General features: G+C 33.2%; 6 protein-coding genes and 1 non-coding gene across 10 annotated transcripts; 2 read left to right on the top strand and 5 right to left on the bottom strand.

The window, feature by feature from the left end:
* Positions 1 to 15,801: 15,801 nt before the first annotated feature.
* Positions 15,802 to 17,532, bottom strand: LOC130974437 (uncharacterized). Its single transcript, XM_057899325.1, has 2 exons — positions 16,495 to 17,532; positions 15,802 to 16,338 (listed from the first exon to the last, which is right to left on the bottom strand). The coding sequence occupies exons 1-2, from the start codon at positions 17,530 to 17,532 to the stop codon at positions 15,802 to 15,804; spliced, it is 1,575 nt and encodes a 524-aa protein (XP_057755308.1).
* Positions 17,533 to 19,922: 2,390 nt separating this feature from the next.
* LOC130974436 (uncharacterized) lies at positions 19,923 to 20,852 on the bottom strand. The gene has a single exon (XM_057899324.1). It carries the CDS (start codon positions 20,850 to 20,852, stop codon positions 19,923 to 19,925), a length of 930 nt encoding a protein of 309 aa, XP_057755307.1.
* Positions 20,853 to 31,855: 11,003 nt separating this feature from the next.
* On the bottom strand, positions 31,856 to 33,407 carry LOC130976038 (cyanogenic beta-glucosidase-like). Of its 4 annotated transcripts, XM_057900779.1 has the most exons (6): positions 33,257 to 33,407; positions 32,845 to 33,150; positions 32,634 to 32,709; positions 32,455 to 32,532; positions 32,288 to 32,375; positions 31,856 to 32,187 (listed from the first exon to the last, which is right to left on the bottom strand). In XM_057900779.1, exons 3-6 carry the CDS (start codon positions 32,692 to 32,694, stop codon positions 32,082 to 32,084), a joined length of 333 nt encoding a protein of 110 aa, XP_057756762.1. In that variant the 5' UTR covers positions 32,695 to 32,709; positions 32,845 to 33,150; positions 33,257 to 33,407; the 3' UTR covers positions 31,856 to 32,081. The 4 variants fall into 4 exon arrangements, 1 of the variants encoding a protein (XP_057756762.1); XR_009084543.1 differs by lacking the exons at positions 32,455 to 32,532; positions 33,257 to 33,407 and having other exon boundaries at positions 31,856 to 32,375; positions 32,845 to 33,205; XR_009084544.1 differs by lacking the exons at positions 32,455 to 32,532; positions 32,634 to 32,709; positions 33,257 to 33,407 and having other exon boundaries at positions 32,845 to 33,205.
* A 4,687-nt stretch (positions 33,408 to 38,094) lies between these two features.
* Positions 38,095 to 42,162, bottom strand: LOC130976035 (protein ABCI12, chloroplastic). Its single transcript, XM_057900775.1, has 7 exons — positions 41,803 to 42,162; positions 41,473 to 41,589; positions 40,865 to 41,101; positions 40,575 to 40,739; positions 39,517 to 39,592; positions 38,868 to 38,932; positions 38,095 to 38,529 (listed from the first exon to the last, which is right to left on the bottom strand). Exons 1-7 carry the CDS (start codon positions 42,148 to 42,150, stop codon positions 38,377 to 38,379), a joined length of 1,161 nt encoding a protein of 386 aa, XP_057756758.1. The 5' UTR covers positions 42,151 to 42,162; the 3' UTR covers positions 38,095 to 38,376.
* Positions 42,163 to 42,274: 112 nt separating this feature from the next.
* Positions 42,275 to 42,346, top strand: TRNAP-UGG (transfer RNA proline (anticodon UGG)). Its single transcript has one exon. It is a non-coding gene; the product is annotated as a tRNA-Pro (tRNA).
* A 218-nt stretch (positions 42,347 to 42,564) lies between these two features.
* LOC130976034 (glutamine synthetase leaf isozyme, chloroplastic) lies at positions 42,565 to 46,662 on the bottom strand. The gene is made up of 14 exons (XM_057900774.1): positions 46,436 to 46,662; positions 45,269 to 45,531; positions 45,125 to 45,164; positions 44,937 to 45,040; positions 44,804 to 44,852; positions 44,591 to 44,697; positions 44,305 to 44,392; positions 44,070 to 44,198; positions 43,909 to 43,983; positions 43,757 to 43,810; positions 43,641 to 43,678; positions 43,387 to 43,546; positions 43,220 to 43,280; positions 42,565 to 42,903 (listed from the first exon to the last, which is right to left on the bottom strand). The coding sequence occupies exons 2-14, from the start codon at positions 45,520 to 45,522 to the stop codon at positions 42,764 to 42,766; spliced, it is 1,299 nt and encodes a 432-aa protein (XP_057756757.1). The 5' UTR covers positions 45,523 to 45,531; positions 46,436 to 46,662; the 3' UTR covers positions 42,565 to 42,763.
* A 6,747-nt stretch (positions 46,663 to 53,409) lies between these two features.
* On the top strand, positions 53,410 to 58,308 carry LOC130976626 (uncharacterized). Its single transcript, XM_057901537.1, has 14 exons — positions 53,410 to 53,496; positions 54,132 to 54,213; positions 54,405 to 54,508; positions 54,778 to 54,904; positions 55,246 to 55,340; positions 55,614 to 55,737; positions 55,843 to 55,923; positions 56,342 to 56,440; positions 56,807 to 56,965; positions 57,060 to 57,120; positions 57,206 to 57,276; positions 57,359 to 57,403; positions 57,516 to 57,665; positions 57,759 to 58,308. The coding sequence occupies exons 1-14, from the start codon at positions 53,459 to 53,461 to the stop codon at positions 58,125 to 58,127; spliced, it is 1,605 nt and encodes a 534-aa protein (XP_057757520.1). The 5' UTR covers positions 53,410 to 53,458; the 3' UTR covers positions 58,128 to 58,308.
* Positions 58,309 to 69,390: the final 11,082 nt, after the last annotated feature.

Here is a 69,390-nt window from a genome sequence, read left to right as displayed (position 1 = left end):
TAATTAAAGATGATTAATATAAGATTAAAGAAATAATTTTTTTATCTATTAGAATTATGCATAAAGATAAAAAATATTTTAAATATAAATTTATAAATTTATTTTAAATTAAATAAGATTGAGAAAATAAATAAATTTAATATATGAATAACTAATTTGTAAACAATATTAGTAAAATATTTTATTTTTTTATAATTTATTTTTAATTATTGATATTAAATTTATAATTTTAAAAATAAAGATATAAAAATATTTGTTTAACTCAATAAAAAAGTGGCTGAAAAAATTAAATTAAAAATATTATAAATTAATAGATGATATTCAAAACTTTTAAAGAAATATAATAGAAGTATTATCATTTTAAAAATACTCTTTGTATATTTAAGTATAATTGAAAATACAAATCTATTCTATCGAATATTTCACCTCATATATTATCTAGAATTTTAAACTATGACAATTTTATATTACATCTTTATTGTATAATTTTATAATTTAACATTTTAAAAGTTTTTTATAGTAATTCTAATTTTAACAAAATATAATATAAATGAGATCACGTTAATATTAAAATAAAAAAATACTTATCAAATAACTTTGAAAAATAAATAACATATTAACAAAAAAATAAAATTAATTTCTTAAAAACAATAAAAAAGCGGCTGAACAGCACGTTGAGCCGCTAGTAAATTTATAATTAAAACTAAAATTTAATAGTTTTCTTTGTTAAAAACATTAAAAATAATTAATATTTTTCTCAACTAATTGAATTAGTTGAGTGGTTATTTCACTCGTCTATTCAAGTAAGTACCAGAGATTATTAATCTCAACCTGCTGAGTCAAAAAATACCGTAAAAAAATAGTATTTATCTTTAAGGTCTACCGAATTGAAATACCATAAAAAATTAATATTTATCTTTAAAGCAAAATAATTACTCATCGATAGTAATACTTATGGAGATTTGCCTTTGTTGAAATTTATCTAGAATAATTTTATTTATTGGTATTGTATTCATTATTGAAATCAAAACAAAATTATCAATAGTTTTACCGATTAAAATTTTATATTTTATAACATGATTTTTAAACCTCTAAATTTATAGATTTAATTATATCATTACAAAAGCTATTGGATTAGTTAATATTCTTTAATAACATCAATGGAACATACACTATCATTAAGTATTAATTTGTGTGAGAAAAATAATAATTTTTATTACTCAATAATTTATTCTATTAAAAAATAAATTATCACCTATAATGATAAATATAATTTTTTCTAATTTTTTATATTATTTTATTTAATAATAATTACCTTTAAAAAATAAATGACTACACTATTCTGTAAGATAATGTATAATGTATTTTTTATTTTGAAACTACCTCTCGTTAGTGACATAAAATTTAAAATATTTTTTATTTTTCATTCAAATTTAAATTTGAATTCGAAATTGGTTAATAAATCATTTTTTTTAATTTTAATAACAAAACCAGAATTAGTTAAGTATAAAATATTGAGTATTTAATGATTTTAATCATTTAAATTTTAATTACAAAAAATTACATTAAAAATTAAATTATAACTTAATAATCAATAATATATATATTTGATACATAAATATTTGAGTACTAATTAATTAAATGTGTTAACTTCTAGAAAAATAATATGTTGGTTTTAAATTACGTGATAGATCCATCGTCTATTAATAAGTGAGTTAAAATCACCCATCTTCTCTATTATTTTGAGATTACACATCTTTTCTATTATTTGAAACAACTCATCTTTCTTATTATTTAAAATATTATATTTTTAAGAGTTTAATACAAATAAATAAAGCTATTAATTTAAAATTTAAAATATAAATGAGATATAAATTAATTAAAGCCGATATAAATAGTAATAAAATATATTAATTTTTATTTTTAAGTTGGTCCAAATTAAATTATTAATATTTTTTATTATTTAAAAATTATATTTTTTATATTACAAATACACATATCTCATTTATAATGTAAACAAAATATGTGTATTTTTCAAATTTTATATATCTCATTTATAGTGTAAACGAGATATTAGCAATATTAATTCGTTTACAAAGTAAACAAAATATGTAAAAAGATAAAAATTGATAAATATGCTACAAATTATCTATATCTGTAAATAAAATATTTAAATTATTTATTTTAAAAAATTTCTTATATTTATTATCCTAGACATCTATTCTATTATATAAAAATCGGATGTCTGCATTTAATGATGAAACTGACGTGGCATGCTTCGGAGAGTGTTTCCCGATTTAATTGTTTTAACTCATTCAATACAATTTATTACATTGACTTAATTATATCAACTAATTGATTTGATTAGATATTTAAATATTTCTTTTCTTAATATAATTTATTATAATTTATATTACTTAATTAATTATACTACATTAATTATAATTCGTTATATTAGTGAATTAATCTTTTCATTTATAAAGTCTAAAATAAAATAAATAAATTATTATTTATTCTAATTAAATTTGTTTATATACTATATATGAATTAACGTCTATTCTATTATATAAAAATCGAATTTCTACACTTAATGGTGGAGTTGACGTAACATGCTTCGGAGAGTGTTTTTCGATTTATTTCTTTTAACTTATTAAATATAATCTATTATGAGATTAATTATATCAACTAATTGATTTGATTAGATATTTAAATATTACATAATTATTATAATTTATATCAATTTATTTTAATAGTATTTCCTAATTTATTTCTTTTAATATTCTGGTAGTATTTTTTAATTTATTAAATCAAATTAGGTATAAATTATGTATATTAATTAATTGATTTGATTAAATTATTAATAATTAAAATAATAAATCTATAAATAAAATAAGCAAATGAGATATTTTTAACTAATAATTAAATCAAATTAAATTATATGTATTGAGTCAAATTCAAATCATGTGAATTAAATACTAAACTAAAATATGATCATTTCTTGCTTATTCAAATTAAATGCAATAAATACAAATTAATTTTATTAGATAATTATGATTTTCTGGTCTTCTATATATAGACAACCAAACAAAATGATAAGAATCATCATTTTTATCGCTCTTGCTATTTCAACTCTTCTTTTCTTCTTTTTTTTATGTAAAATTTCTTTTATGGATAAATGAAAAGGTATAGATGAATAATATTTCGTTGATTGTTTGTTTATAACTCAAAAATATCTCAATTTAAGCCTTATCGTTGTTGATGGAATTGGATGACAATGTGCTCGGCATACTTGCGGCTTAAGAAATCAAGTCATGTGCTCGAGGTGCACCGATGCAAACTTTTGAAGCACTGCCGTTGAATTCATTGTATAGCTACAGCAAATTATGATATAGTTAAAAAACGTTTATGCATGCATGCTATTCTTCTTTATATATGTATCCCTCTATTTTTACAATTCACATCTTTATATATTAGATTCTTTTTGACATCTTTATAATAAATAATTATTTATTTTTATAATTACTATTTATAAAATTTATTACATAATTTTCTCCTCTTAATATCAATATTTAATGAATATAAGATACAAAATATTATTTATATTATTTAACATACAAAACAAATATCTTAAGTCATTATGTAGAATAAGAAGTATAATAGTGCAAATACTTACTTACTTATTTATTTTATTTATCTATTCTATTATATAAAAATTGAGTTTCTACACTTAATGATGGAGTTGACATAGCATGCTCCACAGAGTGTTTTCCGATTTAATTATTTTAACTCATTTAATACAATTTATTACAATGACTTAATTATATCAACTAATTGATTTGATTGGATATTTAAATATTAATATAATTTATTATAATTTATATTACTTAATTAATTAGACTACGTTAATTGTAATTCATTGTATCAGTGAATTGATTTTTTCATTTATGAAGCCTAAAATAAAATAAATAATTTATTGTTTATTCTAATTAAATTCATTAAATTGGATGACGCATAGTAACGCATACGGTGGCGGAATAGACACAACAATGGTAGTGACTGGGCAGGTGGAATAACGGCGACGAGATGGAAGTTGCATGTTCTTCTCTACTACATTCGAAAGCAAGTCAAGCAATATTCTATTCTTTTGGGTTTTTGGGAGTAAGGTCACAGAATTGAGGGCAAGAAAAGTTAGGTGGCTATTTAGTTTTTCAAGGCTTTTTTTTGTTCTAGATTTCTAAATACCTAAAAGAGCACCGTGTTAAAGATTGTATATCCTTTATTTCTTTCTTTTTTTTTAATGTAGATGAATATAAAATAGATTAAAAATTGTGTACGAAAAAGTTAAATTAAGTTAGACAAATATATTATTATTATTATTATTATTATTATTATTATTGTAATTGAATAAATTAAAAAAATTAATTAAAAAACATCGTTATCCTTGAATTTAACTCTATCTATTATGCAAAATCTCTATTTATATGATTTATTTCTCATTATATCTAGATTACATCTCATTAATAATTATAGATAAAAAAATTTTATTAATTGCATTTTAAGTTTTTAATTATATGTCAGAATTAATTTTTTTAATCTAAAGTTAATGTAAAAAATAAAAAGAAATTCACATCAAATTATTTAGACTCTAAAGTCATTAATAAGATTTTTGACCAATAAGATGTCATTCATAATTTTCTCTAAAAGTTTAAGTTGTATAAATATAATTAGATAATTTTAATAAGAATAATATTATACATTTAAATTTATCTATTCTATTATATAAAAATTGGATTTTTGTACTTAATGATGAAGCTGACATAGCATGTTTCTAATAATGTTTTTCGATTTATTTCTTTTAACTCATTAACTATAATTTATTACGATAAATTAACTATATCAACTAATTAATTTGATTAAATATTTAAATATTATATAATTTATTATAATTTATATCAATTTGATTTGGTAGTATTTTTTAATTTATTTATTTTAATATTTTGTTAGTATTTTTAATTTATTTCTTTTAATTTATTAATCCAAATTTATTGTGTGTACTAATTAATTAATTTGATTAATTTATTAGTCATTAAAATAATAAATCTATGAATAAAATAGGCAACTGAGATATTTTCAACTAATTATTAAATCAAATCAAATCAAATCATATATATTGAACTAAATTCGAATCATGTGAATTATGGACCAAATTAAAATAAAATAATTTCTTACTTATTCAATACACTTTTTGTATTTATAAATAAATTGTTGTCTACTTCAATATATGAAATTTTTATGAATTTTTTATTACGCAATTCACTTTAACACAAATAAATTAATTTATAAAAATTTAAACTTGAACGCTTGCTATGATTAAACTCAAACTTTAATTTATTTTATCATATTATTATATAAATATTAAATTCTTTGATTAAACACTTATTTGATTACGAAATGATATTATATATTACTTTATATTGACAATTAAATTTCAGTTACTACACAAATATTATATTTTAGGTAATTGTATATTTTTTTGTTATATTAAAAATTATTATATAATTTTAAGATCATTTAGTTATGTTTATTTTTTTAAAAGTATTGTCATTATTGGAGAGTAACTAATGTTTGTGATAGTATAAAATTAAAAAATAAAAATATAAAATATTAATAAGTGTGTTTTTGAAGTATAAATCTTGAAGTAAATATATGTAATTATAATTAATGATCATAATTAAAAGTCTTTATTTTATTTCAATTTGTTCAGGACATGTTTATCTTAAATTTTATTTTTTTATTAATTAGTATTTTTTTGTACATTTAATTATCATTAATTTATATAAATCAAAATGTATAACTTAAAAAGATAGATACGTGTATAAAAAATAAAAAATATATTTTTTGTTCGTTAGTAAAAAATGTATGTCATTTTATTTTTTTTTGGCATCAAATTTTACATTTTTACCATAAGTTAGAGTAAATTATTAAATATAAATTAGATTTACTACTTATTATCCTAATTCGAATTCATTATATTCGATTTATATGGAAATGTAAATGGAGACAATTAGATAACGTTATTGGGTTTAGGAGATTCAGGTAATTTTAGGGTGACTTTGGTTTATCAACATAAATTAGCCTAATATGTGATATTAGTTATTGTTATATATAATAGAATAGATGACACATATTTATGCATTGTTTAGATTAGAAGAATTTGTAGAGGAATAACATGCTGGAGAAGAAAATAGATGGAAAAATTAATTTTTCATTATTTGGTTCAACAAAGAAATTGAATGAAAAACATAAAAGTGTATATGGAGCTCACGTAATTTTTTTTCTTTAAAGTTGCGAAAAAAACTGATTCAAAAGTGCAAACATGGATAAAAATACAGAGTTACCATTTGAATTATAATTTATATATAATATATAAAAACATTAATATAATTTTTCTCTATTATGATTTTTTCTCTTCTTACTTTTCCTTCCATTCAAGCAAAAGAAATTTTTTCCTCTATTTTCTTTTCATTCATTTTTTTTTCATCTAAACAATACATACAAAAAATATACTTTTCTTTTCATTTTCTTTCCTCTTATTTTTTTATCTTATATCCAAACAATAGTTTAGTGTTTATCCATTTATCTTTTATTAATATTGTTATAATAAAGATACATGTAACTTTATAAAAATGATATAACCTAGACTTTGATTATCTGAGAATTTATTGAGTGGCTAGAATAGCTCCACGTCATGAACCAATGAATGCTAGCAATAAGGATGATCAAAAAAACAGTCAAAACGGGTATTTGCAGGAATTACTCGCGTTTTGGAGCTAGATGGGGACTCCCGAAATCCTCACGACCTGCCATGCGAAAATGGATGGGGACTAGGAGTGGCAAACGGGTCGAAATCTGTCGAGCTGGTCGCATAACCCGCCAAAAAATGCGAGTTGGGCTGAAAATTTATGACCACCAAACTTAAAAATCCCGCCTACCCTGCACCGCCTAATCCACGGGATTTGGTGGACTTCGACGGGACGGGGCAGGCTTTCCCGCTGGGCCAAGCTTTTATTTTGGTAGAGACATTTTTTACAAATTTTTATAATGTTATTGATCTACAAGAGGATGAAGATGATAATTGAAGGAGTTTTAAGTTATATTTTGGATTATGTTTATGTTTGATTGATTATAAACTTGAAGATGTTTAATTATATATTTTGGATAATATTTTTTTGCTTTGGACAATGCTGGTTTTATTATTTTGTTTCAAAAAAATTGATTTATAAGTATATTTATTACATATTTATAATTATAAAGACGTTAATGTGCGTGAATTTAAAAATTATAATTTTTTATGTTTTTAGAAATTATAAATTTATTGAAATTGTTGTGAAATTATATATATTATTTAATATTTAATGGTTTATAAAAAAAAGGAGATCCCGCTAGCCTACCATTAGGTAGGCGGGGGAAAAATTCAGAACCGTTTTACTAGGCGGGGCAGGCTTTTGGCAAGACAGGGCGGACTTTCCCATTTGCCACTCCTAATAGGGGCACGGACATAAGTACCCGCCCCATGAAACTTATTAAATATACGCGAATATAAAATTATTAATTTATCCTATTTTATATATATGTAAATCTATTTCTTGAATTTAGTAACCTTAATTTCTGCCTCCAATTTGAATTTTTCCTTTTTCTTTCAGACTCATTCTTAGCCTTGATCCTCTCTCTCTCTAACTCACTTTCTCTACCTCTCATCAAGTCCGTCACTATGTCGCTCAGTATCATCCTAAAAAATTATGTTATGTTAGTATGTTGGATTTTTTTATGTTTTCTCCTTTGAAATGTTATTTTTCATAATGAATATGTTATAAATTGTGTTGAATTATATTGAATTGATTATTTTATGATTTATTATATTATGTCTTTTTGTGTTAATTTTTTAAAAAATTTTCAAAGAATATTAATAGATACCCGAAGAGATCTACGTTCTCTTAGGAGTAATTAAATAGGAACTTACAATGACGGAGAAAGAACAGAGACATTTTTTTTTAAATAGGAATGAAGGATGAAAAGTGGGTTTCTCACGCTCCCCTGAGTTCTCATTACCATATCTAACTAGCAACGGAGATCCAATTTGAGCCGATTTAAGAGGAAACGCATGGACTTCATCTGCATTGGGTCTTTAAGGTAAAGAACTCAAGTCAGATTTGGGACCCTAACAATAGATTTTAGTTGATCTTGCTTGCATTGAGGTCTTACCAAGTTCAAATATATCTTAAATTAATATTTTGAGTCATTGTTATAGCAAATACCATACTATTTAATATTATAACACTTAGTATATATAAAAGTTAGATATATTTACAAGACATTTTTTAATTCAAATTAAAAAAATTAATTATCTCTTTTTTAGTTTTAAATATTATTTTCTAATGTAACAAAAAAGTGAAAATAACAATAATCACTCACATAATTAAAATAGAGAATTTTAATATACACATGACACTATATATATCAAGGATTATTATATATGATATATAATTTTTTTTTCTTTTCTGTAATGACTATTTATATAATTTATTGAACAATTTTAATTTTTTATCTTAATATTTAATAAATTTAACATACAAAATAAATAACTTAAGTTATCATCTAGCACAATAAGTATAATAGTGCAAATATTTATTTATTTATTAGTAGTAAAAAATATATAAATAGTATAAATTGATATTTTTTTAGTATAAAAGCAATAATAAAGATTATTAATTAAGTTAATTACATAATTAAAAAATTAAGAAGAATTTATTAAATAATAATAAAAAATAAGATTACTATTTTCACATATTACAAAATTTATAAAAAAAATTGGATAATAAATCAATCCTCAATAGATTATATATTAATTCTGTCAAAAAAAAATAAATAATCAATACATTGGATATTATTATTTACGTACTATATATATATATATATATATATATATATATATATATATATATATATAAAATCGATTATTAAGTTTATAATTAATTTTTAATCTAATTTTTGGTAATTAAAATTTAAATGATTGAAATTATTAAATGATAAATATTTTGCATCTAATCAATTTATTTTTATTGAAATTAAAAAAATGATGAGTTGTTAATCAATTCTAAATTTAAATTTAAATTTGAGTAAGAAAATAAAAAAATATTTTACATTTTATCTCACTAACCAAAATTAATTTTAAGATAAGAAATTACTTTGTACATCATATATATTGTAAGATAGTATGGTCATTTGTTATTTTTTAATAGTAAATATTGGCAAATAAAATGGTGTAAGAAATTAGAAGAAAATGTATTTACAAGTTTAGAAAATATTAATTTATTTTTCAATAGAATAAATTATATATTGAATAACAAAAGTTGTTATCGGTTTTTTTTCACACTAACTAATACTCAACGATGGTGTTTTGATACACCATATTACCAAAAAATATTAATCGATCTAATAACTTTTGTAATGACATAAGTTTATGAATTTGAAAATTTAAAAATTATTTCATAAAATGTGAAGTTTTAACAAGTAACAATGTTGATCATATTGTTTTGATTTCAAGAATGAATACGATAGTAATAAATAAAATTGTCCCAAGAAAATTTCAACAAAGACAAAAATTCATAAGTATTTCTATTAATGAAAAATTAATCTATTTTAAAGACAAATACAATTTTTTCTACAGATTTTTTAACTTGGAAAGTCGAGAATTAATCCACCACATATTGATGTTTTATTTATTAAGGGTCTGTCGCTAACTAATGGATTGTGATACACAAGGCGAGATTCAAAATCCAAATACTTGCTTAAGCGGGCAAATGAGATGACCATTCAATAAATTTAAATTGATTAAAATAAATATTAATTATTTTTAATATTTTTAAGTTGTAAAATATTTATAATAATAATTACTATGTATATTTTTTATTTAAATTTTAATAAAAAATTTTATATAATTTTATGTATTATCCCGTGTAGGACACGGGAACATACACTAAGGATAAAAATCGGATGTCTGCACAAAATTTAGATCTTGAATTACTGAATAGCATAAATTGCTCTGGTTTGCCTCCATATAAATTAATACTCAAGGTTGGTGATCCGGTGATGTTACTGAGGAATATTAACCAATCCAGTGGTATTTGTAATGGTACATGGCTACAAGTTAGAAAGCTTGGAAATCATGTCATAGAATGTGAAGTCTTAACGGATAACAATGTTGGTCATATTGCTTTGACTCCAAAAATGAATATGGTACCAACAAATGAAACTGTCCCAGTTAGATTCCAACGAAGACAGTTTTTCATAATAGTATCGTTTGCCATGATAATTAATAAGTCTCAGGGACAAACTTTATCTCATGTTAGATTGTACTTGCCCAAATCAGTTTTTACACATGGCCAACTATATGTGGCACTTTCAAGAGTTAAGAGTAAGAGATATTTAAAAGTTTTACTTATGAATCACGTAGGAATGTCTATAAATTTAACTATCAATGTTGTTTATGGAGAAGTCTTTGAAAAAATAAGATTTTAATATAAATATTTTAATTTTATTTTAAATTCTGTACCAATGTATAATTATTTTACTTAAAAAAAGTGTAAAATAATTATTACTCACTATTTTTAAGTTAAACTTTAATTTTGAGAATAATTTTATAAATTTCTTAATATAATAATTATTTTATGTTTTTTTTTTAAATATTTAAACATATAATTTTTTTTTACTTTTATAAATTTTTCCGTGCTGAGCACGGGTTCATACACTAGTAATTGTAAAAACCAGATCGAATAGACTGATTCAATCGAAAAACGGATGAAAATATCAAAATGTGCTCTCTAAACACTATTATGGTAACATATCTACTGAAAATAGCAAGAAATTTTGTGTTTTGGTATTTTTCGAATCTGCGTTGAAAAAGGTGTCCTCATCGATTTTACTAAAATTGTCATCTAACATTTTTTAGCTATTAACTTTATATGAAATTAATTGTATTTGAATTTTTATAATAAATATATAATATATTTTTTGTAAGTAACAAAAAAATATTTATATTTGACAAATGAGTTATTTATTTGATTTAAATTTTTGTAGCAATATTTGAATAAATATTTAAAAGGTGCACAAAAAAATCGGGTCAAAATTTTAATTCTAATTTTTTTATTTTTTAAAAAAATAGGATCATTCACAGTAAAAATATTTTTTAAAAGAATTCAGTTGACAAAAAATTAATAAATTTAAAGATAAAAAGATATTATATTTTTAATAATATATAACTGCAAAAATGTAAATCAACATTTAATTTCTAAAATCAATTTTTAGAATATATTAGTGTATATTCCTGTGGAGATATAGAATAATACATAAAAATATATTACATTTTTTATTAAAAAGTTAAACAAAAAAATACATTGAAATTAGCACCATAAATATTTTATGAATTTATAAACTAAACTAAAATTTAATGGTTTTCAATGTTAAAAACATTAAAAATAATTAATATTTTTCTCAACTAATGGAGTTAGTTGAGTGGTTATTTCATTCGTCCATTTAAGTAAGTATTAAAAATCAGTCTCAACCTGTCAAATTAAAAAATACTGTAAAAAAAATTGTCTTTAAGGTCTACCAAATTGGGAATACCATAAAAAATAAAATTTATCTTTAAAGCAAAATAATTACTCATCGATAGCAATAATTATAGAGATTTATCTTTGTTGAAATTTATCTAAGACATTTTTATTTATTGGTATCATATTCATTCTTAAAATTAATCGAAACAAAATTATTAACATTTTTATCGGTTAAAATTTCACATCTTATGACATAATTTTTAAGCCTCCAAATTTGTAGATTTATGTCATTACAAAAGCTGTTCAATTAGTTAATATTCTTTAGTAACATCAATGGAACACTATCCTTAAATATTAATTTGTGTGAGGAAAAACTATAATTTTTATTATTCAATAATTTATTCTATTAAAAAATGAATTATTATCACCTATATTGATAAATATATTTTTTTCAATTTTTTACATTATTTTATTTAATAATAACTGCATTTAAAAAATAAATAACTATATTATCCTACAAGATAATGTACAGTATATTTTTTATTTTGAAACCTACAAGATAATGTACAATATATTTTTATTTTGAAATTATCTCTCGTTAGTGACATAAAATTTAAAATATTCTTTATTTTTTACTCAAATTTAAATTTAATAAATCATTCTTTTTTAATTTTAATAACAAAACCAAAATTAGTTACGTGAAAATATTGAGTATTTAATCGTTTCAATCATTTAAATTTTAATTACCAAAACTTATATTGGAAATTAAATCTTAATTTAATAATTGTACAAGATGTCTCTGGTACGGGTTGAGAGGAGGATCGGGAACCTGCGGGTCGAGGCGGATGTCGGACTATTCGAGTAGAGCGGCGGAGGGGGAGGTACCTGCAAAGACACTGCGACGCTCAAGTCAGAATAGACCTAAGAGGTATGAGGTGAGTGGAATGAATGAATACCTGGAGGGACCTGGGTCCTCTATTTATAGGTGATGGTGAATGTCTTTATCTTATCTCATTTGGCTAAGATAAGGGACATGTTTAAATTCGAAAGTTGGTTAGGGGTTCTAGTGAACCGGTTCCGGGCCTTCTGGAAGGGCGGAGCGGGTCCGACCCGGGTAACCGGGTTTGGGGACCGTTCCGGGTGTAGGATCCGTGGGCTGGATCCGTAACAGTTGCCCCCGCAGCGGGAGAGCGAGCAAGGTCGGTCTGTCGCTGGGAGATATTGTTTTAATCGTGGGACTGGGTCGTTTATTTTCTTCTCGGGTAGCCGCTTGTTTCTTCCGTGGTGAGGTCGGTGTCTCGGTTTCGTGTTGTGGAAGATTCGTCTGACCGCTTAGGTCTGACGTGACCCTTCCGTGTCTGCTCCGCCTGTTGCGTTCTTCGAGGCGTGATTTTATGAGTTGCTTTTTTCGAGGGGGCATTTATTGCGTAGGGGTGTTTCCCTCTTTTGTCCTTGCATTTGCGTTGCTTCATAGGGGTGTTTGTGTCATTTTGTTTTTTCAAAAACCGTTTTGGTTTTCCTCCTTCAGTTCCCTCATTTGTTTCATTTCTCCATTGCTTTTTGTTCTCCAAAAGAGCGCTTTCTACTTTCTTTTCGCACTCTGTGGTTTCTGTTTGATCTTCTGCCGCGGCATTTGTTTCTTGGATTTTATTTCCTTCGAATTATCAGGTTAGTATTCCTCTGTTTCTTTTTGCTTCTTCTGTTTTACCTTCCGTTGCATTTTGTGTTGTGTTTTGCTAGGTGTAGGTTTAGAATAGTTTTGGGGTGTATGATGGTATTGTATGGTGGTAGATGGTTCTGTTGGGTTCCATAAGGGGGGCGAGTGCCACCGTATAGTTGGTGGAGTATGGTGGTGGTGTTTGTTTTTAGTTTCATCCGCCGTTTTCTGCCGTGCGTTTTGGCTGACGGTGGTGTTCGTCGATATTTTAGGTATGGCTCGTCGACGGACGGAGGGTGTGAGGGCTCCGGTGGCCCCGGCGGGGGGTGTCCCTGGTCTTTTCTCTTGGGTCACTAGTGATGTCTGGGGGACGCCATCGCGGATGACGGAGGCAGACCTCCAACGGCTCCGTGATGAGGGGGCTGTTTGTGGAGGTGGCGAAGCTGATCGCCAATATGAGCTTTCCCTTCCTAGGGTTGACGAGAGGGTTTGCTATACCAATCTCGACTCCCCGACTGTGCCGGATTGGATGTGGGTGTATGAGGCGATGTTCACCCGGCTTGGTGTTCGGCTTCCCTTTTCTCCGTTTGTCCAGCAGTTATTGAACCAGTGTTCCGTGGCGCCGTCCCAGCTACATCCGAATAGCTGGGCGGCGATACGGTCTTTCGAGCTTGTCTGTGATTTTTTGGAGCTTCCTGCTTCGGTAAACGTTTTTCTTTTCCTCTTCTTGTGTACTCTTCCGACTAAGGAGGGAAAGCACAAGAAGGGGTATGTGTCTTTCAGAGCTCAGCCTCATCGTTGGATTTTCGGCTTGTACGAAGATTCTTTTCATGACTTTAAGAGTGGGTATTTTAACGTTCGTCCCGCGAGGGGGCATCATCCCTTTTGGCTGACACTGGAGGGTGAGTGGCGGTTCCCTACCTATTGGAACTTTAAGGCGGGGCCGTCGGTATTTACTCGGGTTTCGCAGGATTTCCTCAGTTTGGAGGAACGGGATATTGCCCTTGTCCTGTGGCAGTTATTTGGGGAGCGTTCTCTGAATCCTCGGGACGTTATGGGAGATCCGATTGCTTGTCGATCGTATGTTGGTGTGTGTCTGTCCTTTACTTTGCTTTTTATGTTTGTTTCCTGTTTTTGTAACTTTGGGATTTTCGTTGTTGTCTTCCAGTTGAGATGGCTGGTGGTTTGACTTCCTTAGCGCGGCTGAAGCCAGCGATGGCCCGGGAAGAGGGGTCGTCGTCTCCGGTTACTCCTGTTTCGAATCTGGTTGTGGAATCCCAGGCTGTTTCTCAGGAGGTAGTTTCTTCGGGAGGCCGGACCGGTGCTCAGGCTTTGCCTGAGGTTGTCGTGGTGACGGCTGCTGAGGCCTCGAGGAAGAGGAAGAGGCCTGAGGAGCCGGGTAGTGAGACTTTCGAGGAGGAGGAAGGTTTGGTGCCCAGCGTGATAGACCGGCGCTTCGATGCCCCGGGTTTTATTGATCAACACTTGATGCCTGGTACATAGCCATTTTTTTATGGCTGTGATGTTTCGTTTCAGGCTAAGTCGGTGTACCGTGCGCTTCTCCGATCTGCCGTCGTTGTCCGGAAAGCCGAGCCCGTGATGGCTCAGGTTGGCTTGTTGGATAAGAAGCTCCGCCATTCTCAGGCTTAGGTGGCTAAGTTGAAGGAGGAGCTTGAGGCCGCCAGGGCTGCGAAGGAGAAGGCAGTGAAGTCTTCTAAGGAAGCCGGGGCAAAGATTCTCTGACTTTTCGAGGTTGAGACTTCACTTCTTTCCCAGTTGGCGGAGGAGCGTAAGCGGGCCTCTGATGCGGGTTCCCAGACAGCTGTGCTTCTCAGTGAAGTGGAGACCTTGAAGGCCGAGGTTGCTACCTTGAAGAAGGAGAAGACGGAGCTGCTGGCTGATGCGAAGGATGCGATCGTGGCTACTGAGGAGACGATGAGAGCTCAGGCTTTGGTGCTGGCTCCGGGCGTGGACGTGTCCGTGATATGGGCCTTCAAGACCGTTCGTCACGGCCAGATCGTTGGCCTCGAGTAGTTTCTATCTTTGTCTTTTTTGGGTTTTTTCTTAGAACTGTGTTTTGGATGGCCATGGGCCGTGTATTTGGGATTTTTGGAACATTGTATTTTTGTTTATAATGGAATGTTTTGGCCGTCCGGGCCTTTTTTGTATGTTCCATTTGTTAAGTTATTTTTTAGGCCGTCCGGGCCTATGTTCGTTTTTAAGCTATTCCGTTTGTATTCTATTTGTTTCTTCGGACCGTTGGTTGGTCGGGTTTGGCTTGTGGATATCCGTGTGTTTGGGCCTGGGGGGTGATCAGTCGACCGGTCGTGGCCGTGTTTTTTTTGCGCCGTATTTGGGACACTTAGCGAAATGGAACTAGCTGTTTTAATGGAATTTTTATTGAAGGTTGGGCCTCGTTAAAACCCTCCGTTTGTGGCGGGAAAGAGTACCCGAAATTGGATAAGTACTAAAAACATAAAATAAAGGACAAAAGTAAAAATGAAGATAAAGGGGCGACCTATTTAGGTCGGTCTAGGCGTAATAACGTCGCAAGTTGGCGGCGTTCCAGGTCCTCGGGACTTCGTCGTCGTTGAGCCGTTCGAGTTTATACGCTCCTTTTCCGATTACAGCCTTGATTCTGTATGGTCCTTCCCAGTTGGGGGTGAGCTTCCCTTCTCCTGGGATCGGGGGACCGATATCGTTTCGTCGTAGGACGAGGTCGTCGGCCGCGAATTCTCGTCGGACGACGCCGTGATTATATCTTAGGCTGATTCTTTGTTTGAGTGCTAGCTCTTTGATGTGAGCTATGCTTCTTTCTTCGTCAATGAGGTCTCGTTCTGCTTCTTCGTCGTTACCTCCGACCGTTTTCCTAGGGCTGGGGTCTCTGATTTCTACTGGGATGACTGCTTCTACGCCGTATGTTAATCGAAAAGGCGTTTCCCCCGTGGTCGTTTGGGGTGTTGTTCTGTATGACCATAGAACCGATCCTAATTCGTCTGCCCACAGTCCTTTGGCTTCGTCGAGCCGTTTCTTGAGTCCTTTAATGATTATTTTGTTTGCGGATTCCACCTATCCGTTTGTTTGGGGGTGTTCTACTGAGCTGAAGCGATGGGATATGTGTAATCCTTCTAAGAACTCTCTGAATTTTTTGTCAGTAAACTGGGTTCCGTTGTCCGAGATGACGACCTCGGAGATTCTGAATCGGGTGATGATCTGCCGCCAAACGAATTTCTGGCACTGGGTCGCCGTTATGGAGGCCAGAGGTTCGGCCTCAATCCATTTGGTGTAGTAATCTATGGCGACAATGAGATATCTGAGTTGGACGGATGCTGTAGGGAAGGGCCCGATGAGGTCGATCCCCCAAGTGCCGAACGGCCGTTCTGCCGATATGGTGCTGAGTTGGTGTGGGGCGGCTTGGTGGATATTGGCGTGTCTTTGGCATTTGTCACAGCTTTTTACTAATTGTATGGAGTCTCGAATGATTGTGGGCCAGAAGTAGCCAGCCCTAATGATTTTTTGGGCTAATGTTTTGCCTCCGACGTGGTGACCGCAGCAGCCCTCGTGGATTTCGCGGAGTATGTACTCCGTGTCCCCGGGTTCGACACATTTGAGTAGGGGTTGCGAGAATCCACGTTTGTATAGTTGTCCTGCTACTATGGTATAGTTGGCGGCTTCCCTTTTTATTCGCTTTCCCTCTTTCTTGTCTGGTGGCAAAGTTCCATCGAGGAGGTACTGTAGGATAGGGTACGTCCAGGACTCCCGGTTTGAGGACGTCAGATGAGCGTTGATTGTTGTTGACACAGAAGGTGACCTAACGACCTCCTGAATTAGCGATTTGTTACCGTGTCCCGGTTTGGTACTGGCTAGCTTGGAAAGTAGGTCTGCCCTGGCGTTTCGTTCCCTGGGAACATGTTGTATGGTAATGATTTCGAACCTTTCTTTCAGTTTGTTTACCTTGGTGAGGTATTGTTGGAGCAGGGGATATCGTGCCTGGTAACTTCCGTTGATTTGGGAACTGACTACCTGGGAATCGGTATTTACCTCTAGGGCCTTTGCACCGACTTCCCGGGCTAGGGTCAGGCCTGCTAAGAGGGCCTCGTATTCTGCTTGGTTATTTGATACTGGAAATTCGTATCGTACTGACTGTTCAATTGTGATCCCGTTTTGGTTTTCGAGTATGATTCTGGCGCCTCCGTGAGTGGAGTTTGACGAGCCGTCGACGTGCAGTTTCCATGGTTCGGGGGTGAGCTTTCCCGGAGTCATTTCTGCGATGAAATTGGTCAAGACTTGTGCTTTGATAGCGTTCCGGGGTTCGAACTTGATCTGGAATTGGGATAACTCGATGGACCATGCTAGCATTCTTCCCGCTAGGTCGGGTTTCTGTAATACTTGCTTGACCGCCTAGTCGGTTCGGACCGTCACGGGGTGAGCTTGGAAGTATTGTCGCAGGCGCCGGGAGGCTGTAAGGAGTGCGAAAGCTAGCTTTTCTAAGCGTGAATAGCGAGCTTCTGCATCCTGTAAGACTTTGCTTATGAAGTATACGGGTTTTTGCTCCTTTTTCTCGTCTTCACGGATGAGAGCTGCTGCGAGTGCCTCTTCCGTTATGGAGAGGTACAGGTAAGTGTTTCCCCTGTTTGGGGTTTGGTGAGGATTGGTGGTTCCGCTAGGACCCTCTTGAAGTGTTGGAATGCTTCTTCGCACTCCGTCTCCCATTTAAAAGGGGCTCATTTTTTCATTAGTTTCAAGAAAGGGATCGCTTTTTTAGCCGATGCCCCGAGAAATCGTGATAACGCGGTCAGTCAGCCGGTGAGCTTTTGGATGTCTTTAAGGTTTTTGGGGCTTGTCATCTCGAGGACGGCACGACATTTCTCCGGGTTTGCTTCAACTCCGCGTTGCGTAATCAAGAAGCCGAGGAACTTCCCTGCCTCTATTCCGAAGGCGCATTTTGCCGGGTTGAGCCGCATTTGGTGCTTTCGTAGGGTGTTCATTATGACCTTGAGGTCGTCGGTTAGTTGTTCGCCGGATTCAGTCTTGGCGAGCATATCGTCTATATAGACTTCTAATTTGTTTCTGGACAGGTCTCGAAATATCTTGTTAACAAGTCTTTGATAGGTGGCTCTAGCATTTTTCAAGCCGAAGGGCAACACTGTGTAGTAGTATGTTCCGTCCGGGGTGATGAACGCTGTTTTTTCTTCGTCTGGTCGGTGCATCGGGATCTGGTTGTAACCGGAATATGCGTCCATGAAGCTGAGGTATCGGTGGCCGGATGCTGCGTCTACTAGTCCGTCGATGTTTGGTAGGGGGAAGGCGTCCTTCGGGCAAGCTTTGTTGAGGTCCGTGTAGTCGACGCACATTCGCCATTTCCCGTTAGATTTCCTTACTAGTACGACGTTGGCTAGCCAGGTCGTGTAGGGGAGTTCCCGGATGAAGTTGGCTTCGAGTAGGGCTTTGACTTATTTTTTGACTTCGGCGGCTCGGTCTGGTGACATTTTTCGTCTCCTTTGTGCCACTGGCTTAGCTTGGGGGTCCACGGCTAGATGGTGGGACATTAGGTCGGGGTTTATTCCCGGCATATCGGCTGGTGTAAATGCGAACAAGTCTCTGTTCTGTTTCAGGAGTTGGGAGAGTTCTTCTTTAAGGTCGTATGGGAGGTTTCTATTAATGAAGGTGTATTCCTCTTTGGTTGGCCCTATTTGTAGCTTTTCCATGTCTCCTTCTGGTTCTGGCCTAGGTTGGCCATCTTGTCGCGCATCTAGGTCGGCTAGAAATATTCCGGCTGCATCCCGGGATTTTTTCCTTAGGGCTAGGCTGGTGTTGTCGCATTCGGCTGCGACCTCTCGGTCTCCGTGAATGGTACCGACGGAGCCGTCGTCGGTTCTGAACTTCATGAGGAGGTATTTGGTAAAGATGACTGCAGAGAAGTCATTGATTGTTTTTCTTCTGAGAATCACGTTATAGGCTGTGGAGTCTTTTAGGACTACGAATTCAGATAGGATTGTCTTTTTCTAATTGCTTGTTCCTATGGTGATGGGGAGGGTAATTGAGCCATCTGGTTTGAGAAAGTTGTCCCCGAATCCCGTGACGCCGTGGCGGTGTGTTTGGAGGTTGTCGTTGCGGAGCCCGAGCTTGTCGAAGGCTCCTCGGAAAAGGATGTTGGAGTCTGCGCCGGTGTCTACCAGTATCCTTCGTACTAGTCCTGTTCCGATTCTGGCTGAGATGACGAAGGGGGCATCTTCGGCTGAGGTGCCGTGTTGGCAGTCCTCTGGCAAGAACGTTATCGTATTGTCGGCCGCGGTGATTGGGGCTTGGTTTCTGACAGCCATTACCTTGAGATATTTTTTCATTGTTAGTTTTGACTTGCTCGATACGTCCTTGCCTGTGATAACGTTTACTATGATGGTCGGGTCTTCCTCCGGGCTCTCCCTAGGGGGTTGCTTTTGAGTTCTCGGGTTACGCCCTTCTTTTTCCGGTGACTTGTCTCTCTCCACGCGTCTCGGTTCTCTAATGATTTTGGCAAATTCTGGGAGTTTGCCGTCTCGTATGGCCTGTTCAAGAGCATCTTTAAGGTCGAAACAATCTTGTGTTTTGTGGCCGTAACCTCGGTGGTAATCACAGTAGAGGGTTTTGTTGCCTCCTGTCCTTTCTTTGAGTTGTCAGGCTCTTGGAATGATGCCTCGATCTGCTATTTGATGGTATATCTCCGTAATTGGTGCTGTTAGGGGCGTGTAATTAGAGAATTTGCCTATTCTTGGTGGCCGTTTGGTCGGTCTGGGATGGTCCCGTTGATTCTCTTTGGGTGTTGGGTTATGACGGGGAGCCGAATTGCCGTGTTGGGTGTTGGCGTGCTGCCGCTTGTTGGCAGCGACGACCTGGCTGACTTCTTCGTCGTTGATGTAGTCTTTGACGACGTTCTGGATTTCGTGCATGGTCCATACTGGTTTAGTAGTGAGGTGCTTGCGAAAATCTTCATTCATGAGCCCGTTAGTCAGGCAAAGGCTTGCAACGGAATCTGTGAGTCCGTCGACCGTTAGGCATTCGTCGTTGAAGCGGTCGAGGTATTTCCTTGTGGATTCTTCTTGCTTTTGTGTGACCCCTAATAAGCTGATGGGGTGTTTGGCTTTGGTGATTCTGGTCGTGAACTGGGCCATGAATTTTCGTGCTATGTCGTGGAAGCTGGCTATGGATCCGTTCGGGAGGGCGTTGAACCATTTGATCGCCGGTCCGGCAAGGGTTACCGGGAAGGCTCTGCACCGGACTGTGTCGGCCGCTCCTTCTAGGTTCATTCTGGCCTCGAAGGCCGTTAGATGTTCCTGAGGGTCCTTGGTTCCATCATACTTCATGTCGGTGGGTTTGTCGAAACCTTTGGGAAGTTTCGCTCTTAAGATTCTTTCTGTGAAGGGTGTAGCTCCCATTATGGTGTGGTCGTTTCTCGTGCGTTTGGTATTTCGGTATCTCCGATCCTCGTCCGAATCGTGTTGACGACTTAGATCACGGGAAGCGCTGCGGTGGTGTTTCTTGTTGTATCGCCGTTCCGGCGATTTCTCGTGTCGGTGGTCGCGTGAGACACTGCGACCGTCTCTCATATCGTGTTGTCAGGTTGGCGACCTGCCGCGGTGGGATCTTGACCTGGAAGTCGCCTGGCTTCCGTGTTTGTTGTTGTGTTTTTCTCTGTTGGTCAGTTTGCCTTCAAGTTCCTGGACCCGGAGGCAGAAATCCTGGATGATCTGTGCCGCTTTGTCCCTGGCTTTCTCAGGATGTCGCGGGTCCGTGACGACGTGTTCGTTCGTGTGGTGGATAGTACTTGCTATTCTTGCTTGGTTTGTGACTTCCTGGTGTTCTGAGGTCGGACGACGTGGTTGGGAGTCATCCTGGCTTGAAGGGTTTTCCTCCAGGACACCCTCCATCCGGTTCGACTGTCGCAAGTCCCCACAAACGGCGCCAATGTACAAGATGTCTCTGGTACGGGTTGAGAGGAGGATTGGGAACCTGCGGGTCGAGGCAGATGTCGGACTATTCGAGTAGAGCGGCAGGGGGGGAGGTACCTGCAAAGACACTCCGACGCTCAAGTCAGAATGGACCTAAGAGGTATGAGGTGAGTGGAATGAATGAATACCTGGAGGGACCTGGGTCCTCTATTTATAGGTGATGGTGAATGTCTTTATCTTATCTTATTTGGCTAAGATAAGGGACACGTTTAAATTCAAAAGTTGGTTAGGGGTTCTAGTGGGCCGGTTCCGGGCCTTCTGGAAGGGCGGAACGGGTCCGACCCGGGTAACCGGGTTTGGGGACCGTTCCGGGTGTAGGATCCATGGGCTAAATCCGTAACAATAATCAATAATATATATATGGTACGCAAATATTTGTGTACTAATTAAATGTGTTGGTCTATAAAAAAATAATGTACTTTTTTTAAATTACGTGATAGACCATCGTTCACTAATCATTCAAGTTTTCTATTATTTTGAGACTGTTTATCTTTTTTATTATTTGAAACAGTTCATCTTTTTTATTATTTGAAAGTTAAAATATTCTATTTTTAAGAGTTCAATACAAATAAATAAAACTATTAATTTAAAATTTAAATATAGACGAGATATAAATTAATTAAAGTCAATTTAAATAGTAATAAAATATATCAATTTTTATTTTTAAATTAGTCTAAATTAAATTATTAATATTTTTTATTATTTTCAAAGATTATATTTTTTATATTTATAAATACATATCTCATTTATAGTATACAAACAAAATATATGTATTTTTCAAATTTCATATATCTTATTTATAGTGTAAATGAGATATTAGTAATATTAATTTGTTTACACGGTAAACAAAATATGTAAAAGGATAAAAATTAATAAATATGTTACAAATTATATATATCTATAAATAAAATATTTAAATTATTTATTTTAAAAATTTTTAATATTTATAATCCTAGACATAGTTATAAAAATCGGATCGAACGGATCGGCTCAATCGAAAAACGGGTGAAAATAGCAAAATGTGTTCTCGGTTATGGTAACATATCTACTGAAAATAGCAAAAAATTTAATATTTTGGTATTTTTCGAATATGTTGTTGAACAATGTGTCCTCGTCAATTTTATTTTATATTTTGGAGTTAACTATCAATTTTATATTCGAAAGATTTAACCACCGATAAAAAAGTTTTTATAAGATATTATTGACAAAATAATCTTTAAATAATTTGAAAATATAATAAAAGAACTAATGAATATTGATGAAAATTCAAGTACAGTTAATTTTATATGAGTTTCATAGTTGAGAGTTAAATTATTTGATATGTTTAACTATATTGTCATCTAATAGTTCTCAACTATTAACTTTACATTAAATTTATTTCACCTGAGTTTTCACAATAAATATATATTATATTTTTTGTAAGTAACAAAAAAATTTTATATTTGACAAATAACTTATCTATTTGATCTAAATTTTTGTAATAATATTTGAATAAATATTTAAAAGGTTCATACCAAATTTGGAGCAAAATTTTTATTCTAGATTTTGTTTTACTTTTTTTAAAAAATAGTCATTCACAATAAAAATATTTTTTAAAATAATTCAATTGACAAAAAATTACTAAATTTAAGGATGAAAAAATATTATATTTTTAATAATAATTACAAAAGTGTGCATCAACATTTAATCTCTAAAATTATTTTTTAGAATATAAAAGTGTATATTTTCGTGCATGATACAAAATAATACATAAAAATATATTATATTTTTTTAAAAAATTAAACAAAAAATATATATAGAAATTACCACTATAAATATTTTATAAAGTTATAATTAAAACTAAAATTTAATGGTTTTCAATGTTAAAATATTAAAATAATTAATATTTTTTCAACTAATTTTGTTAGTTGAAGGGTTATTTCACTCGTCCGTTTAAACAAGTATTAGAAATTAGTCTCAACCTGTTGAGTAAAAAAATACTATGAAAAAATAATATTTACTTTTAAGGTCTACCGAAATGGAGATATCATGAAAAAATATTTATCCTCAAAACAGAACAATTACTCATTGATATTTATACTTATGAAGATTTGTCTTTGTTAAAATTTATATAGGACAATTTTATTTGTTAATATCATATTCATTATTAAAATCAAAACAATATGATCAACATTTTTACCTGTTAAAATTTTATATTTTATTATGACATGATTTTTAAGTCTCCAAACTTATAGATTTATGTCATTACAAAAACTATTGAATTAGTTAATATTTCTTAGTAATATCACTGAAACACACTATCATTGAGTATTAGTTTGTGTGAAGAGAAACCATAATAATTTTTATTATTCAATAATTTATTCTATTAGAAAATAAATTATTATCACCTAGATTGATAAATATATTTTCTCCCAATTTCTTATACTATTTTATTTAACAATAATTACCATTAAAAAATAACCACATTAATCTACAATATGATGTACAAAGTATTTTTTATTTTAAATTAAACTCTGGTTAATGACATAAAATTTAAAATATATTTTTTATTTTTTATTTGTATTTAAATTTTAATTTAAAATTAATTAATAACTCATTATTTTTTTAATTTTAAAATAAAATCAGAATTAGTTTAGTGCAAAATATTTAATATCTAATAGTTTCAATCATTTAAATTTCAATTACAAAAAATTACATTAAAAATTAATTATAATTTAATAATCGATATGTGAATATAATGACTTTTGTAACACCTTACCACACTGAGCTTTATGCTTAAGTCGTAAAACAGAGGTGGTGTGGTATTACGACTTTTAAAATAAAATGTGTACATATAATAGCAGAAAGATTATAGTATACTATGAGCATTGAAGAATAGAGGAAACAAAAATTGCGAAATAAAAGCGCAACGCTCAATGAACGAGTTAACTTGCGTGCTAAGAAAACTATAACTATCAACATAAGATAATAAAAGTAGGAATAGAGTGCCAAAGATACAAAATAACAAGTTCCTAACTCAACCCGAAAGACAAAGTTGGCCGGAGAATATATATATATATATATATATTATAAAACCCAAATGTACATAAACAAAATCCTATTTCTCCATAAACCTCTAAGAGGATAAAAAAGAATAAGTTATGAGAAGAGAAAGCTAAGTACATATATATACATCACTGAACAGCAAAATATCCCAGTAACCACTTCGCTTCAGGAGTCCAGACGCCTAATGAGATGCCTCTCGACCTGCATCTGAAAAACAACAACATAATATGGTGTGGGACCAGAGGTTCTCAGTATGGTAAAGGTGTCACACACATAATATATAAGGTCCTGAAAATGTCAGAGGCAATCCTAGAACACCAACACTCAGATTATAGAGCTTAAAGTATTAAATAGAAGTCATAAAAGGTGATTTTCTAAGAGTATCTACGCCTAACTTAATAAACAGACAAATAAACAGATAAAGACAAGCACAAGAAGGTTACAAATACTACAGGTAACAAATATACATTTAACATGGAAAGTACACTTAGGAACACCCAATTAATGCACAAACAAGTAATTCAAGTAGTATGTATATGATGCATGCCTATCCTATGGCTGATGAGACTCATCTGTCGGTTATCCAGCCAACCCGACAAGTCCGAAAACCTTAGACTGTCCCTCGACATGCATCTCCAAGAGTCTATACATAGCTTTTTCTCAAATAATCAATATTGCTCAATGGGTGTTAACATTCCCGAGAATTTATAAGTGCCCAGTCACCCATACGTCGTAGGGTCAACAGAGTATCGAGTTTTCAACCTGATACACGTGGTGGCAAGCCACGGTACTTTACCCAGAGAATTTTGTATCTCAGATCGTTTAATAATTCAAGTCAAGCATCATACAAGATCATTCATTTGATTATCAAGCCAAGTACCATACATGATCATCCGTAATATTTCATAATCAATTCATCACTTTTCAGCTTTACTTCATCTCCAAGTTATCTCCATTTCCTAACTTCATCTGATTATCAGGTTTAATACTATTATTAATGACCGAAGGAATAAAAATAGAGGTTTAAAAGCTTGAAGTGTGGTTTAAAATCTTGAAAATCATGTTTGCTGAAATAGGGGCCATCACGCGTACGCGTAGGTAAAAACTTCATGTCACGTGTGCGTGTGCGTCACGCGTACGCGTGAGCGTACATTCTTAAAAAAAACCAAAACAGAGGCAGTAGCAAAGTTGCAGTAGCAGGGTGGCAGAATTGTTACAAACAAAACAGTTTATAGGTATAATTTTTTCAACCCCATAACTTTTTCGATTTACAATATTTTTCACCCATTCTTCGAGTGGCATAAACATCATGAACCCGATTTTCATTTTAAAAAAATTAGAAACAAATTGAAAGTCCAAAAACTAAGTTATAGCTCGCCGAAATTCGGCCCAAAAACCAACTTTTACAAACTTTTAAACCTCATTTTCAATCAAACAAATCTTATGCCATTAATCATTCAACCTACACTTTCCAACACAATATATCCTCCTTCATTAACACATCAATCACCATAAAAATTATATCTCATACCAACAATAATCACACAATACTTCTCAAATTCAACAACCAATACCATAATTTACCAATCCTAAACTTCTATGTTTATGGCCTCAAATGACAATTCAATAATTCACTAATCCATCAAGCAACCAATATCACCAATCAACATATTTATTAATTAGATACTAAACAATATACAAGCACATACATTCCAACCTATCCTATGGTCATCTAGCCTAAGTTTTCACAAAACATTATATGTTAAATGCAAGAAATTTAAACTATACCTTTATTGATTTCCATGTAGTGACCAAATCAATTTAATTAAAACCAAGACAGCCCCTCAAAAGCTCAATAAACTCTAGGCTCAGCTTCCTCCAAGTTCCAATATTCATAATTTCAAACTCCAATTATTTATTCACAACCTAATACACATTTAATTTATAACACATATATACCCAATTTAATTCCGAAAATATAAATTCAGTAATTTAAATTGAATTTATCATATCCTCACCTTACTCAAGCTTCACATAAGTAAGAGTGAACATTTTTCTCAAGCTGATTGGATCCTAAAATATCAAAAAGTAAAGAAATTCAACATCTCTATTCAATTTTCAAAAAATTGGGGAAAAGGAGTGTCTGGGAGTAATTAATGACTTACCTATGAAATTGTTCCAGTAGAAATGTAGAGCTCGACGCAGTAGACGCGTGGCCACGAATGGTGCGGCGATCTGAACTCGGACGGAGAAGTTACGACGAGTTAAATGTTACCGTAAGGGTTTCGGCGCTCCTTTTCTTCCCTGGAGCTTTCAGTGTTGTTCAGCTGAAATGAGGGAGAGAAGGGGCTTGGGTTCATTTAAGGATTGGTCTGGTTGGGTCCACGGGCCAGGTTTAGGTCTGGTAGGTTCAACTGGTTTGTCCTGTTCGGTTCAATCTTGGATCGATTTCTTCGAAATTAATGTCGAAATTCTCATTTCGATGAGTTCTATCCTAATCTAATAAAATATTCACATTTCTAATTTTCTCTATTAAAAATTAATTTATTGACTAATTATCTACTAATTTAACGGAGTTTACAACTTTATTTTATAATTTAATAAATTTTTTATAATTTTTGAATTATGTAATTAAATTAATTAAAAATTTATATTATTATTTTTCTACCAACTCTTGTCAACTGTGTTTAATGGAAGTGTCTTGTGAATGTGTCTAATAGAAATGCCTTTTTTATGGCCGTATCTAATAAAAGTGTCTTTGTGGATGTGTCTCCTTATACATGTGTCTTCTAGTGGAGGTGTCTTTGATCAAATCGAGAAGGTAGAAACAAGATAGAGAGAGTGCATTGCGGTGGATGGCGGTGGTCTTGCGGAGGAGATCAGAAAATTGCGCATGTAAAACGCGTGTTGCGGCGACGGGGATTGGTTGCAGATCAGAGGGCATCGGCATTGCCCAGAAGATCGTCGGGGTGGAGGCCATAGCAACAACGTAGCCACGAACTACTGCACGCGTTATGAACAGTGCAACTAACGGCGCGACGCAGTAGCGGCAGTTCCATAAGAAAGGGGTTCCGCGTGGCAGTGAAGACGACGGTGACGAAGGTTCCACGGCGTGACGACGAAGACGACAGTGGCGGAGGAGATGCGATGCAGCAATGTGAAGAGCATGATCGGCACGTCGTGCAGGGACAGCAACGGTGGAGGCAGAAGATGCAATGCCGACTGATGCCAGGGTGAAGGAGAATGCAGGGACGAGTGACAACAATGCAGTTAGAGGTTACTGCGGAAGAGGGTTGAATGACACCTTTCTGAATTTACGTCGCAGTTCTCTTCGGCGCGATTACAAATCCTTATAATTCAAAATTTTTATTAATTTAAGTCAATTCAATGTTAATTGTAATTAAAATATAATAATTAATTATTATTGACAATAAATTAGTAGATAATATATTAGTACCTTATACTTTTCCTGTTTCCATATAAAAAAAGTATCAGTCATATAAATTTTGTGTACGCTTATATGGATTTTTTTTGTCACTGGCAATATATATGGATTGAAATAATATTAGTGGATATATCCTTCTAAAATATCTTTTCAATCATTCTCTTAATATATTATGATCACTACTATGTTAATAGTATCATTTCTATTTCTATTAACTTTTACATATGAATATATTAATTAAAAAACTATGTAAACATTTCACTATATGAAAGTAAAATTATTCTCAAATATAAAATAATATTCACCTTTTTATCTTTTAAATAAATATTATTAAATAACTTTTTGTTCGTATAATTTTTCAAATATTAACTGTTAAATTAGAAATTTATATGTTAAATATTATATTTAGAAAATTGTATTTAATTTTAATCCAACAAAATTATTTGTTGTATTTTTAAAAATCAACGTACTATGTATGTTCAAAATATATTCAATTATACATTTAATAGTGTCCGATTTAAGTCAAATTTGATTATTATTATTATTATTATTATTATTATTATTATTATTATTATTATTATAATATAAGTATTAAGTAGTGTATATATATTGAATTGATGCATTCACTGTAATTTTTGAAATTTCGATGCTCATTTGATATTCAGAACGAACAATAATATAATGTTGAGGATATAATTAGCATATATATATATAAAAGAGTACTGCTAGGGAGACAATGATATATCTTTACAATAGCTACAATGGACTTTAAAATAGGTCCAATAGAGTAAAAATACCCCCTTTCATCCACTAAACCCTAATTTTGATTATTCAGGTTTTAACTATCCTCTCCCCATCCCCCCATACCACCCAGATTAAAAAATACAGCAGTCACACCCCAACATCTCCTACCGTCGGCGCTGCAACAGAACCTCCCGCAGTAGTCCACTGCAAACTGAACATCCGGTGCCACCCACACACTCCTCCCGTAAGAATCAAGGTCGGCCATTCACGGAGGTCGTGCGTTGCTCCCCTCTTCCCGCGCGCCTTACTCACACCACTGTCGAACGTTGACGTCGTCGAGGAGCTCCCGGTAGCCTTCGCCGCGCCGCCAACTGTACGCATATGAGTTGCACTCCATCACACCTGAACCAGTGCTGACCCCTGGAGCTTCTTCGCGCCGCCGCTGTTTTTGCGTGAACGCCCCCAACACCGTGGTTTCCTCCTCCTTCTCGCTGCTGCCAAAAGTTAGTTGCTTGCTGGTTGTTTATTTCATGAATAGCTATTCATGCAAAGGATTTAGGTGATGGTTGATTGAAATGGGTGTGCTGCATCTGCGTGAAGGTGTATATGTTTAATTTGTTGAACTGATTTGAAAGAAAACTTACCGTGGTTGCTGCTAATTTCCTGATTTTTTAACCGCTTTCGTTTATATACTTTTTCAATTTAGGTTATGTTTGTCTAGGCAGAGGAACTTCTGGTCGCCGTCGCCGCGCCGCCAAACTTCCGCACCCGGCGTCGCACTCTCTCGCACCGGACCCAACGGTGACCGCCTCCCTCATCGCTGCTTCATTAGGTTATTTGATGGCTCTGGATTTATTTGATAACTGGATGTTCATTCAATGAATTTAGTTAAGTTACTGAATTTTTTTTTCTTCTATACACCATTTTATATATTTGAATAACTGGACTCATTTAGAAAAAAAATGTGTGGCTGTTGCTAATTTGCCTGTTCTTATTTTTTCATTACTATATGTTTCTAATTTTGGTTTTGTTAGTCCAGGATTTAAGTAGTATGCACAGATGTTTGAATGAGATGTTACCTAAATTTGTTGAACTAGTGAATGCTTGTTGATCTATTAAACTACTGTATATGACTGATGGTATATTATTTAACTTATTTGAAATAACACAGATGTTTAGTTTACTAAGTACACGGATGGTTGGGTTTCATTCAATAATTTGATGTTTGGTTTGATTACATAATTAGTCTTTTGCTTGATTTACTATGTGGATTGTGAGTTTATTATTGGTTTATTGAGGACTCCACCCTTTAATTACTTCTAGGTATTTGAAATGTGTAAAATGAATGTGAATGAAAAATTTCTCTTCTTCTGAGTGGATATAAAAATTGTACAATTATTTGAGCCTAGAACTATGTATATAATTTATTGATTCATCTTTGATTTTACAAGTTTAGCTATAGTTCTTGATTTAGTTCTCTTTATGTTTGTTTTGCTTAAATAATTGATTGAAACTTATTATAGTTGTGTAAGAATCAACCTAATTCTATATCTTTCGCAATTTGACTTGGGTTTTCTTTATTTAAAAAAAAAAGAAAAAAAACAATTTAGCTTGTCATTTGTTAATTGATAATTCAGATAGTGTGTAAGGATGCTCAATTGAGATGTTATTAAACCACTTTTGCCATTTCTATGCTTGTTCATCTTTTAAATCACTTGATATGACAGATGTTATATTACTTTACCTGTTAGAAAATATACGGATGTTTAGTTTACTAAGTATCCGGATGATTGGTTTCTTTCAATAAATGGATGTTTGATTTGATTATGAACTAGGTCTTTTGCTTGATTTATTATGTAGGATGTGAGTTAATTGAATTATAGGTTGAGACTTATTTCAGTTGTGCTAGCAATTACAATTGTTAAATGAAAGGTTTAATTACATGGTAATGTATGAATATTAAGAGTCTAGAATAATGTCATAACAATTTGCGAGATGAAATCTATTAAGAACTTGTTACTTTATATTAATATTTTATTTGATATTGATAATGATGCAAAGAATTTTGTTTTCATCAATGAACTCTCTTGTGAAATTAATGAGAGAAGTGGAGTTTCAGGAGAAATCTGGAAAAGAGGCCAATATGGAATCTGCTAAAGGAGGCTGCGATATTCTTACTAGGGTGAAAGAATATCAAACAATGATGGAACATGCCAAATAAGCAAATGACATGGTTGTACATAATAAGAATAATTGTTGGTCTAAAAAGTTATTAAATATTTGGTCCTGTTGTTAGTGATAAATTGTGTAATAATCATATTGCTAGTGATATGTATTTTATAATTTATTAAGTTATATTTTACGAAAATGACTAACTTAAGATCAAGCGTGTTAGTAAAATTTCAGTTTATAATAGTCATTATGCTCACAATATTTTTTAACAAGGTCTTTTAATCATGCAAAGTTATGTTAAATTCAATTCAAATCAAATAAACATCTAAATTAGAATGAAAATAACTATTAGTCTACCTAGTAAAATGAACATCTAGCCTATTTTATTCTCTCTTAATTTTTTGTTTGCCTAATAAAACTACTACACGTTTCAATAAAATCAAAATATTTTTTTCTAATTAAAAAAGAAATACCGGGTCTTAGTTAATAAAAAATAATTATCTTTTTTATCCTTTTTCCAGTTTGCAAAATCCAACACATTTACTTACAAACAAGTAATAGGACTAAACAATTAAATTTTTCATGAAAACGTGAATAAGATAAATAAGTATAATTATGAAAATAAAACTCACCATTATAAAATAAAAAATGTAATTAATTTTAATCAAAGCAAAATATATATGAGATAATTGGTTTCAATAAACACATCTAAAGTCTTCATACATGTATGTATACAATCAATTTATTACTATAACAAATTTGGATGAATTGAGAATTATTATCTTCCTCCTAATTAAATAGTTGAAATAAAAAAAATATTCTGCTTGCACCAAGAATAACCATCTCATTTGTACGAAAATAAACATCCGTGATCAATGCACGAACCTTCATTGCTTACTTTGTTAGATTGCTCACTCCTTTACGTCACAAAAGTTGAGAAGGTTGTGCAAGCAAAATCTAGGAAATCACGTAAAAGACAAATGGTATACTCAAAGTAACCATCCACTTTAGAATGGAAAGAACCATGAAAAATCATAGTAAAATAAAAATCTGCTTTAGTTTAAATGGCTTAAAATATAGTACATGATGCATCTCAATCATTAATGTAAAAAAGAAAAATCAATAATTTATATGGTAATGGATTATTTGTTCATGAAACTTATAGTGCCCATAAGACTCCAACAAAACTCTGGAATGATAAATAGAGCATTATATGCAATATTTTAATCGAGAGAGTTCTTATTGTATTAATCAATTACATGAATAAAAGGACATCCAACATGACAACCAAACATCCGCTCAAGAATGAAAATAACCATTCGCATATCTTGTAAAATGAACATCCAACATAATTAAATTGTCTTCGCTTAAATCCAATCCAAACAACTAAACACTTGGTAATAATATAACCATCTACAGATTTAGCCATTTTTTCTGACATTCTTGGGTTCGTTCAAAGTGATCCAGTGTTTCACTCTGTTACCAAATTCCTTGAAACAAACTTCAGCATAGTTCTTAAAATCATCTCTGCATCCTCATATGAACCAATTATCATATATTTTTCTAGAAGCTCTCCTTCAATATAATGATAGATAAACTACTTTGGATGGAAGTTAGGGTCACTTACGCAATGTGCGGGCTTAGAAAATCACTATAGTCATCTTCCAAGGCCTGAGGAACGTCCCAATGAAAAATAGTCACAAATGGTTGCAGACCTGCATTATTTTTAAGGATTATGTATGATTAACAGCTTCATGAATATAATAATAGGATAGAAAAATGTTGAATTATGACCATTAGCCAATAGCTCGTTGATGAGGTTGTTATAGTATTCAATTCCTTTGTGGTTTACACCTCCACTAAGTTTTCCTTCTACAAATAGTTCAGAACAAGAAATTAAAAATGGCTGATTACCATTTACTACTACTGTTATCTGGGTGGTAGTTAACATGAAGAAAATTAATAAGACTTACTTGGGAGTATTCTTGACCAAGAAATGGAGAATCTATAAGCATCCAAATTCATATACTTCATGAGTTCAATATCTTCCTAAAACACACATATAGACCATTCTATCATGATTCAAGTCTTCAACACATTTCTACTCATACTCTTTCACTTATATTAAAAAAACTACTTATGTATGTGGCATTGTATTACAGTTCAAAGTTTTAAACTACACACCTTATACTAATGATAGGTATCATCAGCCACCTCTCCATTACATCTCCAGGGGCAGCGACGGCGCGAGGGAAAGAGTCAGCGACGGCTTGAGGGGAAGCGGCAGCGATGCCCGAGCGCGGCAGCAACGGTGCTGGAACTGGCTTCATGTGGGCTAGGGTTGTCGGCGCTCCAAGTAAAGTGCGACTCCTCGATGCAGGTAAAGCGCCGATTGCTCAGGTTGCAGCAGACTTCATGGAGGTTGGTTCTTCAGCGCCGACGGTGGGGCTCTCTTCGGTGGCTGTTTGGTCAAATTGGGGGAAGGAGTTTCTGCTAGGTCAAAAGGAGAGGGAGAGTTAGATGAAGGAGGTAACAACAAAGTAAGAATTCTAATTTCATTCGAATTTGAAATTTGAAATAAATAATAATTAATTACTTTAATTATCTTTTGATTTTAATTACAAAACTATCCTCATTGTAGACATTGTAGAGCAATTACATTGGCTCCTCATACTTTTCCTATATAAAAATATCAAAACTCTACGTCTACATGATCATAGTTCTCAGTTGCATTATCTCAATCGGATAGCTCTAGAATTATAGTCCCAAATTGAAGTTTTTTTTTCCCCTTAATAAATAAAAAATCTAAATAAAACATGCACCACACTAGCTACTCTACACATACGTCCAATTATTAATTGGAAAAGTTTAAATAAACAATAACTCTTATAATCGATAATTTTAAACAACTGTAATTAATAATTAATAATTTTATATTTTAAAAAAATTTAAATAATTATTAATTAATAACAATTAATGAATTATATAATTTAAAAATATTTATTGACTTGTTATTGATTAAATTCTCTGTTAATTACTTAAAGGTATTGTTATTAATTACACCTAATCAGGCACTTAGATTCCTTCCGATTAAAAACTCCATGCAATGTTGAAATGCAATTTAGAATATTCCAATGATTCCAGGGCTGCAACTTATCCCTACAACATGCGTTGCAATCAAGGGCGGAGTTTAGTTAAGACAAGGGGGCTATGGCTCCCCAAATTTTTATTAAAAAATTAGTAATACTTTTTAAAAAATAGTTTGCTTGACTCAAATATTTTATTATGACCTAAAATACTAAAATTCAATCTTCATCTCTTGTTTTTATTGCACAATAATTTTTAGTTTAAAACATTCAAACTTTGTTGGATTTGGATTGAATTGAGTGTATTCGTATTTCGCAGCTCTATATTAAATAAGCAACACTCCCTCTATTTTTGAATTCAAATATAAAAAATTAGGTATTTTTTATTTATGTAATTTAATATTATTTTATATTTTACTGTTTATTTAATTTAATTTTTTATGTGATAAAAAAGATTAAAATATTCAATAAGTATTGATATTATTGTATTTGTATAAATTGATAAAAAAATTCAATAAATATTATAAATTTTAATATTTGTCCTTCTGACTTTTTTTTACATATTTTACAGGATATATATTCAAATTTTTATATAAAATAATCATGAAAAATTAATGAATTGATGCATTTTTAAGAGGAAGGCTATAATATTCAAAAAGAAAAACATATAACTTTTACAATACCAACACATGTAGATAGTTCTTTTATTTTAATGAATCATGAAGAAAGTGAGATATAACTTTCAAAAGTTCAAAGTGTTGCATCTGATGAGTTTGACCTTAATTCTTTGGAACAAGATCCTAAAAAACGGCTTTAAATTTGACAATATTACCCAAATCAGAGAGATGAGGTTAGACGAACTTATCTTAAATAGAATCTATATCAAAAGCATCTTGATAATTATCTTCTATCTGGCCCCTAAAATTTTTTTTAAGCTCCGTCACTGCGTGCAATTAATTGGAGATTATATATTCTCGTAGAGATTAGAGAGAAAAAGGAAATTTTTTCTAGAATTTGAGAGGTGTTTTAAGGTGTTAGTGAAAAATAAAAAATGTTATTTGTAAATTAACATCAGTAACTAAAATCATTATATATTTATAAATAAATATATATTATTTAATTTATTTTTATTATATATTTTATATTTTAATATATATTATTTTTATTAATAACTAATTTTAATAATTAATTTAGTGTAATATACCTAATATGGTTAGAGTTGTCTTTCATTTTTGCTCTTACAATATCATTCATATAGCTAATTGTTTATAACAATTTATGTCTAAAATTTTTATAGTGTTTTGAGGGGCAAATGTGGTATTAATATTACGTTTTCAATTTTCTTTACTTTTAGCTTCTACTTTGATGTAAAAATGTCATAAGATCAATTTTTCAAAAATTTTAAACTGATAAAAAATAACATATAATAATAAAAAATATTTCAAGTATTTCAATATTTTAGATATTTTAATAATTTTTGTTATTAATTTCAATAGTAAAATTATACATAATTAAATTAATCTTTTAGTTAGTCAACTATTAATATTAGCTAACTTTAATTATAATTTAGGACTTAAAATTGATAATTTATGTTTTAAGGTTTAGAATTTAAAATAAAAAATATAAGAAATTAATTTTTAATTAGTTAATATTAACTAATTTTAAGATTTAGAATTTATAATTTAGAGTGTAAAATTAAATATTTATAATTTACAATTTAAATTTTAGAATTTAAGATAAATAAAATAATTTAAAAAAAAGCTAATATTAATTGAAAAAAATATTTATCTAATATTATTTTTAAAATATTTAAAATAATTTTAAAAATATGGATTAAAATTAGTTGATCAAGTATACATGTGTTGTGATAGTAGGAAATGTTGCAGCAAGAGCAGCATATATCAAGTAGATTTTGTGTGTATTTGGAGTTAATAGGTTTAATTTGCATTGGGAATCAACTTGAACGTGACATCACTATGCAAATACTAGTTATAATTATAATGGAAGTCATGGCCATTATAGGACTCTCAAAATAATACTCATCCTTTCAACTTGCTTTCGAGATTAGTGATTTTCGAATCTATGTTGATATTATGGTGTCCCTTGAGTTGTATATATATATATGAGTTTTCGACTTTCGTTAATTAATGTTAGCTATTATGCGGTTTGGTTTTGTAAAATTTTTTAAAAAGTGTGTCTACTTTTTAAAAGCATAAATAACCCATTTTATATTTGATAAATTAAAATGTTTATGTATTTATGTTGACAGTTTTTTAAAAATGTTTGAAAGTATTTAAAAAAGAATTTTTTTAAAGTTAGTTTGTACTTATCAAAATTAAAAGGTTTAATATAATTTCGTATATTAACTAATATTTAAATTTAATTTTTACATTAATGTCTATTATAATATTTTTAAATTTCAAAAATTAATTTATCAAATGTGTTTGTTGAGTTGTTGTTACTTGTAAAAATTATTTTTAATTTAATTTATTAAACACAGATGTTATAACTTTTAAAAAAAATATTTTTTAAAAGATAATTTTTATAAATTATTTTTTAAAAATAAAAACTTAAGCAAACTAAACATAAATCTAAAATAATATTTTAACAACTTTATTCGAATTACCATAACAAAATTAAATCATGCAAATTACTCCTGATCAGGGCTTCCAAAGCTGAATATGCTTTTTTGGTATACAAATTGTTATAAGTTTAAAACAATTGAATGTTACATTATTCCACTATTTAAAAGATTAATATGTTTTGAATCAATTTTTAGTTTTTTAAGTGGAGGAGAGAAATGCAGCTATTTAGTGAGATGAATTATATTTACATTTATGATTTAAACTTTTAGATATAAGATATTTGATCAGTTGGCAGGTGATATTTGAAAACTTTTTATTTTCATCTATCTCAAAATTTGAAAGGTAATATTTTCTTTCTTATAATTCAGATATATAAGCGGTTTAAACTTCCGGATATAGGATATTTGATCAGTTGGTAGGTGATATTTGGAGACTCTTTATTCCTATCTATCTCAAAATTTGAAAGGTAACATTTTCTTTCTTACAATCCCGATATATAAGCGGGTCTAGAAGTAGGTTGGTATTGTTATGGATTTGCTTCCAAAGTCTATGACTCACGTAATGATTACTTGTGGTTGTGTAAGCAGCTGTTTGGTTGGAAGGAGCGGTGGAATTGACCTTAGCTTTGATGCTAGCTTGTTCTGAAAAAATACAACTATTTGGCTTGGCTGTGTTTTAAGGATGTTCTTCCTACTGCAAGTTTTTGCTTTAGAATATAGATGTCGTCATCAAATAGGTGTTCAAGATGCCTTTCTAATTAGGAATCGATTTTACATTGTATTTGGGATTGTCCGAAAGCTCAACTTGTATGGCACAAGTTGGATATTTCTTGTCATCTTCTAGATTTAAAGAACTGGTTATTGTATCATAGCAGAGAACATCCGTTCAGGTTCTTTTTGAGACTTTGGTGGATATGACAAGTAAAAAATAATGACATCTGTAATCCTTATAAAACTTGGCCTCCGAAAAAGTGATTATTTGTCTGGTATTAGCTTCAAAAAATGAGCTTAGAAGTGTTTTTGAATTACAACATATGTCTCTCCTCTTTATTCTAAGTGGTTCTTTGAATCCTCTATCTATGAGTGTTTTCAAGATTAATTGTGATACTAGTTATTCCGGTTCTGGTGATAGTGTTGGTTTTGTTTGTATTATTAGATATTGTTGGTAAAGGGTGTATTTGAGAATGACTGAGTGCAATAGTATTTTTCAAGGAAAATTATTTGCTATTTGAATAGGATATCTCTTAGTATAAGATGTGGGTCAACGAGATATTATTTGTGAGACGGATTGTGTGGAAACGTTTAATCTTGTTAATAATCACTAGGATGGTTTTGGGTTTATTAATCCGTTGGTGCTCAAAATAAGGAATATCATACATTGGAATTAGCGTGTTGACTTTTGTTTAATTATAAAAAAATGCAAATACAGTGACAGACACTATGACAAAGATAATGATGAAGTTACAACTTTATCAAGTGAAGCTTCCCTCTCCTTAAAAGAAGTTCAAGAGTAGTCTTAAACGGAACTCTCCTTTTATTTAAGCCGTTCCTGTCTTTAATTTTTTTTTTCCAGCTTGTTTAAGTAAAAAAAATTCATTTTCAATGTATGATACTATAGAATAACATGAGGAAGAAGCACATACCAAAATATGAACAAAAAACACTTGCCTCCTAAAAACTGACCTCTTTTGTACATTTTTAATTAAAATTTATTAATAAAAACTGAAAAACGATTAAAAAAATTGTTTGTTTAACCATAAGAAAAATATACAAAAGATATGTCCATAAAATTGTACAAATATCATTTTTCTAATTTGACAAAACTAACATCAGAAGCAAGCCACCTATTTTTCTTCCCTTCATCTGTTGATAATTTTCCCCTTGCAATGTGTTAACCCCCATCATATATTTTGCATTGGGGAAAATACATTTTCTTGCAAGGGGCTGTAGTGTTTATAATCATCTAATCATAAGATGAAAAATTGAACAAAATTACATAACAAATGCTCTCACAAGTCACAATGCCAGATAGGCAAGTATTAGTTATCACACAAGGTAGTACTCAGATAGAAAAGCAGCTCCAATGATAATTGTCAAGAACAACAAGCATACAATATCTGCCATTCCAAAAGATGATTCTGCCAAGAAGTAGAGTTTATGATCACCACTGTCCCCTTTAAAACCTCTGGCTATCATAGCCTACAATAGTTATGTTGAACTGTCAGAAGAAGAGCTATGAATATGAAGGCAATTTGAAGTTTATAACATGCAAGGCCAATTTAATTCATGTAACCTATTTTCAAAACCTGAAGTGCTAAAAGAAATCAACATAGAAGGTTCACAATATGCCAAAAATACAAGAGTGAATTTCAAACTTTTCTACTTTCGACACATCAGAATTGAAAGCAATATTTTAAGCATGGGTCTGCGAAACCTTCATATAAATGATATAATTGATGAAATTAAAACGAAGTTATCCGATTATTCGACTTTTTCTAACGTGAAGAAAACAGCAGGGGAACATCAAAGAGGCTAACCTGAGAAATTTGTTCTGCATGGCTGAAAATATTTTTGAAGATTTGCCGGAAGTAGTTAAAGAAGACTGCAGAGGCATATAAGGAAAAATAAAATAAGTGTCATGACAATTGAAGGAAAAAAAAAATCTTTCCCCAAGTAATATTCTGATTGAACTGTACACTAAAACATTATTCTTTTGGAATTCTTAGTCAGTTATACATGCATTTGTTACCGGTTTATAGAATGGAAAGGCCATTGATAGCAACAAAAAATCACAAATTTTCAACAGAAATCTTTTGAAGACATTATGACCTAATTATCGATCAGCAATTCAGCATCATCAGTAACAGATTAACATGTCATAACAACTCCAAGTCGTCTACCAGCAAAATATTGATTTCTTAATGCATTATTAATATTAATATAGCAACATATTAGGTGATATGCAATTGGAAACTAAATAAGATGTTATCAACAAAAATATATTCTTATATAACCATATAAAGTAAATATGGCAGTTGTCCAAAACAAATGTGAAGCCTAGATATTCTAAACAGATTTATCCACAATTAACTAATTTGTTGGAAAGCAAACAAGAGACTATAGAACATAACAATAATTTTCTGTCAATCCCTGTAAACAGAAGAAAGAGCTAATAACATTACTTACTATCAATTGTCTCCATAGTACTCAATTGTTTCCAATTTACCCTGCGAGATACAATCCCTAAAGCGATGTTTCGAACCTGCAATAACATAATATGGGTATTTAAGTCGAATTTTACTTCCTTTTCCTGTGTAAGAGAACTTTTATTGTTGTGGCATTAACTATTTCATTCATGCATTCCACCCACATGCACTAATTATGTTATGCAATTTAAGTAGTATCAGATCAGTACATAAAATAAGTTCATTACAAGGTAGCAGCAATGTAGATGCATTAAAAGAATCCTAGCATCAACCTAGATCTCTTTCCATGTCAGTCTGGTACACTAATTCAAATTCATACGTGATAGAACCCTATAAAACCATCAGGACCATCATTAACCTGCCCTCCTCCGAATCACTTCATTTATTCCCTTTGCAAATCTAATAATCCAATCATTCATAAAATTGAAAATTTTCGATTCTTGCTTGACTTTACCTCTAAGGCTCAAAATTATTAAACCAGGAATATCATTTACAACACTGTTTGCATTCCCATAATCCATATATTTGACTCTTTATCTACCTTTAGCTTTTGAATGAACTCCATCCTGTTAAGAAAAAGGCCATTGAGCCTATTTTTTATCAACTTCCCCACAATCCACCTTAAACTAAATGAAACATCCAAAACCATAATTTAATGCAAAAGGACAGTGTTGGGATAGTTATTATATCCTTCAGAATAGTGCTGACATTGTTTCTAAGACATCATTCTCACTAGTCTCGCCAGGAAACTTTAATCACCAAGTAGAGAGAAGTGTCAAACTATCAGTTAACTCCAGCAAAAGCAGTTTGTCAGTACCCAACATTTGTCAAGCCCAAAATTTCCCTTAATTTCTTTCTTTTTTTCTGCTAGTAATTTCATGATTTTATTTTTTCGCACGTTTTTGTAGTCATACAAGGTAAATATCAAATAACCAATTATGTGCTATCAATAAAAGCAGAAAGTAAGATGAGAAAAGAAACTAAGATTATCAATATCAGAGATAAGTATGGAAGTTAAAACCCCCTTAGCCTTCTTACCTCATCAAAAACTAGACCGATGAATCTCAATGACAGTAAAAGGGTAAGCACAATTTCTGACACAGAGACACCTATATATTTCAGAGGGAGCAAAAACCATCGCAATGCAAATGCTAGTTGTTCAGGGGTAGTAGTTGTGAGGCAGAGACTAGCACTTTGAAATACCTTCAAAAGAAATGCAGAACCAAATTCTCGAAAATCAGAATCATCGAAGTGTTCCGTTGTTTCACAATGCTTTGACGGCAAGAATTCTGTTAGATGTCCAACACAAAAGGCAGAAAGCAACTTACCATAAAAGTCAAACAGGCAGCAGTGCTTGCTATGGATAAGCCTTTCCTTGTAAAGGTTAATGGACCTAACTTGGCGATTACATATGAATAACCTGTTAATGATACAGGAAGCTTAGGAAGCCCCATCAATGCAGGTGTTGGAGTTCTCAACTGAACAAGTGGGGGCACACCATCTGCACCTAGCCCTAATGTTATGAATAACAATCCTGATAGCAAATAAACTCTCCCCAATTGATCCTACAGATAGAAATTAGCAAGAAATTCCCAGATCAACACATCATAGCAGGATGAAAAAATGAAGGCATATACAAAGTCCACTTCCAAGTATCTTTCAGTTAACAAAATGTAAAATCCAACCTCTGAATATTTCTTCTGCACATCAATTTATTCAATCAGTCAGAACTCGGAAGAAAAAATCTAACAAGAAAACTTACCAGCTAGCTCTATTCATAAATAAGCATCCAAAAACAATAACACTATATGTACTAGAAGATGAACACCAAAAATGGCCATTGCTGGAATAATTTTCTTTTACTACAAAGATAATGAAGCAAACTAAAAAATCCATCTATAAATGAACATAACTCCACCAGTCAAGGATTACTCACCATCCAAACTTCTCTTGGCAGAACCCAAACTGAAATCAGAGTCAAGTATGCTACTAATCCAAACTGCATAATTATATGTGACCTTGCCGGAAGAATAACCAAAGCTAAAAGCCATACCTGTAGTATCAAAAGATGATATCAAATAGCTCATGAATAACAGCAACACAAATAATCTCCCACATCAATCCTTAAACTACAATGTCCATAAACAAACCTAAACAGTATCTCTAGTTCTCTACCAAACAATCAAGTTCATACTTTGCAGCCCAAAACATAGAAAAAATCTCAAATTTTTCATAGAAAAAAGAACCTTGAATTGGAGTGACTGACCAATTTGACTCTAGGATCGATGGAGTGAAGAAAGGTAGTGGGCGAGGACACGAACTGGCCAATGGGACTGGCGGTGGCGCCGGCAATCAACCTGAGGACCTTATCGGCTGCGAGGGAACCGGCAGGGACCCACTTGGTCCAGTTTGCGTTACCGGTATTGTCGGCGCTGTTTGATGAAGCAGCAGCCCTGATTGGAATAGGAGTAGGGGTTCTGAGAGAGAAGAGGGGTTTTGGTGAGGAAAGTGTTGGTAAGAAGGTTTTGGGAATGGAGGCTATGGTGGTTGGGAGTGGGAGGAAAGTGGAGGGGAAATAGAAGGTGGCAGTGGCATGGTTGGAGTACATGAACATGACAGAGTGAGTGAGAGGTTAGCGGGAATGGAACAGATTCAACAGAACTCCAGTAATATACTTGTTTCTTTGCAGCGTAATTAAAAGCCAAATAAAAATTAAATAATGCAATTGAACATCAAGTGGGCATTTGGTCTAGTGGTATGATTCTCGCTTTGGGTGCGAGAGGTCCCGAGTTCGATTCTCGGAATGCCCCAATTTCTTTGAATGTTTATCAGCTTTTTAAGTTTGTTCCGGTTGTGATTTATTGAATTCCTCTATGTTCTGTATAGGGTTAGAAGGGTTCCAATTATATGAGACTAAATCTTCATCCAATTCCAAACTGGTTTGTAAGCAAAAGTTTTGAATGCCTGAGATTTGTGAGGTTCATAGGCTCAGTTATTATAGGAAACAAAGCTAAAGAACACTGAAACATAAGCAAGCATAATGGAACTTGTCCGAATACAAATGCATCCAATGAAACTCTTAATATACAATGTGCATTCATCTGATAAGCAATAACAACCCAGACTCATGACCTCTTTAGTTCATTAAAACCATAAATAATCTAAAAGGAAAGCAAAAGAGATTCCGGGCGTCGACTCCATCGAGAATGCCACCAATCAGAATAGATTTAGACCTTTAATGCTAACTTCTGAGCTGCAAGAGCTTCAGCCTCCAGAGTTGGCTCCCACAGGAGAGTAGTCTCTGCAAGTAATCCTGTCACAACATATGGATCCATGTTTGAAGCCGGGCGCCTGTCTTCCAAGTAACCTGAGATCACCAGAGGATTGGCAAGGTAAGAGAAACGGAAAAGGAAATGAAGTAAAATTCAATTGAGAAAAGTAATACCAGAAAAACAATGTTACATAGCTAGAGTTCCTGTCCGAATTTAAAGTGCTAGAAAGATGCAATAAAAATTTAGGATTTTATATTTTTATAGACTACCTACTTAACAGGGTGATTTTGGGCAAACAAAAAAGGGATGCATAGCATTTTTTCATAGCAGTATATGTGGCATTAGCATTTAGCAAAGCAAATATTCTAAAGAAGGAATAGGTAGTCTAATGCTACAATTCCTTCAACTTACCTTTGCCATTCTTTTCTGTGTCTCTTCCCACACGGATTGAGCAACCACGGTTAGCGACTCCCTGCAAGTTCAATGCTATTAGGACGTTTCCATAGAATATAAAATTCTTGGTTTATTACTGTCTTAAGCTTTAACAATAATAAGGTAGAGGTAATTTCAAGCAATACCCAAGAGAATGTGTCTATGCTGGCTGTTTCATGCTTTCCTGTCAACCTTCTCTCATTTCCTTCTCCATATGCGCTAATGTGATCCACATGGCGAAGCGATAGATTCAAAATTGCCTTCTTTATCACCTCGAAGCCTCCATCTTCCCTCATGCTCTTTGTACTAGAAAAAAGCAAATTATATATCATCAACTTAGAATTTTAGGAAGATGGAAAAACAAATGCAATCTATATTCATAACAAAAGTTAGTCCTTACCTGTAATTGGTGTGGCAACCAGCACCATTCCAGTCACCCTGTCAGGCGAAAAAACCAAAACAATTAGTGTTATAATCATCAGATAAGGCATACTGTAAACTAAAGTACTATAATACCTCAATTGGTTTTGGATCAAGAGAGAGAACAACGCCAGCTTGTTCAGTAATCCTCTGTCACAACATATAAAATGCATATGAAATGTTATATTGAGTTGCGGCGCTATTGAAATATGTTGAAAATGCTAATGAAAGTAGGTAAAATGAATTACCTCAAGGATGTACCTTGAACACCAGATATGATCACCAGCTTCAATACCAACACTAGGACCAACTTGGTACTCCCACTTCATTATTCATGGAAGAAATAATAAGAAAAATGCATTCATATACACATAAGCTTTGCAAGAAATGGAATTTTCCAGAGATGAACCTGTCCAGGCATAACTTCCCCATTGGTACCACTGATGTTAATTCCGGCATATAAGCAAGCCTTGTAATGAGCATCGGATATATCGCGTCCGAATGACTTGTCAGCCCCAGCACCACAGTAATATGGACCCTAATGTAACAAAATAAACAACCAGCATAATCAAATCTGCATCATGAAACTCACTTGTTCTGGTCAAATGTGAACAAAACAGGAAAGAGTAAGCACAACATATTACCTGAGGGCCAGGGTAGCCACCAGTAGGCCAACCTAGAGGCCATTTCACATTTGTTTGAAGTAAGGTGTACTCTTGCTCTATTCCATACCTTTGAAAAATTAAACATAAAGCCATTAATCATAGTTGGAAATGTCAATTATCAAATATCTTTCTTTTTGGTCATTGATCATCATATGTCAAAGAAATTTGCAGGATTGTGCATAAATAGGTAGATACTAAATCATTTTGAACATAAGAAGGAAATAGTTGTTTTTGGTTATCATTCTTTTAAGAGCATAATATATACCATGGAACTTCAGCTTGGACCTTTGGGTTACTGAAAATTTCGGCAGCTTTATGTCTCTTGTTTGTAGGGATAGGCTCACCTTGTGGTGTGTAGGAATCGCAAATTACCTATGCAAGAAAAAGATTATATTAAATCACACTAACTTCATAATATTTGTGCTTCAAGTTAAAGCAAATTGCCATGAAACTTCTGCAATTAGATAACAGCTCTTACCAAAATATTGTTACCACCACGGAAAGGATCTTTGAAAATTGCTTGAGGACTGAGGGGAAAAAAGAAGAGTACTAAGTTAAACTATAGCTATGTGGTATAAGATTAAAATAAGCAACAGTTCCGAAATTCTTACTATAAGATTACTTCACTGTCTTCACCAGGTGCCTGTCCAGTGCTAGATCCGTCATAGTTCCACTTAGGGAGCTCTGAAGGATGTTCAACCGGCCTTGGAATTGTCTGAAAATGAAGAACAATGTGTAAGATTACCATGAATAACATCAGACAAATCATATAGCAGCTAAGGTATTATAAACAACATACTCTTGATTTACTGCGCACATCGATTCCTGTTCCACCAATCCTGTTTCAGAAAAGATATCAAAGTTTTTAAAAGCTTTCACAGAAGCAACAAAAATGAAATAATTATTCATAGCTAGAACAAGAAAAAAAAATGAAATGAAATACCAAATGTATTCAGCAATGATCTTGTCAGTGTATGGCGATACATCCAAATTAAGTAGCTGCTCTAGCCTGTTGATTGTGCTGTTATCGGACTTAATTGCCATCACTCTAAATTTGGCAGAGCTGGTAGCACCAACTTTCTTGTTTGGTCTCAACACTAAAGAACTCCACATTTTTGAAGTAATTGGGCTTGCATTTTGTGAGGGTTTTGTGATTCTCATCTGCCATTGTGTAGAGGGTGCCAAAATCTGTGCCATGTTCAGCACCTAACAGAACATAGTATTATCCATGAGAACCACCAACCATAAAAGGAATAAAATTAGATTATATTACACAATATATGATTACCATAAACAAATTTGCACAAAAAAAAAATGTACAACATCAATAATAATGCATGATGCTTATCAACTGTTGTTCTACATCCACTCTCAAATGATGACTAATGAAACCACATACAAAATCAGTTTGAAAGTAATCATCAAATCCTTATTAAAACTAATGGTTCCGGAAAAGAACCAAAATCTAGCCATTTTTCAGATTCTTATCAATAAAGTGTTGATTAGATGGAAATGTTAATTGTTTTATAGTATGCAGATAAATAAAGTAAAAATATGAGGCCTAAAAGAGTTGACTTCCTTGTTCATCATAAAGACTTAGTAAATTCCCTACCCAGGTTCATTGATGACATATTTGAAGCATGACTCACGTGAAACCAAGTCTCATAAAGCATCTTCAAATGGCAAAATACCCTGCACCCCTTTTTCTCCACTTACTAAAATATAAGAAGCAATATTTGACCAAAAAATAAATTCTTGTATTAACTGAAAGCACTGAAACATTCCTAACATTTTCATTAGCAAACAGCACCTTTCAAGAGAAAGAAATGGTTCCAGCGAGCAATGGCCAATGGCAATGATCAGTTACATAAAAAAATACAAACTTTCTTACAAAGGGACCATTTTCTTTTTAACCCCCACATGCTTATAGCCATTACCTCCTTCATTTGTCCTTGAACAGTGTTTCAAAAATGCTAGAAAATAAAATAAGCCTAGAGAATTGAATTAACACCCAAATGTATATGATTGATTTTCTCCCCCAATCACATAAAAGTTTGAAACTTTGGAATGAAATAAATGATGGGCACATGATGAAAACTTCACTACTCACCAGAGAAGAGTGATAAAACGGCTAATGCAGCAGGGTTGAAGCAGAGGAAATGCACCCTGTGGTTGAGTGACACAGACCCCAAAGACAAGTGAAAGAAAGTGTATAGTGTGAGAGACTTTGTAATAAAAGAAGCTTGTGGCCAATGAGTCTCTTGGCTTTTCTAAAACCGATAGGGGTGAGTCATGAGTGGATGAAAATAGTTTTTGGTCCCTTAAAGAGCACCAAGAGAAAGCTTGGACTCATAATATTTTAGATAAGGTTTCTTAAAATATATGTATCTATTTTCAATGAATAAATGGCTTGGTATTGTGTGTTAAATTAATAATAATCATATGATGATTAAGAACTTTTATGTTGGTAGTAGTATTTGGTGGCTTGTTTAGATCATTATCTTAGGTCCCCTTCAAGGCTTCGCTCTTGATAATGTCAATTTGAGTAAAGAAAGAAAACCTTCAAGTCCTTTTATGTTTTTTTAATTATTTATTTAATGGTTCTTCTTTTTAATTGTTCCTGTATATAGTCTGAATTGTCTTTTTATAGGCCATTATACTAATTAATTAAAGTCAATTAGGTTATTATAATAAGAGAACATTGACATTTAGAGAGAGAAATGACACAATCTGATACTTTTTATCCATTGGGTTAGTTTATTTTTAGAGAAATGCTAAAAGGTGAAGGTGAATGTTTATAGTGAAAAAAAAATAAGGGATTCACTAGTGTTAACTCAAATGTAAGATAAATAGAAGGAAAAATATTAATCATTTAATATTTATCTACAAAATTTTTGGAAGTCAATAATTTTTAATATTTTTTATTATTATTTGATCAACACAAATACTAAATTGTCTTTACTAAATTTATATGTGTAAATTCTAAAAAATATGAGTGTAAAAATATATTAATTTATGTATATAAATTTTAGTAAATATAAGTATAAATTATATATTTTTTGTGTGTAAAACTCTTATAAATATAAGTATAAATTATTACTAACTAAATACTAACAAAAAATAATAATATTTACTGATTATGTAATATTATTTTTTATCTATTTTTTAATAGGTTTTGTTAAAGAATGCCTTAATAATATTGTAAGAATTCAAAAATAGAAATTTTTTTAGTAAAACTTAAAAGAACTTTATTTCATAGAAGTTTTTTACTTTTAAATTCTTAATAAATACTTAGGGAATTTTTCCTCAAATTGACCTTTTATTAAAAAATTAATCATTAAAATATATTAAAACTTATAAAAAAGATTAGTGATTATAAAACAATAATAAAAGAATCATATATTTAACTTGCCAAACAAATGATAGTTCTTTTTATTATTCTTCTTGTTTTTAAATTCTTATTACAAGAAGACAAGAGAATAGAAATCCTTCCTTTAAAAAAGAAAAGAAAAAGTCACATGCATCCACCATTTTCTAGTGATTTTTTGTTGAACTTTAAGGTATATTAAAGCCTAAATGCAATTGTGTTAATGAAACTATGATATATAGTAGATATGTATATGGTTGATATCCTCAGATAACATCATCCAATTTCATCTTGTAGTGTGTATATATAACACTATGATATGAAGAGGGTGTCATGCGTGATCACAAATCTAAAAGGCCATATAATAATATCCACTTTATAACTCCAAGTGAATCCCAGCACATGATGAAGAACAAATTAGTTATGTGTCTCTGAACAGTGTCATCATTTTGGCGCATATGATACATGATAGTGAGTTTTTTTTTTTTTTTAATTCTGCCTTTTCTTTGAGATAAAAGGTACTCTTATATATATTCAAAAAAAATCAGAAAATTTTTTTTAGATGTTTTGAGAATAAATTAGTGAGTTTACTCTAATTTATTAATTATTTTTTACATGCATTAATAGATATTATAGATCTGCTATTATTTTTACTTTAAATTTAAAAAATTAATAAAATAAAAACAAACCTTAAACTAACCCACATTAATATTATTGATGTTGAGTTAAGAAATTAACTAAATTAATTAATGATGACAAACATTATTTTTGGGTAAAATAAATAATTAGTGTTGATTATTAATAATTATATGTTGCTAATTATTTATTAAATGTTGCAGGCCAAAATTCAATTCAGCAGCCCAAATGGAATGAAAATAAAATAACAAGGCTGGTAGGTTGATAATTCAAACTAAGCCCAAAAGGAAACCAAGCTGAGAAATCAAAACAGACCAAGCAAATCAAACCCGATTTAAGCCCGTATCCTTCACTTCAAGCTGATCCCTCTCATTTACCTTCACCAAAAGTAACGTTAACTTTTTTTTTCTTGGTCAGAAAATACAGAAGTAAGAGAGTGCTTAGCTTCTAAGTTGTTCACTAAAGAAGAAAGAAAGAGAAAGATTAAGTTTGAATGGCAGAAATCTAATCAACCATTTCAAACCACATCAAGCTAAGACAGAGCTAAAAGGTAACTCATTTCCTCCTGCTTGCATCGTGATTTCTTCTCCTCTTCCCCAACTCTCTGTCACTCCATATTAGGAAAAATGAAGAAAGTGGTCTCTGCTCTTCACTGCTGTGTATCTACGGTCACAAGTGTGTCTTGTAGACCAAGTTGTGTTTCAATGGCTAAGATCTGGGTTTACCATTGAGGATATCTGTTTTCTGCTTTCCTATGGTTTTCGGTCAACAAGATAAGATCAGAACCAAAGTTTTCATTCTGAGGTTTAATGGGAAAAAGTGAGAAAATGGGTTAGTGAAGTACAAAGCTCAAGAAGTTGACCTAGAAAGAAGAATCAAGCAACATGCAAGGAGATAAAAGAAGATTTCTATTTATTCAGAAGCTAAGGAGAGATAACCCAATGTATTGAGGTTTTGTTCTGTGAAGAAGTTCTCTGAAGAAGTTCATCTATTTGGACAGTGCTCTCTTTCAAAGAAGCATTCCGCCAAAAATGAAGAACTGAATCAGAGACATGTAAATCTGGTTTATCACATAGCAAAGAGGTTGTTGAAGAAGTCAATCTCCTTCATGTTTTACAGATTGTTATTCACTTTTCTATGTTTATCTTTTTGTAATTTCTTGAGTGAAAATACATATTGTGAGAGCTGAAGTAAAAGTCCATGAGTGGAAAGAGGTTGAGTGATACACTTGAGAGAAAAGTCTAGAGTTATTTTCAGATTTTTTTAGGTAAGTTTGTGTCTTGTATCCAGTACTTGTGAGGTACCCCTTTCTTAGTTGGATGAGCATTAAGAGTGAAGAGTTAGATATTAGTATAGCCAATGTCAAGTTAGGTTAGAACTTGAGTGTGAAAGGATTGGGTCAATCTTGTGAAATTGGTGTATGTAATACTTTTAACTATAGTGAAAATTTATCCATTGTTGTGGAGGAGACTGGACATAGATTGCATAACACAAGGCAACCGAATCAGGATATATGATGGTATTAGTTTTTCTCTTCTCTATTCTGTTCTAATTTTTGATATTCATGAGATAAAAATAAATTGTCTCATAAATTTTCACTGTTGAATTCAAATAGAATCAAAACTACAAATTTATATTTAAGGGTTAAATTTATTAAAGTAAAAGAAAGATAAAAATTTAACCTCATTTTCTAAACCTATCACAGCTTTCAATTGAAATAAAGTAAAATAAATGATACAAAATATGAGCATTTATAGAAAGTTTCCTATTTATCTAATAATTGATTATGCTTTCATTAATGGGGTTGATATTATATAGTTACATTTGTAACGATTAGCACATATAATTATATCATTATGAATGATAATAGATTAAAATATTTTGGTATAATCTCTTTATTTTTATCTAGAGATTTTAAATTCGAATTTTACTCTTAACTTAAAAAAAATAGATTGAAATATTTGTAGATTACACTAATAAATGTTTCTATAATACAAACTTTAACGTAGCTTTTAGTTTACTAAATTTTTGCATGTGATAGGTATTAGGTAGCAACGAGAATTGATTCTCTTAATTTTTTTAATTATATAGTAAAGTACAACTTATCATTTTATGCTTTTTAAGTAGGATCAAAATAAAACATATGAAAAAAAATTGAATAATATAATATCATATGTGTGTGTTTTGCATTGGCCAAGCAATGTTTTGTGAGCAACATGACATCATAGGATAAGGTGTTATCCAGTGAGAAGCTTGTAAGTACCATATATATACCCTTTTAAGTTTTAAAGCATGGATCCTTAACCCTTTAGGGTTCAGAATTAATCCACATCCCACTTTGTCCTCCTACCATATTATTATTATTATTGCATCTTTGATTTTGATGTCTAATCCACCAAGAATATTTCTCTTTTATGTGTGATCAACAAATCACCCCATTTTTTGCAAGTACATGAGAATTGAGAAGATTCACCACTCAAGCTCGTTTTCATGAGTATTCAAAGAGATGATCCAATAATCACATATAACCTATTGTCTCTTGAGCTTTTGAGAAATACAAATTTATTTGAAAATATAAAAGAGAAATGCAAAAAAAAAAAATAAAAACAAATAATATATTTGTGTCGGTGTACTTGTACCGAAATAAATCAATAAACATGTTAGTATTATTAGTAAAAAGTTTTGAAGCATTAAAAACTTAAATTTCATATATTTTTTATAATTAATAACTTAAATATCTACTTTTAATTAAATTCTTTTTTATTGATAATTTTAACATGCTCTTCCATAGTTCCATGTTAGCTAAAAGGAAAAAACATTCCTGTACAAGGAACAACCTTTTGTCTGGGTTATAATTTGTTTTTCCTTCGTCAAAAGTATTAGTAAGTTTTCTTTTTCTTTTATGTTTTTATTTATACGGGGCTTAAAGTAAAAAAAAAAAAAGAAAGCGAGATCAATAACTAATCCGTTGCAGATCTGTATACACAAGGCAGAATTTGAACCCCTGATACTTATTTAAACGGACAAGTGAGCTGACCACTCGACCAACCCAAGTTGGTTTAATTCTTTTGGAGGTTGATCAACAAAGTTGTCTACGTATAAGGGCCTTTTTCCAAAAAACACAACACAAAGGATGTGGAATTTGGGCGGCTGGCCCATTATTACAACAAGGCCGTGAGTAACCTTTTTTGTTGGCCCAATAAACCGTTTTTTCTTCCATTCCTCCTATGTTTGTAAAGTATAATATGATGCAATTAATACTTTAATAACGAGTGAAATAGTATTTATCCAATATCATATTATTAGATCATTTTGTGCCAAAAAATATATTGGAAAAAATTATTTAATTCCACCCAATCTTTATAGTTTTTTAAATTTTACTTTAGAAATTAAGAGAGTCATTTTTCATTGTCAAAATTAATAATACACTTTTCTTCACGTAATTTTATCATTTTATGTTTTATAAAATTTTCTATATATAAAAAATTTAAAAGCAAGAAAATAACTATTCTACAAATTATTAGTATGCAGTGGGAATCAATTGTAGCCTTTTTAGGTCGATAAATGTATAATACTTATCAAGGAGAAGTACATCTTTTTATTTTTTTAATTGTTTAGTAAAGTGTGATATTTTATTATTTAATATTATATATATATATATATTAATTTTATTTAAAAAATTAAAAAAAATATATATTTTACTAAAATAATTAAACAAAAAAATTGAGAGAATTGAGAGTATTTGGCTTTATACCTCAAACGCCATCTAATTCTAATTTATTTTCATAAAAGTTAGAGGAACTGATCAAAAGGGTCATTGTCCTTAATGGTCTTGGGTTGGTTATGTCCCAATCATTATTTTTGAGGTTCCAAGAGATCAACAATAAATTAAATATTGGGAAGATGATTTATTATGGTCGGAATGTTAGTACAATTTTTGGTTTATAACATTTTGAAGAATCATACTAGTTTTACCTTTTTCCCTTAAAAATAGTAGTAGTAAATTAGTAATATGTATTCTAATTTGTATCCAATGATTAAAATAGTTTTGAGAGACCAAATTAATTAAAATATTTATGTAAACATTCAATGATATGTCAATTCTTTTTGTCAATATTATTGACTAGCTAATCATTTAAAAGTTTAGAATTAATTTAATTTTAAAAAATAGAAAGTAATTAACATTTTTTATATTTATTTTATATTTAAATTAATACAAATTAATTTTCTTTTTTATTATTAAAATATTAATAATTCCTATTATAAAAAATCTTATGTATACAAAAGAAAAAAATATTAAGGATCAACTCAATCTCTTTAATTTAGTAATCAAACAATATATTTTATTTCATATTTTTAAACATTAATAACTGATAACTAATATTTAATTTTTTAGGATTTTGTTGGGTAGACAATAATTTTTGCGAACAATGTCAATAATGGGTTTTAAAATTAGTCTAATAAAATAAAAACATACTATATCTCAAATTACCTACCTAAATTTTAATATTAAGATAACCATCTGACTAAATTGAACATTCGATATATCTAATATCCATTATTCACGTTATTTAATATTTTTATTGTCTACCTATACTTTTCTAATTTTTTATTTTACTGCTATCTTATAAAATAAGCAGAGGTGCAGTCGACTTCACATGAAAAGTTGATAGTTAAGAGTCTTAGATGAAAATTTAATCAAATCAATCAAATAATCTAACAGCTCTCAGCTATCAACTATACGTGAAGTTCACTGTAACTGAGTTTCCACGAACAAATGTGCATGGGTAGTGTCGCAGTATGAAGACGGAAGAGACAACAGCATGAAAGCAGCAAGGTGACAACAACAACAATTTCATGTTTCTCTTTTTATTTTTATTTTCATTTTTTAAAAAATGAAAAGAAAAGAAAAGAAAAGAAAAGTAAAGAAAAGAAGCATGGTTGGAAAGACCGAAGGAGACACAAAGACCAACAACACTACGCTCTGTTTCATTCTCTTTACTTCTATTTGTCCCTTCACTCTCTCTCTCTCTCTCTCTCTCTCTCTTCTTCCTTTTATTGCATTTTGTAACTTCAAATATTTTCGAGAAAACAGAGTCATCAATGTTTGCTGCTTGATAGTTTCCATTTATGGAGCAGCTTGTCAACTTCATCATTCGCCCACCACGGTATCAATTTTTCCTCCTTCTTACTCTCTCTTTATATATATTCACTTTTTACGATCAAAATACCTTTTTTTTTTTAATTTAAAACTTCTGTTCATGAGAATCATAGAATTAACTCCTTTTAGCTGTCATTTTTGGTACATTCATTTATCAATGTATTTTGATGGATGCATTGATCTAAGAATTTGGCCAAAGAAGGAGCATTGCATTATGTTTTATCAAAAATTTGATTTTGAGCTACCATTGTGAACTTAGTATCTGTAATGCTGAGACGAAAGAAACTAATAATAGGCATAGCAATCTTGCATTACAGATCAATTCCTCTTGCATACAAGCATAGAAAATAGTGGTCATTTAGACCAATCTAACCAAGCTCAATTCGCCTTTTGCTTTCTGAAAATAATGTAATAATGATTAGACTCTTTAGTTCTTCTTTGGCCTATTATGTAAATGCTGGCTTGCAATTTTTTGTGTGTGTGTGAGTAGGACAGATGAATGTATGGCTTTTATACCCAAGAACAATAAATGCAAATGAGAGTGAGATTCATCTTTTGGCTGTTTGTAAATTCTTGGCTTGCAATATTTTCATTTCAAGTTTTACTTAAATTTTTTTGGTTGAATGTGTTATTGGCATGCAGAGCTGAATATGACCCGAAAACTGATTTACTGGAGCAAGAGTTCATGCTGAAAGGGAAGTTGTTTCAACGGAAAGATGTGGAGGTAAGGTTAAGTAATAGAGTTCATGCATTGGATTTATCAGAATCCTTATCATAATATAGTACTATCAGTTTGTATGATGTTCTGATGTTGTACAATTTAAAAGGGAAATGTTTTTTCTTGTTGATTACATCATGTTTTAGTAGTTGATATCCTTATTATGAACTTACAATTCAATATTTGACATTCTTCAGATAAAAAACAGTCGTGGCGACATGCTTCAATGCAGTCATTACGTGCCTATAGTCAGTCCTGGAGGAAAGCCTCTGCCGTGTGTGATATATTGCCATGGCAACAGGTAACTCTGGGAGTTCTCTTTTTTAGCATGCAAATTAATGGATAAACGAGTTTTACTTAACCTTTATAGTTTCCTTTTATACTTATTTTAATTTAGTCTAAACCAATTATTTCCTTTTCTAACTAAATTATGCAAATTTAGGTGTTCTTAAGTTTCAATATCTTTTATGAGGTTCTTAGTTGGTGGTTGTTTGTTTGGGGACATGCTGATTTAATATATTGAATGTTATATAGTCTTGCTCACTGTTTGTACTGTAATGTTTGTTGCAGTGGATGCAGGGCTGATGCCGGTGAAGCTGCTATAATTTTACTTCCATCAAATATTACAGTTTTTGCTTTGGATTTCTCAGGATCCGGAATTTCTGGAGGGGATCATGTCACACTAGGTTGGAATGAAGTATGTATTTGCTCAATAAACAATTTGAAAAATATCACATCTAGCTATATTGCTTTATGCAAAGTAATTATTCATTAATGTCTTACCATAATTACTTTCTTGATGGGATCCTTCTAGATCCTGTACCTCAATTACTATCTTTTATTAATCATGATTTCACTGTCATAATATGCCAAAGGCAGTGTAGTCATCTTGTCATTTACATAAAGTGTGTATATCAAAGTATTAAAAGAGCTTGAGTTTGTTTTGTCTTGTCTGTAGAAGGAACTTGTAGATGCTTTTTGTTTTTGCCATTTTTTTTTTTACTAAGATGATTTGTTAACAATCTTGATTGTTTTCAGAAAGATGATCTGAGAGCTGTGGTTAACTATTTGCGGGCAGATGAAAATGTCTCTCTGATTGGATTATGGGGCCGCTCAATGGGTGCTGTGACTAGGTACATTCTTTTATGTGTCACTTATTCATTTGATTTTGCATTTTGAATGTGATCAAAGAAAGCTTGTACAGCATTACTTCCCATGTTTTTATATGTCCATCTGCAATGAATATTTCATGCTTCTGTAAATCAATCACATTCTTATGCAGCACACTGTCCATGTGCTTTCACAATCTTAAAAGACAATCTATGAATTTCCTTACTATAGCAGTTCATTTTTACCAGTACACATGGCTTTTCTTCTTAGCATACTGGTGGTATGATCTATTGCAGCCTTATGTATGGAGCTGAGGATCCTTCAATAGCAGGGATGGTTTTGGACAGTCCCTTCTCTGACTTGGTTGATTTGATGATGGAACTTGTAGATTCATACAGAGTCCGACTGCCAAAGTTCACTGTAAGTGTGTGTGTAGACTATAGACTGAGATGGTTTCTTAGTTATGGCTCATGGTTCTGTAGCAGAACTGTTATGTTGATTTCTCCCTCCTCTTTCTTTTTGCAGGTGAAGTTTGCAATTCGATATATGCAAAAAACAATCCAGAAGAAGGCAAAATTTGACATAACAGACTTGAACACCATTAAGGTTAATTTAATTTTTTTTTCCCTGTTTAAGGGTTTTAATTGAAATGGTTTCTTATTTGCTTGGTTATGTGACTGATTAGTTTGACTGAAAAGGAGTTGGTTATCCTTCACCCACTTTGTTTTTATGTAACTTCAATTTAGAATCCGCAGCTAGTGTTGAGCTTGGTTATGTTGCTTGTTAACATGCATGTAGCAACTTGATAACGGATCAGTCAGGTAGTTAGAGTGCAAATTTGTTAACAAAGTATATAAGGAAAGAGGCAGAGCATCCAAAAAAGAAAACAGTGCATAAATTTGTCTTGATCCTTCCTACATATGTAGCAACAGAAGTTTTATAGGAAATGTTTATCTGGGAGAACATTCACAAGTTTTTGTTGTTGGTACATTATTATATTCATTTGTTGTTTATTTGATTGCAGGCAGCTCAATCTTGTTTCGTTCCGGCACTACTAGGACATGCCATTGATGATGATTTTATACAACCTCATCATTCGGATCGTATTCTTGAGGCTTACATGGTAAGTATGTCTGTAGTTATTTGTTTTACTTTTATTATTCAATTGAAGACTGATTCACATCTTCTTTGGGTAGACCAAGTTGAGAAATTTTGTAAGTCTCAGTTTGCTGCATTATAACATGTCTTCTAGATTGAAGATGCAACTATTAGGTTTCGGATCCATATTCATATTCAACCATATTGAAATACAAAATACATATTAAAAGTGTACGAATAACACATATATTTATACACAAATACATGGTCTCAGATTTAATGGTTGATCTTTTGTTGGACATAGCATTTCTTATTCATGTTTGCACTTTATATGCCCCTCCATCTTCTCCTTGCCTTTTGAATATTTAATATGACTTTCCATGCTTTGCAGGGAGACAAAAACCTAATCAAGTTTGAGGGAGATCATAACTCTCCTCGTCCTCAATTTTATTTTGATTCTATAAACATCTTTTTCAACAATGTTCTGCAACCTCCCGAGGATGAGGTTGGGGAATTATTCTTTGACTTCACTAATGAATTATTTGGTAAGGTAAAAATTCACCATGCTCCCCTACTCTAGTACTGTTTCAGTCAAAACACAAATCTCCATTGTATTTTTGCAAAATTGACTTGTCTTTACTCAGGATGTTTGGAGATCTATGCAAGAACTAGACTATGAATTTGAAGAATCGTCTGAAAACAAAGGCATGGCTCAAGTACCTAGTATTTCATCTGCTTTTGGCAGCATCACTTTTATTCAAAATCTTACTTGTTTTGTTGCTAGTTGCAGAATCATCAACATGCTGGACTGTGGATGCTATTAGGCAAGTCCATTCAAGAAGACCAATGAGTAGGATGGAGGTTTGTCATTTTTATTTGTACTTGGTTTATCCTATGAATACTGCTTGAGTTTTGATAATAAGTTTATCATCATGCATTTTAGGTTCCATCACATACCCCTTCGAAAGATGAACGTTGTGACCATGAGGTATTGCTTGAACTTTTTCTTTTTCCTGCACATATATGAAGAATGTTACTTATTCATATGCCATATTTGGGAGACAAATAATGATTAAATGAATGATGAATGCATAAAACAGGATGGTATTTCCTCCTCATCAATGATTAGCTTTGAACTATCAAATGGTGGTGCCACTGTTCCAGCCACTTTGGATGATGATGCCGATTTTGTAGAATATCAACTCCAAGACCTAACAGGCTTTCCATCCAGTGCAGAGGAAGAAGAAAGAGTATGTCAAGTCATTGGCTTAATCTTGAAATTTCAAATACAATGAAAGATAAATGACTGTTTTTCTCTTTATGAACTTTGATGCATGATTCAGATGCTTAAGGAAGCAGTTATGGTGTCACTGGAAGACTTGGAAGTAACAAATCCACAAAAGGATGAATCTTCAAATCCTTTGCAGAAAGAACATGCTACAAACAAAACAATTTCCACTGCATCTGATGATGTATATAAACCCTTGAAAGTTGAGTCAAATTCCATTTTAGGTACTGAGTTTGGCAATTCAGCAAGTGCTTCTTCTGTTTGTAGTGATAGTTCTACTAGTGTACAGAGTTCATCAGAAACTGACATATCACATAACACAAGGGCCACATTAACTGTCGTCAGGACTCCGACAGCCAACGTCCTCAACGGCTTAATGCGCCGTTGGGATTTCAACCTTTTCAGAAACGATAGAAGCCGATGATGAGTTTCTGGCATTATACTTAATCTTTTGTAACTACAAGGAGTATAGTTGTTGAAATGGTTGACATCAGAAATAGGTAAATGGTGTGTAAGTTTAGTGTGTTGAGATTTTAATCTAACAATCACCTAATATTCTTTAGGTGTAAAAGAGAATCTGTGATGAAAACTTTCCTCATTGTTCAGTCATGCTTATGCATCATATTATTGCTGTAATTATATCCAACTACTACAGGGTGGTAAACAATCTGTTATGTTTTGTATTGGAATGGAACAAATTTTACTCTAAACAGTTATTTATTATCAAATCAGTTAAAATATATATTAAAATATAAAATATACATTAAAAATGACTTAAATAATATATATTTATATACAAATAAATAGTGACTGATTTGATAATTAATTTTTTATTAATACGTTATCGCTTAGATGAATATTTTTAACTGGAATTTATGCATGTGAAAAATCACAAGTGTTTTTACTAAATTATAATGTATTATTTTATAGATTTAATTTTCATGAACATACCACCGGTAAAGAAATAGTGTCAATTCAGTTATACATTATCACGGTAATAAAAATAATTATTTTTTATATTTACGATATAAATAATTATTTAAACAATAAACATAATTAAATGATTATAAAAAATATTTTATATTATTAATATTTTAAATTATTTTTTATTTTATTTATTATGAAATGTTTTAGATAAATATAAAATTTCGATATATAAACATTAGGAGTAAAGAATTTTATACGAATCATGTTCATAAGTTTAAAGTTTAGATGATTTTAACGGGTTTGAAATTTAGTTTATTTGTATTGATATATGATTGAGCCTTTTTGGCTTATTTGGACCTGGACCATAGTGTTGGGCCAGGGTATGAACAATGCCCTTACTCGAGTCCGATCTCTTTTGCTTATGAATTGGATTCGAGTATTAATTGAACTCGGGTTTGTGCAAGTAAAGAACCGACGTGATCTTGGTTTGGAACCGACGTGTTTCTAACCACTGTGTCCAATCAAACGTCACGTCCGTTGGGGTTTCGCATTTACACGTGGGAGCAGTTACATTAGTAACGGTGCGTTTCTTTAATGATCGTGTCAATTTACCCTTATGCCCCTGGCATGTTATAAATACTTTTCCCTCTCTTTTCTCTATTTTCTTTCGTCTTCTGAAACTTCTTGCCTACACTCTTTGTTCTTTCTCCTTCAAAAGGAAAAAATCCTTTAGCCTTCCTTCTCGGAGTCCTTCGTTGCTGTGATTATTCTTCCTTGAGTCTGCAGATAAAGGTTGGTTCTTACTTCCTTTATCATTTAAGTTGTGCTTTCCTTTACATGTCGGAAGAGGTTTTTACACTTTTACGCTTCCCTACTTGTACTGCTAGTGCCTTCGCGTGTTCGCTTGTTGGTCTGGTGATTTTTCTTTTTTAGAGAAAGACTGCTTTGTCTTGGGAAGCCTTGTTTTTTATGCCTTTTTATTTTCTTTGTAGGTCTTGTCACTTTTGTGCCTACTTCTTTTTGGAAAAAATGTCTTCCCCAATCCCTGAGTCTCTTTCGAGATGGGTAGATGATATTGTACTTGAGGAGGAGCCTTTAGTGGACACCGGCTACCTTTCTGAATTTCATGTTCATCATAGGATCTGTAACGTAGAGGCCGAAGAGCCTAAATATGAGTTGTTGGCCCTGGGTCCTAGAGACCGAGTGTGTTGTGGGAGGGTTTCTGATTCTGATCCTCACTTTTTCCTTATGTATGATTGCTTCTTTACACGTTTGGGGATTTCTCTGTCTTTTACTGATTTTGAGATGGGTGTACTGTCTCACTGCCGAGTTGCTCCTACTCAACTTCACCCCAACTCTTGGGGTTTCATGAAAATTTACCAACTTGTCAGCTGAGAGCTAGACTTCCCGACTTCCATAAGAATCTTTTTCTATCTTTTTCATTTGACCAAGCCTTTTAATGCCCAAAATAATAAACAACAATAGATATCCTTTCGGGCCATTCGGGGTCAAAAAGTTTTTTCTATTTTTGACGAATCCTTCCATGACTTTAAAAACTTTTTCTTCAAAGTCCAAGCTGTAGAGGATTACCACCCCTTTTTTCTTGACAAGAACTCCCTTCCCCGATTTCTCCTTTACTGGTTGGAGGCCTCCCCTGTAGATAAGTATGGTCTGGATGACTTGGACAAGATTGAGGAAGCCGTAGTGGAATTTTTTCGAGAAGTTTGGGGGAGGGCCCCTAATTTGGACACTAAGAAGTTTCTTCTGGGTTTGCCGAGTTTCGTGCAGACCCAGCTAGGTAGTTTTTTTTCTATTTTTGTAGTTGTCTCTGAAGGTATCCGAGTTGTTGTATTATAAGCTGATTGCTTTTTGCTTCTTTCTTTCAAAAATGGTGAAAAATGGATCTAATGCTGCCTATCAGAAGGTCCAAGAGGCCAAGAAGAAGGCTTGGACTCGAGTTGATGCTACGAAGGCTGCTGGCGTTCCTCCTCCTCCTCCTCCTCATGATCTCGGGACCTCTTCTCGCCCCACTATGGTATCCTCTGCCTCTGCTTCTCCTCTTCCTTCTCATATCACCCTAGTTTGACCTCCCTCCGAACCAGAAATAAAGAGACACAAGACCTCGGAGTCTAGCTTTTCTCCTTCTGGGGAGGCAAATTTTGATGGTCATAAGTTCGTTCGGAAGCACATCTTTCCTCATAGCTAGATCGGCATGGATGATGCTTCCCTTCGAAATCATCTTCAAATTATGATTCGGGGGAGCGTTCTGACCGCTGGAGTCTACACTGCTCTCCTTGACATTCTGGACAAAACCCCTTTGAGTTCTTTGGGTTCTTCCCAAAGGACTGTAGAGGAACTCGAGGGGAAGATTGTCTTAGATCAAGGAGAGGAGAAGCAGCTTCAAGGGGAGGTCACCTGAATGAAGGAAGAGCTAGCCCAGCTTCAGGAGAGGGAGAAGAAGCTGATGGGCCAATGTGCCATGGCAGAGGGCCTAAAGGAGAAGGCGGAGCAAAATTACGTCAAGCTCTTCACTGAAAATATTGACCTTCAGAAGTAGTTGGAGTTGAACCGGGAGGCCTATCAGGACTTGGAGGATTTTGTGGCGGAGAGCTCGGAGGAGGCTTAGAGGATACTTAAGGAACAGGTCAGAGTTATTGCTCCTGACTTGGACCTTTCTCCCCTCCATCCTGACAAGATCGTTGTTGATGGAGCTATTGTCTCCCGTCCTCGTCTTGAGACGGATTCCGAGCTGAAAACTCGCGGGGAAAGGCCTATTATGTCTCCTCCTAGTGAGGAGCAACAGGAGGGATACCTGCCGAGTTCTTCAGAAGCTCCGACTTTTGCTATTGAAGAGACCGCTCCGACCCTTCCAACTCCTGCTGCGGATCAGAGCTCCTCTCCTCTGGATGCCCCCAATCTACCTTCCCAGTGATTTTATCTATGTTAGGGCCCCGCTTGTAGGCCCTTCTTTGAACAATTTTTATGTTTGTGATGGTTGCTTCTGACTCTTTTGGCCTTTTGGCCATTAACAAAAAAGTTACTCCATTTAATTCGCCCTTTTTGGATAAGGGCCTTTAAGAAATATTTTGTACATGTGTCTTTGTGATTTTTTTATAAGGCTTTGGTGGAAACTTTTTGTCTTCGAAAAAATCTTTTTACTAGGCTATTTTTGTCTAAGTTTTTGTGCAATTTTTCAAAGACTTGAAACAACCTTTACCCTTGAATGATTTTTCCTATCTCTTTTGTATTCCCCACATATTCAATTTTTTGTTTATTGAATTGTTTCTGTAACTTAGGTTACTTGCGATGCATTTCGTTTTTCTCGGAATTTCCGACTAGTTGATCGCCAGGATTCTGAGTTATCATGATCGTCTTTATAACATCTTTACACCGATTTGTACCTTGTCATTTCATCCTGCCGACCACTTAGGTCGGTCATAGGATTTTCACGTTTTTTTTAGCTTAAATCAGTACGTTTCGTAGGATAAAGGTAACAACAATGGAATTATATAGAGATAGAAAAGATCTTTATTTATTGATGGAGGTAACTTTTAAGCTTAGCTACTAAGGGATTCTTAAGACTTATTAACCCTTAGCCCCCACTTTGATGCCTCGTTAAAACCTCCTTCAAAAAAACCCTTTTTGGGAAAAAAACCATGAACTCGGGAAAAAAAGTACATCAAGGGGTGGAGTTCGCTTCTAACTATAGTACCTCTTCATGTTACAAGCATGCCATGACCTTGGGAGCTCGGCTCCACTCAAATCGAAGACTTTATAGTATCCCTTTCCTAGGACCTCACTTATCTTATATGGCCCTTTCCAATTAGCAGTGAACTTTTCTTCACCCGACTTGTTAACGCCGATGTCATTTCTAATCAGGACCAAGTCATCTGAGGTGAAGGTTCCTCGAATGACTTTTTTGCTGTATCTGTTTGTCATTCTTTGCTTCAGCGCTGCTTTCCTTATTTGGGCTTATTCTCAGACTTCAGGAAGTAATTCAAGCTCTTCTTTGTGTGCCTGAATGTTGTCAACTTCATCATAGAACCCCACCATTGGACTTTGCTCATTGATTTTAAATGGTATCATGGCTTCTATGCCATAAGCAAGTCGAAAAGGAGTTTCTCCTGTTGCTGACTGAGGCGTAGTCCGATATGCCCACAATACTTGAGGGAGTTCTTCTGCCCAAGCTCCCCCTATGCATCTTGCAACCATTTCTTTAGCCCGACCAATATGACTTTGTTGGCTGCCTCAGCTTGCCCATTTGCTTGTGGGTGTTCCACCGAGGTGAACTGATGCTTGATCTTCATGTTGGCTACTAGGTTTCTAAATGTAGAGTCAGAGAACTGGTTACCATTATCAGTCGTGATAGAGTGGAAAACTCCACACCTCGTGATGATGTTTTTATAGAGGAACTTGTGACTTCTTTGAGCTGTAATAGTGGCCAATGGTTCTGCTTCGATCCACATCGTAAAGTAGTATACTCCCACGATCAGGTACTTTACATGTCCAGGCGCTTGGGGAAAGAGTCCGAGTAGGTCCAATTCCCATTTTGCAAAAAGTCATGGAGAAGTTATACTGATGAGTTGGCATGAATTTATCAAACAAGCTTGCAAAGAATATCCCACTTAAGATTTGCGGATGATTTACGTTTACTCTGTAAATTAAAACTACAAAGAGACAAGTGCAAAATGTAATGGTGGTGTTATGTGGGTAACCTGAAATAGGTGGATTGGGCTTGAAGGATTGGCCCAAGCGCTACTGGAAGGTGGTCTCTGATCTGTTCACGTTCGGGAGCTGCCGTCCGAGTTGTGCGTGTTTGAGGAATGGGGGTGGTAACTGTAAAGACACTCCAATGCCTAAGTTAGCAAGGGGTTTAGCAGGTTTGGAGAGTATTGGAACTTAGAGATACTTGATGGATGTCAGTGTATTTATAGTGGTGATCCAATAACCACCGTTGGAGTAGTTCCATTTCTGGAGGTGGATACCGTCCCTTTATCTTAGGGTTGTTGAGATATGGCTTCTAGAAGTGGGTTGAAAGATTTGGGGGGCAGCAACTTATTTGAATAAGTGTTATCTGCCAACTTATCTTTGGTCTGACCTCTTTGAGGATGCGTCTATGTCGAGCCCAAGGTGGTGAAGGCCAATCTTTGTATTGGGCCTTTTTGGCTTATTTGGGCCTGGACCATAGTGTTGGGTCAGGGTATGAATAGGTGGTTCTGGAGAATTTTTACAAAGTATATGGGATAAAGATTAATGTAAAAAAGTCTAAAGCATTTTACTCCAAAAATGTCTCTGCAACAAAGAAAGAGATATTCACTCGGGTGTCCTCTATAAGATTTGTCCAAGACTTGGACAAGTATCTTGGAGTTACATTTAGCCATTCTAGAATGACCCGTTCAATTTTCAATTGTGTCCTGGATAAGATTCGGGATAGGCTAGAAAGCTAGAAAGGAAATTTGCTCAACCGAACAGGTAGATTACGCTTGGTTAATTCCGTTGTAGCCGCTATTTCCACGAACCATATATAGGTCTCTATTTTTTTAAAAGAGGTCATTAGTAAACTAGAGTTTATGATGAGAAATTTTTCTTTAATTGGACAAGCTAATGGAAGATGATTGAATCTTGTTAGTTGGAAAGTGCTAATTACTCCAAAAAAATATAAAGGTTTGAGGATTAAAGATCTTTCTTGTGCAAATATTGTTCTTCTTGAAAAGCTACTTTGGACATTTTTTCATCATCCAATTAAGTTATAGGTCCAATTGTTGGAAGTCAAATACTGATCATCTCAAGATGAATGTTTTGGTTGTCATAGGAACAAGGACTTTCACATTTAGAAGAGTCTTTGTAACACTTGAAAAGTGTTGAAGGATGTGTTTGCTTGGTGTATTAGGATTTTTAACTATTTTTTTATTTTCTAGTTGGAGGAGAGAAAGATAATTATCTAATGAGATGGATTATGTTCACTTTTCAAATTCAAACCTCCAGATACAAGATATATGATCAGTTAGTAGGTGGTATTTGGAGACTCTTTATTTTTCTCTATCTCAAAATCTGAAAGGTAACATTCTTTCTTATAATCCAGATATGCAAACGGGTCAGAAAGTGGGTTAGTATATGTATGGGACTGCATCCAAAGTCTATAACTCACGCAATGGTTACTTGTAGCTGTATAAGCATCTTTTTAGTTGATAGGAGTGGAGAAATTGGTTTTGGCTTTAGCGCCAACTTGTTTCGAAAAAACACAAATTTTTGGTTTGCCTGTCTTAGGGAGGCTCTTCCTACTGCAAGTTTTTGTTTCAGAAGAGGGATGTCGTTATCAAATATGTATCCAAGATGTCTTTTTAGTCATGAATTGATTTTATATTATACTCGAGATTGTCTGAAAGCTCAACTTGTATGGCACACGTTGGATATTTCTTGTCATCCTTTAGATTTAAAGAACTGGTTCTTGTATCATAGTAGAGAGCATCCGTTCAAGTTCTTTTTGGGACTTTGGTGGATATGGCGAGAAATGAATAATGACATATTTAATTCTCATGAGACTTGGCATTCAAAAAAATAATTTGTCTGATTTTAGCTTCATAAATAGAGCTTATGAGTGTTTTTGAATTACAACATATGTTTCTCCCCCTCTATTTTAAGTGGTTCTTGGAACCCTCCTTCATCTATAGGTACTTTTAAGATTAATTGTGATACTAGTTATTCTGGTTCTGATGATAGTATTGATTTTACTTGCGTTATCAGATATTCTAATGGGTGTTGGTAAAGGGGGTGTTTGGAAATGATTGAGAGTAATTGTATTTTTTAAAAAAAAATTATTTGATATTGGAGAGGTTATCTCTTAACTTGAGATGTGGATCAACGAGATGTTATTTAATTTGTGAGACGGATTATATGGAGACATTTAATCTTGTTACTAATCATCAAGATAGTTTTGGGTTTATTGATCTGTTGGTGCTCAAAATAAAGAATATCATTCATTGAAATTGACGAGTTGACTTTCGTTTGATTATAAGAGATGCAAATACGGTGGGACACTATGGCGAAAATGATGATAAGTGTTACGGTAGGTAACCGGAGATTAATAATACGGACGGCGTTTGGCGGCCCAAGTGTGTGATGGAAGTGATTTTCGGGTGTGTCCGCAACTCGGGAAACTCCTTCCGACTTGTGCTCGCGTGGGAATGGGGGGTGGTACCTACAAAGACACTCCGATGCTTAAGTTAGCAAGGGTGCAAGCAGGTCTTAGAGAGTATTGGACTTAGGAATACCTGAGGTGTGTCAGTGTACTTATAGTGGTGAGCCAATAACCACCGTTGGAGTAGTGCCGTATCTTTAGGATAATAACCGTCCCATTATCTTAGGGAGGTTAAGATATGGCTTTATGAAGTGGTTAGAGAGATTTCAGGGGCGGTTACCCATTTGAATGAGTATTTATCTGCCAGCTAATCTCACAACCGACTTCTTCGTACCAAGTCGGGGTTGACACCGACCTCTTGAATGGAGGTGGGTGCTTTGCTAGGCTTAATCTATTGGATCAGGCCTTTCGATTGGACCTGGGGCCCTTAACATTGGGCCAGGGTATGAACAGTGCCCCTACTTGAGCCCAAATTTTCTTTAAAGTTTGGGTTCAAGTATTCAACTCGGGTTCGTAGTCGACTTGTTTGAAAGAATACGGATGGTGAGAACCGACGTGATTTTCGCGACTTTTGGTTTCTGACAGTTACGTCAATTCAAGCGTCGTGTCCGTTGAGGGATCATTTAGGGATTGAGGACTTTGGTAACGGTGCAGTCGCATTAATGACTGCCTCATTTTTACCATTATGCCCCTTAGCCTATTTATAAATACTTCCCTCTCTTTCCATTTTCCGTTTCTGCAATCTTTCAAACTTCTCCTTATCCTGTTTGTGTTGCATTCTTGTGTTTGAAGACTTCAGTTCTCCCCAACCTTCATTTCGGCTAAAGGTTAGTTCTTTTTTTCCCATGTCATTTTTGTTTGCATGTTTTGTTTGGCGAGTAGATAGGTTGACCCGTAGATTCTAGTTTCGAATCTTTCTTCTTTAGTGGCCTTGTTTTTTGATTTTCTTTTTTCCTTTTTCCCTTTTGTAGGTTTTCTGCCACTTTTCTTTACATAAAAAATGGCTTCTGTAGACATTCTTTCTCAGTGGGTTGACGATACGGTCCTTGGGGAGGAACCGTTGGTCGACGCTGAGTTCGTCACCCACCTTCGTACTCACCATAGGCTCTGTACTTCGGACGAGGACGAGCCCAAATATGAATTGATAATCCCGGGTCCTGAAGACCGGGTCTGCTTTGGGAGTTGATGAGGCGACCCCTCACTTTTTCTTTATGTATGAATGCATGATCACCCGTTTGGGTGTTTTTCTTCCTTTCTCGGATTTTGAGATATCCGTTCTGCACCACTGTAAGGTTGCCCCTACTCAACTCCATCCCAATTCCTGGGGTTTCTTGAAGATCTACCAGTTTATAAGCCACGCTCTGGACTTCCCGACTTCCTTGAGAATCTTCTTTTATCTTTTCCATATGACTAAGCCCTTTAGTGGGCTAAATAATAAGCAACAATGGGTATCCTTCCGAGCCATTCAAGGTCGGAGGATTTTCACCCCTTTTTGATGAATCCTTCCACGACTTCAAAAACTTCTTCTTCAAGGTTCAAGCTGTAGAGGGTCACCACCCCTTTTTTCTGGATGAGCATTCCTCCCCCCGCTTTCCCCTTTATTGGCTGCCGGCCACCCCTTGTGAAAAAATTGGTCTAGATGACCTAGACGAGGTGGAGGCGGCCATTGTAGGGTTTTTCCGAGAAGCATGGGGGAAGGCCCCATACTTGGATACGAGAAAAATCCTCCAGGTGACGTCGGTATTTGTTCAATCTTGCATAGGTAGCGCATGCATTTCCTATTTCCGAGTTGTATTTCACCGACTTGTATTTTACCGACTTGTATTTTACCGACTTGTAACTTGGTTGTTTCTTTTGTAGATATGGCAAAGAAAAATCCTCAAGAGTCCTACCAGAGGGTGCAGGAAGCCAAGGCAAAGTCTCGGGCCAGGTCCGGGGGTTCCAAGGCGGTCGTCTCTCCTCCTCCTCCTCCTCCTCCTCCTAGAAATGTGGGTACTCCCTCTCAGCCTATTGTTATTTCCTCCTCCTCAAATTTGGCTCGACCACTCCCTTCTCCCTGAGTTTGTGGCAAACTTTTGGACATGTTTGAGAAGACTCCTTAGCTCTCTGGGGACTTCCCCAAAGGTCGAGGAGCTGGAGGAGAGGCTTCTTATGTTTGAAAAACATCAGAAGGAGTTAAAGGAGGAGAGGGATAAGTTAAGGAAGGAGAGAGACGACTCCGGAAGAAGGAGAGCGAGCTGCGAGCCCAATGTACTATGGAGGTAATTTAAGGAAGGCAGCCCAGGAGAGTTACAAAGCCTATTTAAAGATATGGTGGAGGTGAAGAAGGATTTGCTGAACTCTCGGACTGCTTATGCTGACTTGGAGGACTCTATCGCGATGGCGCCGAGGAGTCTTGGAGAATTTTCTAGAGCAGGTCAGGGTTATAGCCCCCGACTTGGATCTTTCTCCATTACATCCTGACAAAGTGGTGATTGATGGCGCCCTTGTTGATCCTCCTGTTCCCGAGGTCCTTTCAGAGTCAGACCTAAAGACTCGGGGGCAGAGGATTATAGAGTCCTCCTCATTCCAAAGATGCTCCGAGTTCTTCACTCCTGCTCCGACTTCCTCTTTAGCTCCTCCTTCCAGCCCTGGTGATGTTCCTCATGGTGGTGGTGATTCCAAAAAATGACTTCTTTAATTTTATGGTTATGGGGGCCCGGCTGTGGGTCCCCCTTTTTTAAACTTCTATTTATTTGCTGGTGGTGTTTGAACAATTGCTTCTTGGCCTTTTGAGGCCGTAAACAAAGTATTCTGTTTGTTGCCCTTTTTGGGATAAGGGTTTAAACAAAATAAATTCCCTTTTTTGGATAAGGGTTTTTCATCAAAGTGGGTGCCCCTTTTGAATAAGGGTTTAAGTTACTTTGCGCGTATGCATGCTTTTCTGTTTTGGATATGTTTGATCTTTTCGGAAAAAACTTTTTGTTAGCTTGCATTGTTTTCTCGAGCCTTTTCGTGCAAAGGCTCGTATGCAACCTTTAAACTTCTTCTTGGTTTCTCAATCTTTTGTTTATCCTTTATACTCAACTTTGCTTTGGTGAGTTTTATGACTTAGGTTATTTTTGCGATGCGTTTTTTTTCTACTCGGTGTTATGTTCCGATCTGTGGATCGAAGCTTTCCGAGTTTCTCTACTCGGGATCACTTTCCGACTTATGAGTCGGGTTAGTTCACGAGTTTTACGATCGACTTGTATACCTCTTTACACCGACTTGTACCTCGTTTTATCCTGACGACCATCTAGGTCGATTCATGGGATTTTCACGCTTTGTCGAGCTTAAGTCGGCGCGTTTCGTAGAAAGACTTATATAAAATAGAGAAGGATATTTAAGAGAAATATATTAATGAAAAAGATCTTTCATTAATCGGGAAGGTACCTTTTGCTACTAAGGGTCTTGACAGTATATTTCCCTTAGCCTCTACTATGATGCCTCGTTAAAAACCCCTCTCCAGAAAAAACCCTTTTTTGGGAAAAAATCATGAAGCTGGGAAAAGAGTACATCAGGGAGTAGAGTTCGCTTCTAGCTGTAGTACCTTTTCATATTACAAGCATGCCACGACCTTGGTAACTCAGTGCCATCCAGG

The sequence above is a fragment of the Arachis stenosperma genome, chromosome 4 (assembly GCF_014773155.1).
Source record: "Arachis stenosperma cultivar V10309 chromosome 4, arast.V10309.gnm1.PFL2, whole genome shotgun sequence".
Lineage (NCBI taxonomy): Eukaryota > Viridiplantae > Streptophyta > Magnoliopsida > Fabales > Fabaceae > Arachis > Arachis stenosperma.
Note: the sequence above shows the minus strand (reverse complement) of the source record. Positions and strands in the feature narration are given on the sequence as shown.

What these genes read in the sequence shown, in the direction of transcription:
- LOC130974436 (XM_057899324.1), bottom strand. Translation starts at nt 20,852, where the DNA reads ATGAGAGACGGTCGCAGTGTCTCACGCGACCACCGACACGAGAAATCG.
- LOC130976034 (XM_057900774.1), bottom strand. Translation starts at nt 45,522, where the DNA reads ATGGCACAGATTTTGGCACCCTCTACACAATGGCAGATGAGAATCACA. An exon ending in GTTCAAGGTACATCCTTGAG is followed by an intron (nt 43,811 to 43,908) that starts GTAATTCATTTT and finishes ATGTTGTGACAG; the next exon opens with AGGATTACTGAACAAGCTGG. An exon ending in GCATAGACACATTCTCTTGG is followed by an intron (nt 43,281 to 43,386) that starts GTATTGCTTGAA and finishes TTGAACTTGCAG; the next exon opens with GGAGTCGCTAACCGTGGTTG.
- LOC130976626 (XM_057901537.1), top strand. Translation starts at nt 53,459, where the DNA reads ATGGAGCAGCTTGTCAACTTCATCATTCGCCCACCACG. An exon ending in TTCATCATTCGCCCACCACG is followed by an intron (nt 53,497 to 54,131) that starts GTATCAATTTTT and finishes ATTGGCATGCAG; the next exon opens with AGCTGAATATGACCCGAAAA. An exon ending in AGAATCGTCTGAAAACAAAG is followed by an intron (nt 57,121 to 57,205) that starts GCATGGCTCAAG and finishes TGCTAGTTGCAG; the next exon opens with AATCATCAACATGCTGGACT.
- LOC130976035 (XM_057900775.1), bottom strand. Translation starts at nt 42,150, where the DNA reads ATGTTCATGTACTCCAACCATGCCACTGCCACCTTCTATTTCCCCTCC. An exon ending in TGCCAAGAGAAGTTTGGATG is followed by an intron (nt 41,102 to 41,472) that starts GTGAGTAATCCT and finishes TTCTATCTGTAG; the next exon opens with GATCAATTGGGGAGAGTTTA. An exon ending in TACTATGGAGACAATTGATA is followed by an intron (nt 38,933 to 39,516) that starts GTAAGTAATGTT and finishes ATGCCTCTGCAG; the next exon opens with TCTTCTTTAACTACTTCCGG.
- LOC130976038 (XM_057900779.1), bottom strand. Translation starts at nt 32,694, where the DNA reads ATGAAGTATATGAATTTGGATGCTTATAGATTCTCCATTTCTTGGTCA. An exon ending in CAACGAGCTATTGGCTAATG is followed by an intron (nt 32,376 to 32,454) that starts GTCATAATTCAA and finishes AAAATAATGCAG; the next exon opens with GTCTGCAACCATTTGTGACT. An exon ending in TTTCTAAGCCCGCACATTGC is followed by an intron (nt 32,188 to 32,287) that starts GTAAGTGACCCT and finishes ATGAGGATGCAG; the next exon opens with AGATGATTTTAAGAACTATG.
- LOC130974437 (XM_057899325.1), bottom strand. Translation starts at nt 17,532, where the DNA reads ATGACTCCGGGAAAGCTCACCCCCGAACCATGGAAACTGCACGTCGAC. An exon ending in CGACCCAGTGCCAGAAATTC is followed by an intron (nt 16,339 to 16,494) that starts GTTTGGCGGCAG and finishes ACAAACGGATAG; the next exon opens with GTGGAATCCGCAAACAAAAT.